Source organism: Brachypodium distachyon, chromosome 1 (genome assembly GCF_000005505.3).
Source record: "Brachypodium distachyon strain Bd21 chromosome 1, Brachypodium_distachyon_v3.0, whole genome shotgun sequence".
Taxonomy (NCBI): Eukaryota; Viridiplantae; Streptophyta; class Magnoliopsida; order Poales; family Poaceae; genus Brachypodium; species Brachypodium distachyon.
This window is the reverse complement of record NC_016131.3, coordinates 21,761,099-21,830,982: the sequence shown is the minus strand read 5'-3', so window position 1 is coordinate 21,830,982 and position 69,884 is coordinate 21,761,099. Positions and strand designations below refer to the sequence as shown.

The 69,884-nt window shown below is 51.8% G+C and overlaps 5 protein-coding genes and 2 long non-coding RNA genes across 7 annotated transcripts; 4 read left to right on the top strand and 3 right to left on the bottom strand.

Annotated features, from left to right (window-relative positions):
• Positions 1-19,945: 19,945 nt before the first annotated feature.
• On the top strand, positions 19,946-22,067 carry LOC100845036 (anthocyanidin 3-O-glucosyltransferase 2). The gene has a single exon (XM_003560127.4). It carries the CDS (start codon positions 20,121-20,123, stop codon positions 21,537-21,539), a length of 1,419 nt encoding a protein of 472 aa, XP_003560175.1. The 5' UTR covers positions 19,946-20,120; the 3' UTR covers positions 21,540-22,067.
• An 18,516-nt stretch (positions 22,068-40,583) lies between these two features.
• On the bottom strand, positions 40,584-42,388 carry LOC100844729 (transcription initiation factor IIB). Its single transcript, XM_014896513.2, has 2 exons — positions 41,182-42,388; positions 40,584-41,141 (listed from the first exon to the last, which is right to left on the bottom strand). The coding sequence occupies exons 1-2, from the start codon at positions 42,194-42,196 to the stop codon at positions 40,837-40,839; spliced, it is 1,320 nt and encodes a 439-aa protein (XP_014751999.1). The 5' UTR covers positions 42,197-42,388; the 3' UTR covers positions 40,584-40,836.
• A 16-nt stretch (positions 42,389-42,404) lies between these two features.
• LOC112271545 lies at positions 42,405-43,081 on the top strand. Its single transcript, XR_002964645.1, has 2 exons — positions 42,405-42,577; positions 42,660-43,081. It is a non-coding gene; the product is annotated as an uncharacterized LOC112271545 (long non-coding RNA).
• Positions 43,082-52,099: 9,018 nt separating this feature from the next.
• On the bottom strand, positions 52,100-53,095 carry LOC100844422 (transcription initiation factor IIB). The gene has a single exon (XM_003560125.1). The coding sequence runs from the start codon at positions 53,093-53,095 to the stop codon at positions 52,100-52,102; it is 996 nt and encodes a 331-aa protein (XP_003560173.1).
• A 112-nt stretch (positions 53,096-53,207) lies between these two features.
• Positions 53,208-55,861, top strand: LOC112271503. Its single transcript, XR_002964591.1, has 2 exons — positions 53,208-53,589; positions 55,224-55,861. It is a non-coding gene; the product is annotated as an uncharacterized LOC112271503 (long non-coding RNA).
• Positions 55,862-57,586: 1,725 nt separating this feature from the next.
• On the top strand, positions 57,587-58,707 carry LOC100843514 (transcription initiation factor IIB). The gene has a single exon (XM_003560122.2). It carries the CDS (start codon positions 57,587-57,589, stop codon positions 58,583-58,585), a length of 999 nt encoding a protein of 332 aa, XP_003560170.1. The 3' UTR covers positions 58,586-58,707.
• Positions 58,708-59,191: 484 nt separating this feature from the next.
• LOC100843215 (squamosa promoter-binding-like protein 13) lies at positions 59,192-62,008 on the bottom strand. The gene is made up of 2 exons (XM_003560121.4): positions 61,488-62,008; positions 59,192-59,531 (listed from the first exon to the last, which is right to left on the bottom strand). Exons 1-2 carry the CDS (start codon positions 61,877-61,879, stop codon positions 59,345-59,347), a joined length of 579 nt encoding a protein of 192 aa, XP_003560169.3. The 5' UTR covers positions 61,880-62,008; the 3' UTR covers positions 59,192-59,344.
• Positions 62,009-69,884: the final 7,876 nt, after the last annotated feature.

Here is a 69,884-nt window from a genome sequence, read left to right as displayed (position 1 = left end):
CCCGACCTGCCTGCCGAGCCCCCGGCCGGAGACGCCAGCGCCTAGTTGCCGCAGCCCCCAGCCGTTTTACTGCTTCCTGATGTATCTTCTTTTGTTTGCTTTCCCTGCAAGTGTGGCGTTCAACGCCGTTTGAATAATTATTCTCTGATTAGCCCGTGTAATCGTTCGACATTTAGTCAATCAAGCTTTTCAACGTGCTCATTTTCTAGTTCTTTGTTCCCGGTGCTCTCTTGCGGAGTGGCCCTATTACCCTTTGCGTGTTTTTCCTTGTGTTGCAGGGGACTCGCACGCCTCACCCTTGACCAGACCAGGGACCCGGGACGGACCCGCAGTGCCGACCTAGGGCCAAGCGGTAGCGGGGAGCCACTCCACTTGCGGGGTAACTACTCCAAGACGTGCCCTTCCGAGACGGACCCGCGAAGCCACTCGGGGAGCGCACTCCCCCCGCAAGTGTCCTTCTAACACTCCGGCTACGCGCAGAATCTGGGGCCACACCCAACGAGACAGTGCTCAATTTCGTTCAGTTCTTAGCGAATTCAACGTTGATGTTCAGACACTTAGCTTTTTCGTTCAATCCGATGCTTCGAGACGCTTGTCGGAAAAGTGCACCTGGAGCACTGCCTTGGTAGGGACCTACCCCGAATACCTGTTCAAGGAAATCTGTTTCTGAGGGATGCAGCAGGAACGCGGAGGCAGGATCGCCGCCAGCGGCAACTACCGACGACGATGCTACCACCACGCTCATGCAGCAACCCTCGCCTTCAGGGAGGAACCCTGGCCTAGGAGGACTCCGCCCCGGGAGCAGCCACATGACGGCTATAACGTCCTCGCCGCCAACTGCACCCCACCCTGAGCGGCGGGCGCGGGTGGCGAGGAAGTTGTAGCCTCCCGGCGACAGCCCTCGCAACTGGGGAGACCTGGTTTCTGGGGAGCTCGTCCCGAGGGGTGTAACAGCCCTCGTTGCCCGGGAGCAAAACTGCTCGAGGGCCGTGGTAGGGATGCGGTGACGGGCCGGAACGGGCGGCGGGAGCCGGCACCGGCGCCATCACAGTGTCCTCGCAACGACCCGCGCCCGAAATAAGGCTCTCTCAAGGGGAATGCGGCCAGGACACTATGGTAGTGCACCCGTCGGCGTAAGGCACGGATGGCATGCACTTCCATAGTGTCTCCGCGGCAGCCCCTGCTCCTTGCGGAGGTGTCTTATGGAGGGATGCGGCAATGGCACTGCAGCGATGCACCCCGTTAGTGCCGGACGCTGATGGGATGCACCCCCACAGTGCCTCCGCGGCAACCCTCGCCCAGTAGCCACCCGCTTGAGGAGGCGCGGCAGGAGCACGGCGGCAGTGCACCCGTCGGCGCGGGACGCTGATGGCATGCACTCCCACCGTGCCTCTGCGATGCCCCTCGGGGTGGGCTCGATGGGGTGATGTGGCAAGGGCGCGATGGCAATGCACCCGTCGACGCTAAGCGCGGATGGAATGCACCACCATCGCGCCTCTGTGGCACCGCCCGCTTTAACGACCCCTCACTCGGCTTCGCTCCGAGCCGTTCCGTGGCTGGGGCGAGCCGTTTATAGGCGCGGGGGAGGGACTTGCCACCGCGTGCAACGGATCCGCGCGGCACCCGTGGCATCACTCCCTTGAAATGCAGTACAGTCTCCGCCACCACGCCTGCCAGGCCGCTGTGGTACACGTGGCGGCGCCCTCCCGAGTCTGAAGCCTCGGAGTGCGGTGAGTCCCTTGTGTTGCGGTCGTCACGCACCACAAGGCGCCGGTGCATGCTGCGACCCGTGGGCAGCCCACGGGCATCACAGTGCACAAGATTACACCATTTCCTGCAGGTTAGATTCTTACCAGGCCCGAGGTGCTGCAATTTTTTTTTCGAAATTCACGAAAATACACAAAGCAACACGGACAAGCTTCTCCTGCCTCCCAGCCCCCGGGCACAAAGGGGTCGATGCCAAACTTGGATGTGAGCATTTCATTTCGCAGGCGCAACGACTGCACGGTGCACGTTGCGGGGAGCCCGGCAACTGCACGTCCAGTGATGCATGTTGCGGGAAGCCCGGCGACTGCATGTCCCGTGCCGGAACGATCCGGCAACGGGTTTATGTTTTCGAGGCTCCAGCAGCCCCTCTGCTCACAACCAAGTATGGAAAGACACTTTTGTGCACTTAAAGCAGGAGACAGAAGAAGGAAGAACATGCGAATAAGCAAGGCGAGCTCAAAACTCGAGAGCGAAGCACTTATCTTTATTCACAATAACTAGTGGTTTACACACAAGGACTGCCTGGCTACACTAGTTCGAGAGGTATGCATCGGCGGCATCACCTGAGGGTCGGGCTCCGCCACTTCACGGGTAGAACTTGCGCAAGTGCTCAATATTCCAACTATTGGGCACCGGCAAGCCGTCTTCGGTTTCCAGCCGGACAGCCCCCGGCCTGGTCACCTGCACTACTCGGAAGGGGCCCTCCCATTTCGGAGTCAACTTGTTCCCGGCCTTCATTCCTTGTATCCGGCGCAGGAAAAGGTCTCCGTTCTCGAGCCCCTGGGGACGGACTCGCCTGTCGTGATAACGACAGAGTCCCTCCTAGTAGCGCGTGGCTCGCACATCAGCCCGGCATTGAAGCTCTTCGATGAAGTTTAGATCGTCGACCCTTTGCTCGTGTTGGCTGGTGTTGCCGTACGCGCGTACCCGGAGAGATCCATGCTTGAGCTCGAGGGGCAGCACCGCTTCTGCCCCGTAGACAAGGGCGAAAGGAGTTTCGCCTGTTGCCCGACTAGGTGTGGTCCTGATTGACCACAGCACGGGCTGGAGTTCTTCGACCCAGTGTTTCCCGTTGCCTTTGAGCTTGTCAAAGGTTCTCGTCCTGAGCCCCCGCAGCACTTCTGCGTTGGCTCGCTTCGCCTGCCCGTTACTCCTTGGATGAGCGACGGACGCGAAGCGTAGCTCAGTGCCCATCTCTTCGCAATAGGCCTGGAACACTGCGCTTGTGAACTGTGTGCCGTTGTCGGTGATGATGCTGTTAGGCACGCCAAACCGGCACACAATGCCTTTGAAGAACTTGATGGCCGCCTGGGCGGTCACCTTCCGCACTGGTATCACCTCCACCCACTTGGAGAACTTGTCGATGGCCACGAACAAATATTCGTAACCGCCCACCGCCCTTGGTAGCTTGCCGACGATGTCGAGCCCCCAGACCGCGAACGGCCACGACGAAGGGATGACATGTAGGGCCTGCGCCGGCTGGTTGCTCTTCTTCGAATGGAACTGGCATGTTTCGCACGTCCTCACCAGCCGCTCTCCATCGGCCAGGGCCGTGGGCCAGTAGAAGCCGTGCCGAAACGCCCTGCCGGCCAAAGCCCGGGAGGCCACATGGTGTGAACATGTGCCTCGGTGTATCTCCTCCAACAGTGCGCGCCCTTCATCCTGCGGCACGCAGATGAGCTTGACACCGTTCGCACGCCTGCGGTAGAGGTTCCCATCCACCATAGTGTACATCTTCGCTTGCCGCGCTACTCGTTCCGCGGCGACGTCATCTTCCGGGAGAGCCTCCCCTTTCAAGTAGCGCGTCATCTCTTCCGCCCAGGGAGGGATCTCCCTGCCATCGCATGCCGCTATGTCAGCGGCTGGACCCCTGCTGCTGCAGGGTTTCCTTCGGTTGCCGGAGGGGCGTCCCCGGCAGCCGGCTGAGGGGCGACTGAAGGAGCTGCTTGCTTCTGACAGAACACCCCCGCCGAGGTCTCTGGCGCTCTGCTGCTATCTTGGCCAGCTCGTCAACAGCGAAGTTATCCTTCCGCTTGACGTGCTCGAAACGCAAACCCTTGAACTTTCGTTCTAGCTTGCGGACCTCCTCCACGTACGGTGCCATCTGCGGGCAGTTGTAGTCCTTGTTCACTTGGTTGATGTCAAGGGCGACCGCCGCCCGCAACCCGGCGAGCAAGCCCTCGTACTCCGCCGTGTTGTTGGTGGAGTTCGCAAAGTCGAGTTGGACAGCGAACCTCAACTGGTCCCCTGTCGATGACTCGACGACGACCTCGGCTCCTGCTCCCTGGAGACTGAATGCACCGTCGAAGTAGAGGACCCAGTGGTCCTCGTCCAGCTTGCCGGGCAGGCTGGTCTCTGGTTCATTCTCTTCCACGCTCGTCGAAGTCCATTCCGCGATGAAGTCCGCCAAGGCCGTGCTCTTGATGCTTTTGGAGTTGGCAAAGTGGAGGTTGAACTCCGACAACTCTATCCTCCATTCGGCCACCCTCCCGGTGGCATCACCGTTGGTGAGGGCCCGCTCGAGGCAGAACCCTGACACCACCGTGACGCGGTGCGTCTGGAAGTAGTGGCGCAGCTTGCGTGACGCAAGGAGAATCCCCAGGAGGAGCTTCTGGACTTGCGGGTACCTCGTCCGCGCGTCGCGCAGCACCGTACTAACGAAGTACACCGGGTGCTGCACCAACCGCTTCCGCGGTGCCGAGGTTGCTGACTCGGGGGTGGTCCCCGGGTTCGAGGCGGTTGCCGGGGGCCGCTTAGCCCCCTGCCCCGCCGCCTCAGTCCCCGGGACATCATCCTCCCTCTCGGCCACCAGCACCGAGCTGACCACCTGGTCAGTCGCCGCTAGGTAGAGTAGCAGCGGCTCACCCGGCTTGGGGGCGACGAGGACGGGCGGCGATCTCAGGTACTGTTTGAGTTCTCGGAACGCCGCCTCGGCCTCGGGAGTCCAGTCGACTGGACCCTTCTTCTTCATCACCTTGAAGAAAGGCTGGGCACGATCGCCCAGCCTGGAGATGAAATGTCCCAGCGCGGCAACACAGCCGTTGAGGCGCTGGACATCCTTCACCATGCGGGGGGCCTCCATCTTCTCAATGGCTTCTATCTTGCTCGGGTTGGCCTGTATCCCCCTGTGTGAAACCAAGAAACCCAGAAGCTGCCCGGAGTCGACACCGAAGGTGCACTTCTCGAGGTCTAGCTTGAGCTTGATCCTGCGGAGGTTGTCAAACGTCTCCCGTAGGTCAGCAATCAGCGAGTCCCCATGCTTCGATTTGATGACGATGTCGTCCATGTAGGCCTCCGCGTTGCGGCCTAGCTGGGGCCCCAAACATTCGCGCAGGGCGTGCTGGACTGTGAAGCCCGCGTTCTTCAATCCGAAAGGCATGCATGTATAACAATAACAGCCAACCGGGGTGATGAACGCTGTCTTTTCCTCATCCTCGACCGCCATCTTAATTTGATGGTAGCCGGAGAAAGCATCCAGAAAACTCAGCAAATCACACCCAACGGTAGAATCAACTATTTGATCGATACGGGGTACAGGGAAGGGATCCTTGGGGCATGCGCGATTAAGATTCGTAAAATCTACACACATGCGAAGCTTATTCCCTGCTTTAGGCACTACTACAGGGTTAGCCAACCAAGTAGGGTACAGAACTTCCCTGATCGCCCCGGCAGCCTTGAGCTTGTCCACCTCTTGCTTGATGAAATCCTTACGCTCTTGTGCTTGCCGCCGAATCTTCTGCTTGACGGGGCGCGCGTCCAGGCGCACCGCGAGCCGATGCTCAATCACCTCCCTGGGGACTCCGGGAAGATCTGACAGTTCCCAAGCGAACACGTCGGCATTATCCTGGAGGAAGGTGACGAGGGTGCTTTCCTATTCGGCGGTAAGGTTCGCACCGACGGTGACGGTGCGTTCCTTGTCGCCGGCCTTGAGGGGCAGCTTCTTCACCTTGGCGGCCTCCTCCCGGAGCTTCTGCCCCTTGCTGGGGCGCGAGCTCGAGCCTACGCCTTCCCCGGCAAGCTCTTGCGGGGTAGCGCGGGCCTTCTTCGTTGCCGGGGCATCGCCTGACAAGTTGTCGCCTCCGGCAGCGTCTACGTTGCCGGCGTCCGCTGCGGCAGCAGCCCTGATGACCTCGCCAACGCACCAAGCCGCGTCCTTGAGGTCGCACGTGATGGAGAGGACTCCATACACGGTCGGCATCTTCATCACGCCATAAGCGCAATGTGTAGCCGCCATGAACTTGATCAGCGCTAGCCGACCAAGGATCCCGTTGTAAGGCAACTGGGTGTGTGCCACGTCGAACACTATGTGTTCGGTCCTGAGCGCTTCCCGGGACCCGAAGGTGACCGGCAGCGTGATGCGCCCCAGCGGGCGCACGATCCAGGTGGGCTTCAGCTGCTCTACCGGCAACTGTAGTTTCTCCACCAGCCTGGCGGACAGGAGGTTAAGCCCCGCTCCGTTGTCCACCGGCACCTTAGTCACCGTCATATTACTAATGATCGGCGAGACGATGAAGGGTATTACCCCTGAACCCAGCTGCCGCATTGGGTGATCGTCGGCGCTGAAGGTGATCGGCACATGCGACCACCTCAGTGGTTGTTGCGGCTCCGCGTTCGGCAACAATGCGCATACGTCGCGGGTGAGGCACTTCACTGCGGAGTGTGATGGGAGGGCGTAAGCTCCCCCATGGATGCTGGCGACCCCGCGAGGCTCCTGGAAGCCCGGCTCGTCGCCGCTAGTGCAGTCGGACTCGCGTTGCTCCTCAGCGCGTGCCCTGTCGCGTCCCCGGGGTGGGCGTTCCCGCCCCGCGCGGGGCTGACCGCTCCCCCCTTGGGGTTCGTCCCTGCCGGCACCGCCGCCGGCAGGCCTCGGCCCTGCTCTGGGGTTGTTCGGGCAATCTTGGGAGAGATGCCCGATGTCACCGCAGTTGAAGCAGGCGCCAGCAGCGCGGCGCTCTTCATGGCGCTGCTCCCGCCGCTGCTTGATCCCCTGTAGAACGTGGCAGTTCTGCGTGTCATGGGTGGAGTTGCTGTGGATGGGACAGCGGGGCACGTCGCCTGCCACCAGACCCGCCACCCGGCGAGGCCTTCTTCGCAGGCCTCGCGGCAGGGCCCCCGAGTCCGCAGCGAGAACTTGCTTCCCGCTGCGCTTGCGGGAACCCTTCTTCTGCGAACCCTCGCCGGGGCTCGCGGCAGCCTTAGCTGCTAGCTCGGGCGCTAGGCGCCCTTCCTCAGCCATGGCGCATTTGTGCGCCAGGGCGTACCGGTCCTGCGTCATCTGGATCCGGTGCGTGCTCAGCTTCTCGCGCATCTTGGGATTGCGGACGTTGATGGCGAAGGTGTTGATGATGGTGGCCGCCTCCGCCTCCGGGATGGAATAGGAGAGGTTGGAGAAGCGGTTGACGAAGGCCCGCAACGCCTCTCCCGGCTTCTGCACGATAGTGTGCAGCTCCGCCATGGTTCCCGGGCGCTTATAGCCACCCTGGAACACGCTCACGAACTGCTCGCGCGGGTCCGCCCAAGTGGCTATGGACCCGGTGGGCAGGTTGAGCAGCCAGGTTCGCGCTGATCCTTTCAAGACCATCGGGAACCAGTTGGCTCTGACCTTGTCGTCGGCGCCGATGGCATGCATACCCAACGTGTAGGTCAGGAGGAAATCCTTGGGGTTGGCGGTCCCGTCGTACGTACCGAGCGCGGGCGCTCGGAACTTACGGGGCCACGTCACCCGCCGCAACTCGCGTGTGAACGCGGTGCAACCGTCCTCGGGGCCCATGGGAGCATCTTCCTGCTCCTGTTGGCGTTGGCGCTCTACTTCGCGCCTGCGTCGGCGCTCCAAGCGCTGGCGCAGATCCTCTTGCTGGCGGGCATTCAAGATGCCGCGCGCGTCGCCCCCTGGAACGGTGGGCAACGAGTTCGAGGACCCCTCCGGGCCCCCGTCTCCTTGGCCTCCCGGCGGAGGGGGAGGATTCTCCCCCTGTCGCGAGGCGGGTGGTGCGTCCCCGCGCTCCGGATTCTGCCCGTGGCCGGAGCCTACCGGGGCGCCCTCGTCTTGCGGCTGCTGGGCGGCCAGAGTGAGGAGCGCGTCTAACTCCTCGCCCCACGTCTCGTGCGCTGGCGTGCCTTGCTGCGGTTCGTACCGCACCATGACGCGCGCGGCGATGATGGCTTCCGCCGGGGTTCATGCGGGGGGCAGCCGGTTTCCCGAGCGGCCGCTTCCCGCTCTGGCCCCGGATGCCTCCGGGTGCGCAGGGTGCGAGCCCCCGGGGGTCGCCCGCGACGCGGTATGTTCCTGGTGCCACTCTCGCTGAGCATCCTCGACCCGCGACTCAACTTGCTGGCCGGTACGGGTGGCACCATGCCCGCTCGCGCGACTGGCCCCGGCACTGGGGGCAGCCGGTCCCCTCGGCCGATTGTCGGCAGAGGGCCGAGGAGGCGGGGGAGGCAGCTGTGGTTGCTACACTCTCGAGGGCTCGGGGTTCTCCTGAGCCCACGACTTGGGTCGCACGTCGTGTGACCGCATGTGTGCCGCTGGGGCTTCACGCGAGTCTATCCGGGGATCACCAGCCCACTTGGGGGGCATGGCGGCGGGTCTCGTCAGCGAAGAGGATGAAGCCGACGTCGATGCAAACGCTGCTTCCGGCGAGCTCTTCTCCCGCGCCCCCTACCTGGCGCGCCCGATGTCATCGCACGGTGCTCCGACACCGGGGGCGTGCGGTCACGGCCCCCTTTTAGGTTCGGTAGGGGCGTCGGGGCTCGCCCCGGCGATCGCCGGCACGGCCGATGGGTCCTGCAGGGCCGGCGAAATGATGTACTAGAGGTGCGCGCTAATCAAAGAACACATGCACACACGTTTTTACCCAGGTTCGGGCCACCCGGAGGTGTAAAACCCTACATCCTGCTTGTCTGAGCTAGTATTGATTATGGGTCAAGTGTTTACACCTTGCCTACACCTTGCCTGGGGAAGGTCCCGGGGCTCTCTCTCTCTCTTTCCTTGTGAACGCTACTTGCTACCCTAAACCAACCCTTGAAGGCCTGGAGCCTGAAACCTTCCGAACCTCTAACCGTAACTGGAATCAGGACCCAGCCGAACCGAACCGAGCCGAACTTGAACCCTTTTACCGCTTGCGGGGGTCCTCCTTTTATACTCAAGGGGGTGCCACAGGTGCCACGGTGCATGGGCTACAAATGTCGAGCGGAGAGACATACAGCTCTCCCTCGGTGACCTGGTGGCGCGCATGGATGCCACCTCCGCTGCTAGGGGTCTAAAACCCTAGAGTAGGATTGGACAGCCACTATTCACTTGACTTGGACGGGTAACGCCCCTCCTGTTGGCTCATTTAATGAGCCGTACGCCTTACTTCTTGCCTCGGTGGGGGCCACGCACCCCACGCCCGCCACGCGCCCGCATGGCTCTGTTTATTTGCTCACTGGGTCCCACCCTTGGTGCGGGGGCATGCGCCCGGGAACCCCCCATCCCGGCAAGTCGCTCCCCGGGAAGCCCCCGGGCCCAACGCACCCGAGAACCGGGAAGCGGCTTCCCGGGAGGTGCCCAGACGGGAATATTCCCTGAGCCCCGCTAGCCCTTCCGGGCTGGTTGCTTGCTGGGCTGCTCGTAGACGCTGCCCGGGATGGACCCTTCCCGGGAACTCAGGGACGGGACCCATGCGTCGCGCAGCGGTGGCACCCCGGGTGCGACAATAGGCAAGGACAGTACATCAAGTGCTTAATAGATATGCTTGCGGTACAGGGCAGCTTACTAACTTATCTAAGTGCTCCTTGCTGTTTGGGAAGTATTTGGATCTCGATGGATTTGAGGCGAAGTATTTGGGGTTGCCGACTCCAGAGGGAAGAATGAATAAAGGAAAATTTCAAAGCTTGCAGGAGAAGCTGAGCAAGAGGGTTATGCAGTGGGGTGAAAATAGACTGTCGCAGGGCGGGAAGGAGATAATGATCAAAGCGGTTGCACAACCATACCCACGTATGTGATGGGCGTTTTCTAGCTGCCGGCAGGTCTTTGCGAGGACCTGACCAAAATTATTAGAGATTTTTGGTGGGGGGCTGAAAATGGCAAGAGGAAAACCCACTGGGTGGCTTGGGACGTCATGCTCTGGCCAAAAAATATGGGTGGCATGGGCTTCCGGGATATGGAAACATTCAACCAAGCCCTGTTGGCCCGTCAAGCATGGCGTCTTATTGATAAGCCCACGTCCCTCTGTGCGAGGGTTCTGAAAGCGAAATACTACCCTAATGGATCTCTAGTTGACACTGTTTTCACGGGGAATACCTCCTCGTCATGGCAGGCTATTGAATTTGGCCTTGAACTGGTTAAGAAAGGAATCATCTGGCGAGTGGGAAATGGGGAAAGTGTGCGTATTTGGAGGGACCCCTGGATTCCAAGAGATTTTAGCAGAAGACCAATAACACCAAGGAGAAGCTGCCGACTGAAATGGGTGTCTGAACTTTTAACCCAGGACGGTAGTTGGAATATGGATCTGTTGGCAAACTATTTTCTCCCGGTGGATATTGAGTACATCATCAGGATCAGGTCGTCTCCTAGGAATGAAGAAGACCTCCTGGCGTGGCACCCGGATAAAAGAGGACTTTTCTCCGTACGCTCCGCTTATCATCTCGGTTGTGTGCTGGCTCCGGAAGGGCAGAACCTTGGAGCTACTAGCAGCCGGCCAGATGGGAGCAGCACTAAATGGAAAGTGGTCTGGAATGAGTTTGTGCCGAGGAAGGTAAACATCTTCGCTTGGAAACTTGCAAGAGACGCCTTACCGACACAGGTGAACTTTTGCAAGCGAAAGATGAAGAAGATCCGCACTTGTCCTCTATGCGGGGTTGAGGATGAGGATTCCTTCCATGCTTTGGTGAGGTGCCCCAATGCTCGTGCGTTGTGGCATGCCATGAGATCTTGTTGGGACATCCCTGATGACAGTCAAATCCAGAATACTGGAGCGGAGTGGTTCCTCCAAGTTTTGTCGAATTTGGATAACATTAAGGCTGCAATGTTGCTCATGCTGCTTTGGCGTATTTGGCACGTCCACAACGATATCACGCATGACAAGACCCCGGCGCCGGTGGAAGCTTCCAAACGCTTTCTCTGCAGTTATTTGGACTCTCTCCTGGCTATCAAGCAACACTCAGAAGCAGATTTCTTCAAGGGGAAGCAAGTCGTTGCTTACTCAGCCAGATTGAGAAGCCGGTACAGAAGGACGAATAGTGCAGGCGGTGCCGACGATAGATGGAAGCCGCCAAATGCTGACTCGGTGAAGTTGAACGTTGATGGATCCTTCTCTTCCAATGATGGTTCGGCTGGAGTGGGTTTGGTGCTCCGTGACCATAGGGGCAACCTTATGATCTCTGCTTGCTGCAACCTACCTCAGTGCAATGATGCCCTTGAAGCTGAACTCGCGGCGTGCGAGGAAGGGCTTCGGGCTTCCATTGGTTGGACTGACAAACTCATCATCCTTGAATCTGACTGCGCTGAGGGTCTTTCGCTAGTGAACGCCAAGGCGCTGGACATATCTCCCTATGCCCTGCCTGTGAGGGAGATCCGAAGATTGCTTGACGAGCACCCGGTTACTATTCGGAAAGTTAGTAGGCATCAAAATTGTGTAAGCCATGTTCTAGCAAACATTGCTAGAGTTAATAAGCTTACTGGTAGCTGGGTTAGACATGGTCCGGATGAGATCATGGCTGCTGTGGACGCTGATTGTATAAACTCGGTTGATTAATGAAATTTATTTCCAAAAAACAAAAACACTACCGCTACGCAGGCTTAGGCGAACGTGGGGGCTCTGAGTCACGTTAAAAAATATCCCTCAAGCCTTTTTGTCACTATTTTTTTTTTGCGTGTGTAGTGTTTTGGTCAAAAACACCCTTATCATCAAAAACACTTGTTTTTATACAATTCCCTTCCCCCGTCACAAATTTTGGTGTTTGGCACAAGCGATTTTGTAAGAAAGGTTTCTAACTGAAGTATCAATACGTGAAACTGTAATAAAAATCAAAATTTTACAACTTAACTCAGTCTATTGGAAACTAAAATATCGGTGAAATAAAAATAAAAAACGCAGCCGGCTTCAGTTCAGTGCATGGACCGTTTTCGTTTGTTCAGACAAGTCAGTTCATAAACTTCAGACGAAACAAAATACAACGAAAACAGAACCAATTCATAGCCTTCAGATGAGTCAAAATACTCTCTCCATCTTATATTAAGTGATTCAAATTTGTCAAAATATGAATATATCTATACACAAAAAGTATTTAGATAAATGTAATATTTCGTAACTTAATATTGGACGGAGGAAGTACGTAAAAAACACAGCCAGTATTTAGATACGGTTCAGTTTTTCTTTCGACAAAGTAGAATTAGAGTTAGATATCCTAATGATACACACATTTACGTTGCCTGAAAAAACAAGTCGAGATCAAGTCAACACCGAAGCAACTACCGACGGTTCCTTTTTGTTATATCGTCCGGCTAACTTAATCAGCGAAAAAACCGCCGGAATATCGCCGGAACAGGTCGAAATCTACTCAGCTAGCCAAAGCAGCAGGCTAAGAATCTACAACCTCACCTGCCTCCGAAACCAAGCAGCGCAGCACGGTTGAGTTTGGCAGAGACCGCGGGGAGGCGTGCGCCGACGGCCGACGGTGGCTGAGGCGAGCAACGGCGGCCGACTGTGCGGTGCTCGAGTTCGAATGGAAGTCGGGGCCGGCAGCATCGCTCGAGGGTGTAGATGAGATGGAGAGGATGAAACACGTCGAGCCTAGCTGGCTGGCGTTTTCGCTGCAATTTGTGTTGGGATGATTGATGATTCAGCTATATGAACTGAACTACTCCTGAATCTTGTCATCCCCTCCTGATCTGAGCTTGGACTACTGTCTGAACCCAAATCTCTGTAATTGGAATCGGTTCTGAACCCCGTTTTTCCCCCTGTGCCGATGTTTTGTCATGCGTCATGCCGGCCTGCTTCCTGTCTAGCAGGGCAGGACGGTCGACACGCGGGCTGCCGTGGCGGCTGAAGAGGTCGCGGATGGCACGTTCATGGCTGAAGCAGCCTCCGCAGATGTTGCCGCTGTCCTGGAGGATGGCGACGCTGCAAGCACCGACGGCTAAGACGCGGACGACAAATCCGGCGACGGGGCAACCAGTCGGCGACAGCGTGTGGTGGCGGAGGATTTGCGGGCGGTCGCCCCTTCCCTGCAGACACACCGACCCGAGCTCGTTTATTACTCCTCGCCCTCGGCAGTTGGCCAGCTATACACCCCTCCCTCCCTCCCTCTCCCCTATCTCCACCGCAGGTTGATCTCTCCCCTCTCGCTTACGACCGTTTCTCCTCCCATCACCCCACGAACGGATTCCGCCCTTTAGCTCCCCGTTTCATAATCTTCCCCAATTCGTAACTGAGGCAAAAATTAAGGTAGGGTGGCCGCACTACCTTGCCCTACTGGGTCCTCCGCCCGTGGTGCCATGGGGTTGCGGGAGCTGAAGCGGCTCATATCCATTCAGCAGGATCGGCGGCGTCGGCAGATCCAAGCCCATGGCAAGCCTCTACTTGTTCATGTCCGGCGGCATCAGTACAAAATTCGCTCTTTTACTGTGTGTGCTGCTTAGGGTAAACTGTTCTTTTATCAAGGGAGTATACTGATTCGCTTAGATTGACCCAGAGCATATCCTATGGATTGACCTTACCCTGCCAGCGAACATAAATTCGAGCTAAAATTTAAAAGAAAAGCGAGATTGCTGATTTTTCTCTTTTGACTATGCCTAGGACTACGCCCCAGCTCCGTTTCATCCCCGATCTGATTTTTCCATAGAAAAATATTAATTTCGGAGGGGATTTCAGATGAAGCACCCGAGGCAGAGTCTAGCATAGATCAGAAGAGTATTGCCGGAAAATAAAATTAGTGCACACCAGTAAGATCATTATATGACGCTAAATGAAACCAACAAGTACAATCAACATAAGAAGATGTGGAACTGAAAGTAGAGTCATGAAAGTATTCTATTGAAGTGCTAACCTTTATCTTAAACAAAATTGAATGGGTTACCAACATCAGAGAGAAGCATGCTGCCCAAACAATATAACAATACATGCGGAGCTATTTAAAAATATAGCATGTGTAACATCGAAGAAGCAGTGCAAGCTAATTCATTTATTTGTAACCTACTACGTGCCACAGACACAACTATTCGTCTAGCCTTCCTCTGATGATGCCAAATAACACCTATGCTCAAGTAAACACTTTCTTTTATTGAAACAAGTTGGGTTCTTCAAGGTTTTAGTGTTTGCGTGTAAAGGTTGGATAGTGGATCCAAAATGCAACTTTTTAATGTCACTATGTACCTTGTTTTCTTCTGTTTGTATGTGTGCTTCTAACAGTGCTGTGTTGTAGATGTATATGTTCCCTTGTTGGCGAAAAGAGGATGTTCATCCCGTCAGAAATATGATGATTCAGAAGGTGGGAAGAAAAGATTGAAATATTCAGGACCAGATCTTTCAGAGGTATGGTACAAAGTGCTAATGATGGAAGGCTTAGATTGCAGGCAAAGTATCACCATGATTGCCTAATTATAAAAATTATTGGACCTGTACTAACTGAATAAAAGTATTCTTGCGTCACTACATCTGCTTGTAGTTTAGAAGAGTAAATGTTACAGCTTTAAATCTCCGGTAGAAAAATATGTCTGTCATTCTTAGATCACCTGCTACCTTTCTTTCAAGTAGACTTCCCGTAGGTTTATCTCATCTATCAACGGTGGCTTTTGCTTCCTTTATGGTGATTGATGCGTTTTAGATGCAACATTAGAATATCTGCACTCTGCAGTTTATGCTCACCAGAATTCTCAATGTGTATCCTGCCGTTAGCCTCTGTCAGACTCACATGTGGCACATGTCAATTGTCACCCTCGTCCAGCTCAAAACCAACTTTTAGAAGGCCTGCTGCATATACTATTATTTACCGATACTTTTTTGACCAAGAAGCTTATGCATTCTTAGGCTCAGTTTGCGGTTGCTGAACTGTGCTGATGAGCTGATGTTATAATCTACTGTGGGAAAATAGCTACGGAAGAAGGAAAAGTTGGTTAGCCAAACGTAAAAATAGACACGAAGCTGGATTGGCGTAATCTATCTCAATGCCAAACACAGCCTTATATGGCCACTCTTGCTTCCATCCACAATCTGAGTGTATATCTACCAGTGCCCAGTGATATTGCTGTTGGTACTGTTTCATATAACTCTCTCTGATGTCTACGGATTAATGTATACCATTTGCCATAACTACACTTAAGATAGATCTCCCTCCCCGTGACTTGTCTGCTTCTCAAACTCTCTAGATGTGTTCATTGTGGTGTCCACCAGTAATAGTTCTGTTCTTAGGCATAATAGTATTGCAATCATATCCAGCTAACCACTGCAAAATTATCATTTCTACCAAGCCAAGAGATTTTCATGTTACCAATTTTCCATCACTTATATTCGGTTGTGAATTGTGAGCACTTGCTAAGTTGCTATAAACTTTATATTGTCTCTAGCTTCATTAGAAGGTACTACAATCTAATAAAAATAGTTGCTAGAAAGTTTCTCATAAGATGTCGTAGGTGTCATTATGTTCCATTTGGCTCACAGCCCCAAGAACTGTAACTTGTGATCTCCATTACAAACGTTTGTGGATTATTGATCCTTTAGTTATTCCATCTTGGAAGTTCTCTATCCTAACTTACTGCCACTGCCTTGTGGTGATTCAATGTTGGCCCCACAGCTTCTTACGAACTATTATTTTTAATACGATTCAACAAACCTTGAGAAGTTTGCATCATTTGATTGCACGGAGTTTTGGGTCTGGCACCACCACTGCCACTGCCGCCCACCATAAAACCGGAGCACCTAATTTATGTGGACCATCAGGTCTGCAGAACCTTGTTCTATGGGGTACTGAAGTGATTCATAATAGATCTATCAGCCAGTAACATGGAAGGGGGTCTCGTTTGCCGTAGGCTGCTATGATTATCCCTATTGTGTGGAGTATATGGTTGTCTCGCACTAGATGGACATATGATGATTATGATGATAATTGAGAAGGGTTGCATCCCAGATGTATCGAATTATCCATTGAATATGTGAAAAAGACTTTTCTACAGCTTGCAAGGAACCCTTGATGTGTTTAAGAGCCAATCCCCACAAAAATTTGGTTACCCAATATTCTGGCTAAGGTGTTGGTTGCTCATGTTTTAGCCAAAGTTGGCAAAAAAAGAAGAAAATAACTAGAGTTGGCTATGGAGCACTGACATACCATATTTTGGCAAAAAAGGAGATATTTTGTTGATGCCCAATCTAGCCCTGCTAAAGTTTGCAAGAATTGGCTTACCGATTTTTTGGTCAGGTAGTCCTCCACCTTCACTTGGCCAATCATTTGGTAAGAATCTGTGAGATGAATGTGAGGACATGCACTGGCGACCAAAATTTCAGTAACAAACCAAGCAAACACCACAAGCTGAAGGGCTGCCAATATTTTGGCAAGGTAAATTTTTGCACCAGCCAAGCACACCATAACATTTTGGTCATGGCCAAAAAGTTGGTAGGGTTGATTTTGGTTGATTTTATGTACTAGGGTTGATTTTGGTTGTCCACCAAACTTTCAAAATTCTTGTCTCCTTCCCATCAACACCAAAGAAGACAAAACTTGTCACTTGGCTGGGCTTTTCGGATGCAGAATTGGAGAATTCCCTTTCACCTATCTTGGTCTGGCCTTAGGCTATAACGAACCCCAAGATTGGATACTTTGCTACCCTGGTATACAGCGTGGAGCGCCACCTTGCTTTGTACTATTCCTCCCTCTCCCTTGGTGGCTGTATCACAGTCACCAAATCTGGTATTAGAGCTCTTCCCAGTTCCCACATTCTTTCTCTGTTCTTTGAAGCTACCTCCTGGTGTCATTAGTCATTCATAGAGTCAGACGAATTTGCCTCTTGCTAAATCTGAATTCACCGATAAAGCCAAGACTCACGCTGCCTGGGATAATGGCTGCAAGCCAAAGAAGTGCGGTGGCCTTGGCGTCACCAATCTCCCTTTCCACAACAAAGCGTTGCTCATGAAATACCTCCATAAGTTCGACACCAACAAAGACATACCCTGGGTCCAGCTTGTACGGAATTATTACAATAACTCGGTTCTCATGCTGCTAGTGCAATGGATCTTTCTGGTGGCAGGATGTAATCAAGCTCCACGGCAAATTCCTCAATTTTGCCTCCTACTAATCAGGAATGGAAACACGGCGCTCTTCTGGGCTGACCACTGGAATGACACTTGCCCCTGCCTTCAGCAAATATTTCCTAAACTTCTTTTCGCATTGACGACCAGGTCTTGGTCAGACAAGTCTTAAACTCTCTGATTTGACATACCTTTTTCATCTGCCTCAAGCTGTCGATGAGTTCATGGCCCTCGGACTAGCTCATTCAGAATATTTGACGAGGACACTGATGTTTGGACTTATGATTGGGGGAATGGTCAATTTTCTTGTATGAAACTCTATGCTCTCAACGTCTCCCACCTTCAGGCTCCTGTGTCTATCCGATGGATCTGGGCTCCTAAATGACAGTCTTATCACAAGAGGCATACTGCAGTGAAGAAATATCCAAGTCACAGAGGACCAGTCGACTACAATCTTGTCCTTTGTGACGAGGACACCCTTTAAATTAGAGACCAGCTCTTCTAGAGATGCACCTTCAGTCTAGAATGCTGACATAAGGCTGATATTTGCTTCATCTACAACCCTGATGTGAATTCCATCATCACCTCAGCCAAATATCATTTGCAAAACCTTTTTTCATGGAAGCATTCACCACGGCGCTTGGAGCATCTGTAAACATGAAACACAAACATCTTTGACAATGTGAAGAACCCTATCCTCTGATCTTGGTCCTTCATCTTTAAAAAAGAATAGAATGAAACCTGACATGGCTGATTCTTTCCGTCCTTGGTTCGAAAAAGAATAGAATGAAACCTGACATGGCTGATCTTGGTCCTGTGTCTACAGTCCATACTCCTGTATCGGCTCCCACTCTCACTCTTTGCACGTGTTGCCTACATTCCAAAAATAAGGTGTACAGATTTAGTTGGAAGTTCATGTCTTCTAAGTTTGACCAATTTTATAGCTGATCTAATGAATTATCTACCATGCCAAATGAATATCAATGGATCCACCATAAAATATATTTTCACAGTGTATTTATTCAATAGTGTAGACATTGATATACTCCCTCCGTCCCATATTAAGTGGCGAAATATTACATGTATCTAGAGTCTAGACGTTTTTTTGGTACAGATACATTCATGTTTTGGCAAATTTGAGTCATTTAATATTTTAAATAGGACGGAGGGACTATTAATATATCTTTCTATATATTGGTCAACTTAGTAAGCTTTGACTTTTGATTAAATTTATATGCATTTTTGGAATGGAGATAGTACAATTTTTACTAATAAATTACTGTTGGGGTCTCCTATGTTCTCCAGTAAAAGAGAAACAAATGCGCACTCAGGCTCGCTAGTGTTACCTGTTGGGTACAACCTGTGGACGGTGCCACCTAAGAGTTGTGTCAAGCTAAGCACTGGTGGTGCTTCGCTTGATGGTGTTGTGGGCGATGATGTGCTGGATCTTTTTGGTGCCTTCTGCACCCCTGTATGGGTAAGCAATTGGTATTACATAACGTCCTAACTACTTAGTGTCATCGAAGCTTTAGCGTTGTGGGATGTCTTGATCTTTGCCAAAGAACGAGCTTTCCAAAATGTCTAGATGGAACAGATTGCCAGGAAGTTGTCAAACATTCGGGGTGAGTGGAGAATAAAGCGATCTGTGACCAGTTCCATTCTGGCAGAAATCTAATCCTTGAGCTTAGTTATGTTTTTTGTTCTTTCACTGTTTGGTTTTCTAGACAGACCGCCAAGTTGGTAGCTCACTGCTGTGTACAGCATGGATGGTGCCATTTCTGCTGTCGTCCATTGAGTCTGGGTGTCTGGCCTTCGGGCAGATTGTGGCCAGAACATCACAAGTTACAACTAAAGCTCAGGCTTCCTGGAAACAAAGCAGCATGATTAAACCATGAGTACAAAGCTTGGACCCATGCCAAATATGCATACTAGCTTACTCAGGCTAGAAAAAATGGGTGGAAAGATCAGTTTTGACCACTAACACAAGTGGGATACTTTACTGCACTCTTGAATATTGTGTTCTATGATCAAGTTTTGCAAGAAGTTTTATATGTGATCCATCTGCATTCTGGAGTCTATACTTCACGCTAGAGTATTAAGTTTCACTCATCTGTGGAGAACACCCATATTTATCTGGTCCCTTCAATCTCCTATCTTCTCACCTTAGTTACCATCTCTTGTGTCATACAAGAGACGTCCCAAAATGTATGGCGCGGTTGACTTTTTCTTTTTCTTTTTTGCAACGAGCGGTTGACTTTTTCTGGTCAGCAACAACTTTGACTATGATTTTCACTTATTATGTCTGTAAAATTAGTATAAGTACATCTGAAGCAAAAAAAATTGCAAGACAATTACAACGATACCATTTGTATAAGCTCAGTCCATATACTTTGGTATATATTACTATTTACTGGTCAAAGTCGTGCTTTAAGTACAGCGAAAAAAACTATGAAGATAATAACTTAGACTAATAACATATGCATGTTACAATTCTACTCTAGTCTTAGTCTAAGTTACTCATGTTAGTCTCAGGTAGAGGTGCAACTTGGTGACCTTTAAGGTACCTTTTGACTCTTCTTAGTTTAAACAAATGAATTAGTTTTTTAAAAAGTTATGTCATTTTAAAATTTTAGTTCATTTGGTTGAAAAAAAAAGGCTCAATGAATACACTGAGCGTGAAACTTGCAGCTCTAGCCTCAGGCCAGTCGCTGGCAAGTCGGACTGTGCTGTGCAGTGCTCGCTGTGTCCTCTCTAAGTCGACAGAAGAAAGGACCTTATCTTGCCCTACTTAACCCGCCTCGTGTAGCACTCACGTCGCACAGTTTTGGGTCCTTCTGCACTCTCCAGGCTCCACCGCGTGACTGTTGTTAGTCTCGGTGTCGGGGGTGTTGGCGTCCTTTCCTTTGCCAAGTGTACCAATATTCGCTCATAATTTCCAGCGCCAGCGGCATAGTACTATCACTGCGGAACTTTAGAAAGAATCGGTTTAGACGGGAATCATTTAAGGTCGGAATAAAAAGCATTAAAAAAGGTTGCCCTTTCGGCTCTTGCTTTATCCCTGTTCCCTGCATAGTGGAGTAGCACTACCAGTCACCCACACCATTGGCTTCCTTGCTGCTTGCAACCGACTTTCCAATGGCAATCCCAACTATTGTGCTCATCCCGTTCTGCGTCACCGGCCACCTAACGTCCATGGTCGAAGCCGGCAAGCGGTTGCTCAGCAGTAGCAGCCGCCCCTTGTCCCTGACCATGCTCGTGACGCCTATGTCGATGGACAAACTGACATCCGAGCTTGCCGACATCATACGCAGGGAAACAGAGTCCGGCTTCGAGATCCGCTTCCACCACCTCCCGGCCGTGGAGCTCCCCCAGGACTTCCACGGAGCCGAGGACTTCATCTCCCGCTTCGTCCAGCTCCACGCGCCCGGAGCAAAAGCGGCCATCTCCGGCCTCGCATCCCCTGTCTCCGCCGTCGTGATGGACTATTTCTGCACGACGCTGTTCGACGTCACCCGCGAGCTCGGCCTGCCGGCCTATGTCTACTTCACGTCCGCGGCCTCCATGCTCGCGCTCATGCTACGGTTGCCGTCGCTCGATAAGGAGGTGGCCGTGGGCTTCGAGGAGTTGGATGGCCCAGTGAACGTCCCCGGGATGCCGCCGGTGCCCGCGGCTTCGATGCCGAAGCCCATGATGAAGAAAGACGCGAACTACGCGTGGTTCGTGTACCACGGCAACCGCTTCATGGACGCCGCGGGCATCATCGTCAACACGGTGGCGGGGCTCGAGCCGGCCATCCTCGAGGCGATCGAAGGCGGCAGGTGCGTCCCGGGAGAACGCCGCGTGCCAACGGTGTACCCAATCGGGCCGGTCATGTCGTTCAAGAAGCCGACAGCCAAGGAGCCGCCGCACGAGTGCGTCCGGTGGCTCGAGGCGCAGCCGCGTGCCTCTGTCGTGCTGCTCTGCTTCGGGAGCATGGGTACTTTCGCGCCGCCGCAGGTGCTGGAGATAGCCGAAGCCCTGGATCGAAGTGGGCACCGGTTCCTGTGGGTTCTCCGCGGCCCGCCGCCCGGCAATTCGCCGTACCCGACGGACGCGAACTTGGGGGAGCTGCTGCCGGAGGGGTTCCTGGAGAGGACCAAGGAGAAGGGCCTCGTGTGGCCGAAATGGGCGCCGCAGCAGGAGATACTCGCCCACCCCGCCGTGGGGGGGTTCGTGACCCACTGCGGGTGGAACTCGACCCTGGAGAGCCTGTGGCACGGCGTGCCGCTGGTGCCGTGGCCGCTGTACGCGGAGCAGCACCTCAACGCGTTCGAGCTCGTGTCCGTCATGGGCGTGGCCGTGGCCATGGCGGTGGACACGAAGCGGGACAACTTCGTCGAGGCCACGGAGCTGGAGCGCGCGTTGCGGAGCCTTATGGATGACGGGTCCGAGGAGGGGAGCAAGGCGAGGGAGAAGGCCATGGAGGCGCAGGCTCTGTGCCGGAGTGCCGTGGAGGAGGGCGGGTCTTCGTACACCGCGTGGCACAAGCTCGCCCGAGAGGTGTCACGGGACTGAGGAATGTGGGAGACCGGTGCGCTAGTATTTTACGGGGCAAGAAGTTGTAAATGTCGGACATCATCAAGTAGTGTACTCGTGAGTATATCATTTGGCAAAGATAATCATGTCTTTCTTGAGTTTCACCATGACTTAATTTTGGTTAAGGACCAAAGTTCTACTTCAAGGCACTAGAGAGCATTTATCCTCTCTCATCGTCCAAGTATCTTCCTCTCAAGAAGTCCAGAAGCATGGGTTGGTGCGGTCAAATCAACTTTGGCTAAATGGGATAGCCGGCTGGGTCATCCCTCTTTGGTCATCACTCAGAAAATTCTTAGTCATGTTAAGTTGATAGTGAGTTGGTGTGTGTAACGCTTTTCAAAAAGCAAAAAGTCACCAATTACCTTATTCTAGATTTGTAGTGAACTTGTGTTTTCAAATGCGTGGGTTCCTGCCCCTAATTTAGTAGGTCGACATAAGTAATATGTAGATCTCCATCGATTACTGTAATAATGTGGATTAGAGAATTTCGTTGCAATAATGAAACATTGATCGGAAATTTGCTACTCTCTCCGACCAATATTACTTGTGTTGTTGTTCTATCTCTAGAACAGGAGTACGAGGTGCCAATGCTCGATGGCACAAATGCGAGAATAGTATGTAGAGGGTGTACGCTGGCCTTATAACGAAGGTCGTCGTACATTTGGACAAGTTGACACGTCGATATTTTTTGAATAGGTTCGGTCGACTCTGCGGGTACGACTTAGTCCTATGTTAGGAGAGACTTCGAGGGGGTCGTTGGGCGGGTGTTTGGGCCGAACTCATCTTCCCAAATCACCTGTGGCGAGAGATCTCTAGGGGCCGTCTCGGACTTGGGCCGAACTTGTCTTCCCAAGTAGCAAGGTTGGGATATCCTCGAGACTCTAACCCGATCCCTCTACTTCGAGTCGAGACCGTACTAGACGGCTCTGAACCTCAAAACTAGGCTTCCCAAGTCGCGTCCCCGAGGTCGAGTCGAGACTAAGCTCGACCCAAGCACTCGAGAGCGGGCTCCTTAGGTTGCTCTAGCCCTCTCCCCTTTGATCTTATTCCAATGGAAAGTGAATGATACATGCCCCTAGGAGGGGTATTTATAGCGTAGGGGTTCATGACAAAAGATCATGGCTACCCTTGAGGGAGAGGAAAAGTGAGGGTAAAGTGGGAAATTCACCCCTAGACTTTCTTGGCCCCTACTCTAACTCCTTTGACCGGCGCTTAGTTGGCATGGCTATGCCTTGTTGGCGATTTGACCGGTCTTTAGGATTTGTTGACTTGGTCGTCGCCACATAGGATTACGGCCCGACCCATGTAAGGAATTTATTATATTACAACAGTAGCCCCCTTGAGCCGGAGGTATTGGAAATGCCTTCGGGTCAACTTCAACGTCGATGGCGTGCTGAGATTCTTCTTCCGGCACCCGGATCGTAACTCTCCTTGGGACGAGCCACCGGCTAGGTAGGTTTTATGAGAAAACCGGGCCTAGGTGGGCTGCCTTGTGAGGTACTTGTAGTTCCGGAGGTCTTCCCAGCAGACTCGAGGCCTTCGAGGCGTTGCGTTGGGTGAGCCACCGGCTAGGTAAACTTCTTCGAGGAAGAGGGTAGACATAGGTGGGCTTGGCGTATCCCAAGGGCTCCTGGGATTCTTCCTTCGGGACCTTCCTTCTGAAAAGTCATGGCCACGAAGGTCTTTCTTGCAAAATTTGGAGATCGGGGGACTCCTTTCACAAGATAACGAAGCCTCAGGGGTTCTTTTGTGAATTTCGGGTTATCCGAGGGTCCCCGCGCGAATTATCGAGCCACCAGGGGGCAGCCTATGATTTTCCACGTCTTGGGGGGCGTTTCCAAAAAAAAGCCTTCACTCTGGGCCGCCCATTGTGCCCCGGCGCACTCCTGGGCCGTGCCTGGCTTCGTGGGCCTCCCGGGCGTGCGGGCTGCGCCCGATCGGGCCTAGGAAGCTTCTTGTTTTTTTTTTGCGCTCGTTATCGGGCCGAGGCCCACTTCGGCTCCTGGCCCGCATACCGGTTCGCCGGTTTAAGTGAAAGGATCGAACAGTTAGGGGAAGGCCGAAGCCCTAGATCCAACGGCTGGGGCTCATCTTGTTCCTTTGTACGGGGCCGAAAAGGAGGTTGTCCTCCTTTCCTCTTCCGCCGGCGACGCCATCACCATGGGTGACGCCGGCGGCCACGAGCTTTGCAGGGGCAGCACGGACCGGTCTTGGGCGACCACCCGACCACCTCTGCCCCCTCCCCTGCGCTTCTTTTTGCCTTTTACCCCTTGGTTTTTGTCTTGGTGCTTGGACAGTGGTTGCCCCACAGCCGACGACGTGTCGAGACGTGGGTGGCTCGGCCCGGACGTCGAGGAGGTCACTTGGCCTATAAAATGGAGCCATGGGGTGCTGGGGGAGCCATGCCCAGTCTCGTTTTCTCCCCTTCCGGTGCCGAAGACAAGCTCGGCGGCATCCGAAGGATGGGACGAGACCGATGGCGCTTAGGAGCTCCTCAGGAGCGCGTAGCCCGTCCAAGGAGTTGGCTAGCCCGCCCCGGGTGCTAAGGATCCTCAAAGCTTCGTGGGGGACGCGATTTTGTCAAGCTTTGGGTTTCGAGCGGTGCCGGCACTGCCTGCAGTTTGAACCGAGAAGGGGGGGCGCCCGGGTGCTTCCGGGCCCCTGTCGAGGTGAGCTACGTCAGAGCGTCTGTCCCTTGCTCCATGGCGGCGCCGTACTAGTTGACTTTGAGTGAAATCTATTGAACGCCAGTTTGCAATTCAAGGCTTAGTTCATTGTGAGTGTGCATGGATGTAACTTAAAGTTCTAGGCAGAAGTTCAACTTAACAGTCTCTGCTGAAACACTAGTATATAAACTAGTAGAGAGAACAGTCAAATATCTAAATGGGTATTTGAGATCTGGTGAGAGACTGTTAGAACTTGGTGGGCCTGATCAGCCCAAGCCCAAGTTTTAATAAATTCTGAAAATTTCAAGAGCCCATTCATGAAGTGGGATGAGGGGAGTGGGAATAGTCCCACCTTACTAGTTTACAGTGAGTGAGACCAACATATAAGGGATGTTGCTTCTCACCTAGTAAGAAAGTGAGCAAGGGAAATCCCCACGCGCGCTCCTCCTCCTTCTCCTCCTCCTCCTCCTCCTCTGCTCGTGATGACGTGCGCGCGTGCCGCGTTTCATGGATCGAGGACGAGGACGAGACGTGACGTGTCGGTGCGGGGCCAGGTTTCTTATCTTTTTGTCACGCGAGCGAGTTATTTTTGGAATCTGTTACGGATGCGTGCAGATTTTGTGGAGTCAGTTCAGGTTTCCTAAACCGAACCGACCTATACCTGCGTGACTATATATACAGCCGCCCCGTCCCTCCGATCGGAACGCTACACAACCGAGTTAGGGTTTCACCTGCCTCTCGCTCTTGCGCCGTCTTCGTAGTCTACTCCATCCGAGCGCCGGCGTGCACCCACGATCGGGAGAGCAGGTCTCAGGAACCTTTCGACTTTGTGATCTTGTACGGGAGAGGGTGAATAAGATTTTTCGGAAGCGCTCCACGCGACTGCTCGCTTCCCTTCAACCACGGGTCGTCTACCTCCTCTAGCCGGCGGGTGCGCGAAACGCCGCCGTCTTCTTCGTCAACAACTTCGTCAAGCTAACGCAACAACAACGGCTTCTCCACCTCGATAGTACGTAATCCGTGATCCAATCTACAGTTTAGCTATGATCTGCGAGTTCATATTGCTGTTCGTTGGGTTGTTTAATACTTCTAGTATTTTTGAGATGCATCTATTAGTTGCTACTGTCGTCATGATCTATATTCTGGAATATTGAATTGTTATTCTCGAAATTGCTTAATTTTCCAACATATTTCACCGTTGGATCACGACGAAATTTCACAGGGTCGTAGTAGACACAATTCCGCATAATCTCACTGGAGGGATCACCGAAAAAATTCTTGAGACGACGGATACCTTGGGAGAGAAAAAGAAGGCAGGAGGAAGAAAAGAGTAGGAGACAAGAGAACCAGAGGAAGAAGAAGAAGAAGAAAAAATGTGAAAAGACTGCCATACCTTTCCGAGTTTGGAGAGGGGGGTATTGAATCAGACCTCTTCACCCAAATCATTGTTATCAACAATAACATTCCATTCCCCTAATTCACCCAAATATACATGGTCATACCTCGAGCAGCTTGGGTTCTGTAAAAAGGAGCACATGTTGGTTTACTTTCATAATAGCTACTGTCTGGGAATAAACAGCTAAGGCCTTTGACATAATTATCACATTTGCAATAAAGAGAAACCAAATACGGGCGCCTACGCCCGGTAGTGACCTTCCCGGCAAGTAACCTTCTCGGGAAGCGCCCAGGCGAGATTTCTCTTGCTGCCCTCCAAGGCAACCCCCGCAGCCCGGCTAGCCCTGCCGTGCTGGTGACTTGCCAGGCAGCTCGCGGGGTGCTGCCCGGGGTGCGATCCTCCCCAGGAGCAAGCGAGGTGGCCCACATGTCATGCAGCGGTGGTACCCCGGGTGCCACTGGTGCGACAGATATTCAGATTTCTGAAATACAATGAATAAGAGCATCGAACATGTAGCATGAAGCAATCTTTGGAATGACCATGGAATAAGAGGCAATGGCAGTTCTCTGTACTGCAGTATATTGTCTACTCACATACACGACTATGAAGTACAAACAAAAATTATGCAGGCAATGTAACATATAGTCTTTGGAAATAAGGTCAAGGAAATAAATTGATTAATCTAAAACTCAGCGCAGATTAGACTTATCTGCATCTATAGAAACCAGCGGTGCTATACTGGCAAGTAACCTTCCCGAGAAGCACCCAGGCGGGATTTCTCTTGCTGCCCTCCAGGGCAACCCCCACAGCCCGGCTAGCCCTGTCGTGCTATTGACTTGCTGGGCAGCTCGCGGGGTGCTGCCCGGGGTGCGATCCTCCCGGGGAGCAAGGGAGGTTGCCCACGCATCATGCAGTGGTGGTACCCTGGGTGCCACTGGTATGACAGTAGCCCCCGGACGTGGGCCGGCAACGCCTGTTTCCGGGTGGACTTTTCCCTGGTCGGTTGCCGGGCTATGCCCTTAACCGACGTGTGGGTCCCGAGCCGCCTCGGGTCCTCGTCTATGCGCTGCTTCAAGGACTCTGCCGTTACGGGCAGAGTAGTGGGCGCGAGATTTCCGCCCTAACCTCCCCCTTAAACACGGGTGGTTAAGGCCACGCCCTGCGCTATCCTCTTGAAGTGTAGTTATCCCCAGCGCACCCGTAGGGTGCGGATGTGACCGTTGCTTAGTGCAGGGTCTTATAAGACCCCACTGCTGCGCTGAGGAGCAAACACTTAGCCCCCTAGCCTTTCTTCTCCATCCTCACGCTCCCTTGCACTCCTGAATCCTGCTAGTTTCCGCCCGCGTTCCCCATGGCGCCCACCGCTCCCAAGAAAGGGAAAGGTTCCAAGAAGCCCGCGGCCAGCAAGAGCGAGACGGTTTTCAAGAAGCCCGCCTCGGAGAAGGACCAGAAGAGGCGGGCGCTGAGGGCCACGCACGCCTTCTTCCGGCCTGGCTACAACGGCGAGGGGCTGGACAAGGTCCGGCACGCCATCGCCTGGCGGTTCAACGAGTACGGGGAGACTCTCATCTTTCCGCCGGCGCCGAGCACCAGGAGAACGACTTCCGTGTGTTTGCGCGCTTCATCCTCGCCGGGTTGGTGCCTCCATACTCCCTGTTCCTCCACGCGCTCATGGAGGCGTATCAGCTTCGGGTGGCGCAACTCCACCCCACCTCCCTCTTCCTCCTCGCCGTCTTCTAGTTCCTCTGCGAGGAGTTCGTCAGAGTGATGCCGTCGGTGGCGTTATTCCGGCACTACTTCTACCCGCGCGTCGAGCAGGCGGGGGCGATGTCGTCGGGGGTGGTCTTCCGCGCCCGCGACCGGATGAAATCGGAGTTCATCGTCCGATCGGAGAAGAAGATTGAGAAGGAGTGGCGCATGGACTGGTGCTGGGTTCGTGTGGAGGAACCCGAAGAGTTCATCTACACGCCCACCGAGCTGCCGGTGCCCAACGACACCTGGCGGAACCGCTACAGCCGAGACGCCAAACTCCTCCCGATCGTTGAGAGAATCAAGGCCCTGCGGCTAGCAGGGCTCACTGACCTCGACGTGGCGCGCACCTACATCAGCCGGCGTATCGCGCCGCTGCAGCTGCGCTCCCGCCCCGTGTGGATGTACACGGGGCTCGGGGACACCACCCGCCTCCAGCACGGGGGCGTGGCCCCGGAAGCAATCCGGTCGTGGGTGAAGGGGATCACCGGCGAAGACGCCTCCTTCACAGAGCTTCCGCCAGGGGCTCCCTCCCTCCATGCCGGCGTCCCGGGGCTGCACAAGATTATCAGCGGCTACCCACCCTACGACGAGTGGAGGCTGATGTCCGACTCCCCCGCTCGGGCCCCGCGTCCCCCTCCACCCACAACCCGAGGGAAGCGGGTGGTCGAGGACAGTGGAGGAGAGTCGAAGCTCAGCTGGCCCCGACCTCGAGTCTTCCGGTGACGAGGCGGGTCAAGTTGCCGAGACCCGAGCGGTCCTCCCCGTAGCGGAGGAGGAGCAGGACGAGGACGATGCACCCTTGATCCTGCGAAGATCAAGAGCGCCCAGAGCAGCGACCACCTCCGCAGTGACCGCAAGCGCCGTGGGGGCTTCCGCGGCGACCGGGGGTGCGGCAACCCCACGGGCGCCCACGGCCCCGCCCAAGCGAGGGCTCTTCTGGGGCTACGAGTTCAAGCTCAACCCCCCGAAGGATGGCACCCTGACGGGAGCCGGCAAGACGGGGAGGGCCGACTCGCCACCCGCCGCGCCGAGCAAGAAGCCACGCACCCGGGCCAGTGCCAGCGCCGACCCGGCCATCGCGGGGGCTGGCGCCGCCGACCCAATCCCAATGGAGGAGGAGCCGACAACAGGTACTGATCCCTCTTCTGGTTCCATTGTTTATGTTTCCTCTGCCCGCAGATCCGCAACCGTGCCGCTTTCTTGATTCGCAGGGGAAGTCCAGCCCGCGGCGGGTGCCCCGGCAACAAAGGCTGGGAAGGAGGAGGAGGAGGCTCCTCCCGCAAGCTCGGCGGCCCCGCAAGGTACTCGTTCAGAGCTTCCTTGCGTTCATCACCGGGTAACTTAGTTTATTTTTAGATTCTAATTCTTTTCTTTGTCGCAGACCCGACTGCGCCCACGACGGGAGCGAGCGATGCGGTGGTAGATCTCGGCTCCCACGTCGAAGACGCGGGGACGAGAGAGGAGCCGGAAGAGGCTCCCGCGCCAAGCTCCACCGCGCCGGACACAACCATGGCGGCGCCCACCGTCGCTACCGAGGCGGAGCTCGGCGGCGCGTCCCGGGCCGTGCAGGCCGATGACGCGGATCCCGCAGTCTCCCAGAAGGAGGCGCCTCCTGCCGGGGGCGCGGCAACTCCACCAGTCCCGCAACCCGTGGGCGCGGGTGTGGAGGAGGCTGCAGCAAGGGAGCAACAGGAGGCTCCGCCGCAAGTGGACGACGCCCCTCCCGGCCAAGCAGGGGCGGCAGGGGCCTCGTCGTCGTCCGCTGCTACCTCCGGCCCAGACTTCGGCATCTTTGCCGGGCCGACTTGGGACCCAAGCATCTACGACCAAGGGCACCAGTTCCTTGACGCCATCAAGGAGCAGCAACTGGCGTTCGTCACCTCCTTCAACTAGGTGAGGGAGCGCCACGAGCTCGTGAAGGGCCAGCTCGGCGAGGTGCCCAGGCCGTCGAGAGGGAGCGGCAGGAGCTCTCCCGGCTGCGGGAGGAGATGCGCCTGGCCCGGCGGGCCAGGGATGAAGCCGCAGCGCCGGTCGTCCCCGAGGCGGAGATCCACCGGCAACTGGAGACCCAGCGCGCCGAGCAACTGGAGCCCTGGACTCGCTGGCCGCGACGCAGGAGAAGGCCAAGAAGGAGCACGAGGAGGTGCTCGCTACGGCCCAAGCTCGCCTCAACGAGAAGAGCGAGCTGGTCTATAGCTACCTCTCCCAGCTCCAGGGGTTGCGCACAGAGCTGGAGGAGCAGACCAAGGCTGCGGAGGACGTGGCAGCGGCGTCGGCACAGCGGGAGAAGGAGCTCAACTACGCCAAGGAGAAGAGCGCCCAACTCGAGTCCGAATTGGCCACCGCCCGGGAGGAGCTCGTCAAAGTGGGCGAGGACAACGTGGCCAAGGCCACGGAGATCTCGCGACAAACAGAACTCCTCCAGCAGGCCAAGAAGGCAGTGGTGCTAGCGCGCGGCAACCACGACAAGTTGGCGGAGCAGCGGCGGAGGGAGACCGAGAAGCTCCGAGAGATCGCCCAGGCCGTGCACGACCTGCTGCCGAGGTTCGAGATGCAAGCCGCGAAGGTGGACAGCACGGACATTAGCACCTTGATCCCCTTCTTCTCCGACATGGTGGGGAAGCTCGGGGGCGCTCGACGTGTGGATCTCCAAGTTCTGCGATGGGGAGATAGCCTCGTGCGCCAGGGAGATCGCTGAGACGATCCTCCCCCAGGTGCACCTCCACCACTCGGACTTCCCCTTCGAGACGCTGTGGGACGCCTGGTTGGACAGCGAGGATGGCCCTACTCACTGCAAGGCGGTGAGCAGGTTTGTCGAGGAGGTGACGGACCGGATGCAAAGGAAGCCGGAGCCGGAGCCAGAGGCGGAGCCCCCAGCCGAAGACCCCGGCAACTAGTCGCCGCGACCCCCTGTCGGTCCTTGTTTTATCTCTGTGTCTTCGTTTTTTATCCCTGCAAGTACCGCGCTTGGCGCCGTTCGAACAATTAACGTTTTATTAGCTCGTTTAATCGTTCACTGCTTTTTATGAATTTCATTTTCCGGTTCTGCTTGGTACTTGTTTCTTGTTCCCGGGATTGACTCGCAGGGTGGATCTACTAGCCTTCGTGTGCTATGACTTGTGTTGCCGGGGACTCGCGCACGACACACTTAACCGGACCAGGGACCCGGGACGGACCCGCAGTGCCGACCTGGGGTCAAGTAGCGGCGGCGAGCCACTCCGCTTGCGGGATAGCTACCCCCAAGCATGCGCTCACGGGACGGACCTGCGAGCCGCACGAGGAGCGCACTCCCCCCGCAAGCGTTCTTCTAACACCCCAGCCACACGGAGGGCTCAATCCACACCAGCGAGCCAATGCTAAGCGTCAGAAAGTTAGGTGATCAGGACCATGCACTTAGCTGTATGTTCTCGCACTTGGAACGCTTGCTGGAGGGATGCGGCAGGAACGCTGTGGCGGGGCCGCCGTCGGCACCAAGCACTGATGGCGGCTCCACCACAGCGTCTCCGCGGCAGCCCTCGCCTCGGAACAACCTGTCAGAGGGGTGCGGCAAGGGCACGACGGCAGTGCACCCATCAGCGTTGAGCGCTGATGGCATCCACCACCACCGTGCCTCCACGGCCTCCCTCGCCTTGGAAGCTATCTTCTTGGCTTCGCTCTGAGTTGCTCCATGGGCACCACGCCCTTTTATAGGCGCGGCGAAGAACCTTGCCACCACGCGCACCGAGTCACCGCGGCACATGTGGTGCCACACCCCTTGAAGTGCGGCAAAGGCCTTGCCACCATGCGCGCCAAGTCGTCGCGGCACACGTGGTGGCTCCCTCCTGCAGCAGGAGCCTCGAAGTGCGGTGAGGACCTTGAAGTGCGGTCGCCATGCACTATTGGGTACCGCTAAATGACACAGCTCATGAGCGCTCCACGAGCATCACAGTGCGTGCAATTCCGTCCTTGTCCTGCATGTCAGATTCTTATCAAGCCCAAGATGCTGCAAAAAAAATTCGAAATGCACGAAAAAAGATAGAGCACAGGTAACCCTCCTGCTCCCTGCCCCGGGGCACAGAAGGGTCGATGCCAAACTTGGGTGTGAGCACTCTTCCATTCCAGGATGCAGCTTCTGCGTGATGCGCGTTGCGGGGAGCCCGGCAACGGCATGGGCCCGTGCCAGAGCGATCCGGCAACGGGTTTTTGTTTTAGAGGCTCCGGCAGCCCTTTACTCACAACCAAGGATGGAACGAGACTTCTGTGCACCTAAAGCAGGAGACAGAAGAAAAAATATGCAAATAATCGAGACAACTTGAAACTCAGAGGAAAGCACTTATCTTTATTCATAGAAACTAGTGGTTTACAATCGGGGGTTGCCGGGCTACACTAGTTCGAGAGGCATGCTGCCAGAGCATCACCTGTGGGTCGGGCTCCACCGCTTCACGGGTAGAACTTACGCAAGTGCTCAAGGTTCCAACTATTTTGCACCGGCAAGCGTTCTTCGGTTTCCAGCCGGACAGCCCCGGCCTGGTTACCTGCACTACCCGGAAGGGGCCCTCCCATTTCGGAGCCAGTTTGTTCCCGGTCTTCGTTCCTTGTATCCAGCGTGGGACAAGGTCTCCGATCTCGAGCTCCCGGGGACGGACCCGCCTGTCATGGTAACGGCGGAGTCCCTGCTGGTAGCGTGCAGCCCGCACAGCAGCCCGGCATCGAAGTTCTTCGATGAAGTTTAGATCGTCAACCGTCTGCTTGTGTTGGCTATGGTTGCCGCACGCGCGTACTCAAGGGGATCCATGCTTGAACTCGAGGGGCAGCACCGCTTCTGCCCCGTAGACAAGGGCGAAAGGAGTTTCACCCGTTGCCCGGCTAGGTGTGGTCCTGATTGACCACAGCACGGGCTGGAGTTCTTCGACCCAGTGCTTCCCGTGGCCTTTGAGCTTGTCAAAGGTTCTCGTTTTGAGCCCCCGCAGCACCTCTGCGTTGGCTTGCTCCGCCTGTCCGTTGCTCCTCGGGTGAGCAACAAAAGCGAAGTGGATCTTGGCGCCCATTCCCTCGCAGTAGGCTTGGAACACGGCACTCGTAAATTGTGTGCAATTGTCGGTGATGATGCCGTTAGGCACACCAAACCGGCACACAATGCCCTTGAAGAATTTGATGGCTGCGTGAGCGGTCACCTTCCGCACTGGCTCCACTTCCACCCACTTGGAGAACTTGTCGATGGCCACGAACAAGTACTTGTAGCCGCCAACCGCTCTCGGCAACTTGCCGACAATGTCCAGCCCCCAGACCGCGAACGGCCAGGAGGATGGAATGACTTGCAGGGCCTGCGTCGGCTGGTTACTCTTCTTCGCGTGGAACTGGCACGCCTCGCACGTCTTCACTAGCTGCTCAACATCGGCTAGCGCTGTAGGCCAGTAGAAGCCGTGCCGGAAGGCCTTGCCGGCTAAAGCCCGGAGGCCACATGGTGGGAACATGTGCCTCGGTGTATCTCTTCCAGGAGTGCGCGCCCTTCGTCTTGGGGCACGCAGAGGAGCTTCACTCCATTTGCACGCCTCCGGTAGAGGTTTCCGTCCACCAGGGCATACATCTTGGCTTGTCGGGCTACGCGTTCCGCGGCAACGTCATCTTCCGGGAGGGCTTCTCCCTTCAGGTAGCGGGCGATATCCACCGCCCAAGGCGGGGTTTCCCTGCTCATGCATGCTGCTACATCAGCGGCACGGACCTCCGCTGTTGCGGGTTTCCTTCGGTTGCCGGGGGGGCTTCCCAGGCAGTCGGCTTGAGGGCAACCGAAGGCGCAGTCTGCCTATGCCAGAACACCCTCGCCGGAACCTTCCGGCGCTCTGCTGCCAACTTGAACAGCTCGTCAGCCGCGAAGTTATCCTTGCGCTTGACGTGCTCGAACCGCAAACCCTTGAATTTGCGTTCCAACTTGCGGACCTCATCCACGTACGTTGCCATCAGCAGTCAGTCGTAGTCCTTGTTAACCTGGTTGATCACGAGTTAGGAATCCCCGTGAACAACCAGGCGCTTCATATCAAGGGCGATCGCCGCCCGCAACCCGGCGAGCAACCCTTCGTACTCAGCCGTGTTGTTGGTGGAGTTGGGGAAGTCGAGCTGGATGGCGAACTTCAGCTGGTCTCCTGTGGATGACTCGATGACGACTCCGGCGCCAGCTCCCTGCAGGCTGAACGCATCGTCGAAGTACAGGATCCTGTGGCCTTCGTCTGGCTTGCCGGGCAGGCTGGTCTCTGGCTCTTCTTCTTCTATGCCCGTCGAGGTCCACTCCGCAACGAAATTAGCCAGAGCTGCACTCTTGATGCTCTTGGTTTTGGTGAAGTGCATGTCGAACTCCGACAACTCCATCCTCCATTCGGCCACCCTTCCGGTGGCTTCACGGTTGGTGAGGGCCCGCTCGAGGCAGAATCCTGACACCACCGTGACGCGGTGCGCCTGGAAGTAGTGGCGCAGCTTGCGTGATGCAAACAGGATCCCCAGCAAGAGCTTCTGCACTTGCGGGTACCGCGTGCGTGTGCTGGCGTCGCACAGCATCGTGCTGACGAAGTACACCGGGTGCTGCGCGAGCCGCCTGCGCGGTGTTGACGCCGCCGGTTCAACGGCGGTCCTTGGGTCCGAGGCGGTTGCCGGGGCTAGCTCAGCCCCCTGCCCCACAACCTCAGCCCCCGACGGGTCTTCTTCCGTCTCGGCAACTAGGACCGAGCTGACCACTTGGTCAGTCGCCGCTAGGTAGAGTAGCAGCGGCTCGCCCGGCTTCGGGGCGATGAGGATTGGCGGCGACATCAGGTACTGCTTGAGATCCTGGAACGCCGCCTCAGCCTCGGGGGTCCAGTCAATTGGGCCCTTCTTTCTCATTACCTTGAAGAAAGGCAGAGCACGTTCGCCCAACCTCGAGATGAAGCACCCCAGCGCAGCTACGTAGCCGTTGAGGCGCTGCACGTCCTTCACCCTGCGGGGAGCCTCCATTTTCTCGATAGCTTCTATCTTCTTTGGGTTGGCTTGAATCCCCCTGTGTGAAATCAAGAAGCCCAGAAGCTGCCCTGACTCTACACCAAAGGTGCATTTCTCAGGGTTCAACTTGAGCTTGATTCTGCGGAGGTTATCAAACGTTTCCCGCAGGTCATCAATCAGCGAGTCCCTGCGCTTCGATTTGATGACGATATCATCCATGTAGGCCTCAATGTTTCGGCCTAGCTGGGATCCCAAACACTCGCGTAATGCCCGCTGGAATGTTGAGCCCGCGTTCTTCAACCCGAAAGGCATGCACGTGTAGCAGTAGCAGCCAACCGAGGTGATGAACGCCATTTTTTCTTCGTCTTCGACTGCCATCTTAATTTGATGGTAGCCGGAAAAAGCATCCAAAAAACACAGCAAATCACAACCGGCAGTGGAATCTACTATTTGGTCAATGTGAGGTAAAGGGAAAGGATCTTTAGGACACGCACGGTTAAGATCAGCAAAATCTACACACATGCGAAGTTTATCCTCCCCCTTGGGTACTACTACAGAGTTAGCTAACCAAGTGGGGTACAGTACTTCCCTGGTAGCCCCCGCAGCTTTAAGCTTGTCCACTTCTTGCTTGATGAAATCTTTGCGCTCCTGTGCTTGCCGGCGGATCTTCTGCTTGACGGGGCGGGCGTCTAGACACACCGCGAGTCGATGCTCGATCACCTCCCTAGGGACTCCGGGGAGGTCCGATGGTTCCCAGGCGAACACGTCGGCGTTCTCCCAGAGAAAAGTGATGAGGGCGCTTCGGTGACGGTGCGCTCCTCGTTGTCGGCTTGCAAGGGCAGCTTCTTCACCTTGGCGACCTCTTCCTTGAGCTTCTGGCCCTTGCCGGGGCGTGAGCTCGAGCCTGCGCCTCCCCCGGCAAGCTCCTGCAGGGTAGCGCGGGCCTTCTTCGTTGCGGGGCCGTTGCCCGGCAGCGAGCCTTCACTTCCGACAACGCCTTCGTCACCGGAGTCGGCTGCGGAGGCGACCTTGACGACCTCGCCAACACACCAGGCTGAGTCCTTGAGATCGCACCTGATGGAGAGGACTCCATATGTGGACGGCATCTTCATCATGCCGTAGGCGCCATGAATCACTGCCATGAACTTGATCAGCGCCGGCCGACCAAGGATCCCGTTGTAGGGCAACGGGGTGTGCGCCACATCGAACACTAGGTGCTCGGTCCTGAACGCTTCCCGGGACCCGAAGGTAACCAGCAGCGTGATGCGCCCCAAGGGGCGCACGATCCCGGGGTTCACTCCCCAAAACGGGTCAGTGGGCTTCAACTGCTCCAGCGGCAGCTGAAGTTTCTCCACTAACCTGGCTGACAGGAGGTTCAACCCCACTCCGTTGTCCACCAACACCTTGCTCTTCGTGGCGCTGCTCGCGCCTCTGCTTGATACCCTGCAGGATGCGGCAATCCTGCGCGTCGTGGGTAGCGTTGGCGTGGGTGGGGCAGCGAGATGCGTCACCCGGCTTGCAGCCAGACCTGCCAGCGGGCGAGGCCTTCTTCGTAGGCCTCGAGGCAGTCCTCGACTCCGCGGCGAGGATTTGCTTCCCGCTGCGCTTGCGGGAGCTCTTCTTCTGCGAGCCCTCGGCGGGGCTCGTGACAGCCTTAGCTGCGAGTTCGGGCGCCCCCTCCTCGGCCATGGCGCACTTGTGCGCCAAGGCGTAGAGCTCCTGCGTCGTCCGGATCTGATGCGTGCTCAGCTTCTCCCGCATCTTGGGGTCGCGGACGTTGATGGCAAAGGTGTTGATGATGGCTGCAGCCTCCGCCTCCGAGATGGAGTAGGAGAGACTGGAGAAGCGGTTGACGAAGCTCCGCAGCGTCTCTCCCGGCTTCTGCACCACGGTGTGCAGTTTCGCCATGGTTCCCGGGAGCTTGTAGCCGCCCTGGAACGCGCTCACGAACTGCTCGCGCAGGTCCGCCCAAGAGGCTATGGACCCGGCAGGCAGGTTGAGCAACCAAGTTCTCGCCGATCCCTTGAGGACCATCGGGAACCAATTGGCCCTGACCTTGTCGTCGGCGCCGATGGCGTGCATCCCCAACGTGTAGGTTAGGAGGAAATCCCTCGGGTTCACGGTCCCGTCATACGTCCCAAGCGCCGGCGCTCGGAACTTGCGGGGCCATGTTACCCGGCGCAGCTCGCAGGTGAACGCAGAGCAGCCGTCCTCGGCGCCCATGGGAGCATCCTCCTGCTCCTTCGGGCGCTGGCGCTCTGCCTCGCGCCGGCGCCGGCGCTGGCGGAGATCCTCCTGTTGGCGGGCGTTCAGGACGCCGCGCGCGTCACCCCGCGTGACGGTTGGTGACGAATCCGAGGACCCCTCAGGATCCCTGCCTCCTTGCCCTCCCTGCGGGGGAGGGTTTTCTCCCTGCCCCGAGGCGCGGGGCGCGTCTCCGCGCCCCGGGTTCTGCCCACGGCCTGAGCCAGCTGGGGCGCCCTCGCCCTGCGGCTGCTGGGCGACGAGTGCGAGGAGCGCGTCCAACTCTGCGCTCCACGCCTCGTGTGCCGGCGTGCCTTGCTGCGGCTCGTACCGCACCATGACTCGCCCGGCAATGATGGCTTCTGCCGGAGTTTGGGCTGGGGGCAGTCGATTCTCCGACCGGCTGCCCTCCGCCCTGTCCCCCGGCGCACCCGGGTGAGTAGGGTGCGATCCCGGCGGCATCGCTCGCGACGCGGTGTGTTCATGGCGCAACTGCCGCTGCACGTCTCCGTCCCGCAAGTGAACTCACTGGCCGGCGCGGGCGGCAACGTGGCCGCTCGCGCGACTGGCTCCGGCGCTGGGAGCCGCTGGCCCCCTCAATCGGTTGTCCGCCGACGGCCGAGGAGGTGGGGGGGCAGCTGCAACTGCTGCGCCCGAGAGGGCTCAGGGTTCTCCTGAGCCTACGACGCGGGTTGCGCGTCGTGCGACCGCGTGTGCGCCGTTGGGGCGCCATGCGGGTCGATCCGCGAGTCACCAGCCCGCTTGGGGGGCATGGCGACTAGCTCTGTTGTCGGAGAAGACGAGGCCGATGCTGCTGCAGGCGACGGCGCCGGCGATCTCCGGCAAACTATCCACGCGCGCCCCCTACCTGGCGAGACAGATGTCGTAGCACGGGGCTCAGACACCGGGGATGCGCGAGCACCCCCTTTTAGGTTCAGCAGTGGGCGACGGGGATCGCTCCGGCGATCGCCGGCGAGGCCAATGTCAAGCGTTGGGACACGATGAACACAAGACCGTTGGTTCGGGCCACCCTGAGGGGTAAAACCCTACGTCCTTCTTTGGAGTTTGCTATTAACCAATGAGCAAGGGTTTACAAGTTGCCGGGGGGAGTCCCCGGGTGCTCTCTCTCTTCTTGGATAAGTGATACTTGCTACTCTTGGCTAGAATTAGTAGTGAACCGAGAGTCCATCCAACCAACCCTTTGACCATTGGCGGGGGTTCTTCTTTTATACCGAAGGGGATACCACAGGTGCCTCGGTGCATGGGTGACAAATGGCGAACATGGAGCCAGGGCAACTTGGCCCTGCCGCGCTGGCTTGCATGCAGCATGGGTAGCCCTACAACTAGGGTCCTACGTGCCTAAAATTTACACCGGGTCAGTCACTGTAGGCTGACTGGACGGGGAATCCCCTTTCTGCCGGAGCATTTAATGCTTGAGTGTGCTTCACTCCTTGTCCTGACGAACACTGCACACGGGGAGCCCACCGAGCGGCCACGTGGCGTTGCTGTCCTGCCCACACGGTCCCGCTCCTGTAACGGGCGACTGCGCCCGGTAGCGACCTTCCCGGCAAGTAACCTTCCCGGGAAGCGCCCAGGCGGGATTTCTCTTGCTACCCTCCAGGGCAACCCCCGCAGCCCGGCTAGCCCTGCCGTGTTGGTGACTTGCCGGGCAGCTCGCGGGGTGCTACCCGGGGTGCGATCCTCCCCGGAAGCAAGCGAGGTGGCCCACGCGTCATGCAGCGGTGGTACCCCGGGTGCCACTGGTGCGACAGATATTCAGATTTCTGAAATACAATGAATAAGAGCATCGAACATGTAGCATGAAGCAATCTTTGTAATGACCATGGAATAAGAGGCAGTGGCAGTTCTCTGTACTGCAGTATATTCTCTACTCACATACACGACTATCAAGTGCAAACAAAAATTATGCAGGCAATGTAACATATAGTCTTTGGAAATAAGGTCAGGAAATAAATTGATTAATCTAAAACTCAGCGCAGATTGGACTTATCTGCATCTGTAGAAACCAGCGGTTGCTATACTGGTATTGGTCATTCCGAGAGTTTTTCCTTTTATGGCCTTTCTTAGTTGAAAAGAAAATGGAAAAAGGAAATCAGAAATTAAGCCCATGTGTTTTACTTTTACAGCAACCAATAAACTATAAGATGAGACTGAATATGCAATCTTCACAAAAAGAAATCCTGAAACCTTCAACTAGAGTCCTAAAGTAAATGCATAACCATCAATCTGTTTGTCATAGTTATTGGATTTAAAACCATGTGCAGTACACACACAATTTGAATTAATACAAGGACAGTTCCATAGGATCTACCTGTAAGTTACCAGTTGTTCTACTCACTCCCTAATAGGCATTTGTACAGGCAGTTTACAAGTTTATAACAAGGCTAAAAGAACAACATAATGGATAAAGATAACCCCATTATGATAGTATTTGCTAACTTGCATTTCAGACAGTAAATGTATTTTAGGCTTACCGTTCTGTCTCTAACAATAAGAAACATGTATCATCATCCGGTCAGCAAATTATTTTTGGTTGTCCAACTTTTACTTTCCAGATAAATAGTAGAAATTTGATTATATAAAGTTTAATCATCCACAAATTAGAAGTTCCAGAAAACAGACAAAAAGAGCTAAGGGGATCTTAGAATATAAGAGGAAGTTATAGCATGGAAAGGAAACAACACCTTTGACATCTTTACTTCTTGACGGGTTCAAACCTTTCGGAGTCTGTCGCTTGCTGACCTGGAAAGAAAAAAATCAGAACTTACCAATTCGCTAAGTAAATTTTGCGAAATAATATACAACATTTGACCTAGCAGCATCCAAAGCAAATTTTCCAACAGTATATTCAGCAACTATAACTAATTAGGTTTGACCTAGCAGCATCCAAAGCATGTGTTACATGCATAGCCCATCTTTACTAATTTTGCCAAAGCTAGCCAAGAAACAAACAGTAAGGCTATTACATGTGTACAACAGAAAATAGCAGCAGGTGCCCTCATGGCCCTATGCTCCAAGGGGAAACACACAAGGGAAACAAATCTTATACTAAAATGATTTCCATTACTGTGTACTGACATAAAAAGAAAAGAAAGAAACACAAAAGAAAGAAGAGAATAAAACACTGTTATGTAGCACAGGATAAACATAATTTTCAAGCATCTGTTTTGAACTTGGAAAGATAAAACTTCAGCAACATTGCTCACATGAAACCATTTGAAATCCTAATTAACAATGTACCCCCTCCGTCCCATAATTCTTGTTGTTTTAGTTCAAATGGGAGTAGCATGTATCTCTCGATTTGATAATAGGATGAAAATCTTTACACCAAACTGCAACAATCTCAATAGATATACTTTAGCATCATAAAATTATAAATATGGTATCATAAGCAAGCGATTAGGGAAGGGCTAAAAACTGTATTGTTAAACAGCCAGAATATGAAGACATGTTTAAAATAAAAATATTAACTCATTTTGGTTACAAAAATATGCCATGAGGTAGGATTCTATATTTCTAAGCTTAGGTGTCTGTCTGAAACTAAGGTAACATAGCATTTCACATAGATTTAATTCAAGCAGTCATACATTGGTTGCCCAGGAGATCATTTTTGCTTCTTACTCTTAGATCGTGTGTATATTAATGATATTGTGTACATTAACAGGTACAGTACAAATGAAATGATGGTGGACATTTAAAAACTGCAGGCAGAAAATATATGCAGATAACAGTCAATAACAACCGGACCAAGCCAATTGCACAAGCGGGTTAAAAGTACTCCGCCTACATTTCCCAAAGATGGCAACACTGCTAGATTACATGATGTAGTGGCACAAGAAACTGCTTATCTATCGTCATCTCAGTGGCAAAACTATGATAAACTGAGCAATCTCACCAAACATGATCTATGCAACAGCTGTCGATCCACTTATACCCACAGAGCAAAATGAAAGTTATAACCCCTATGCTCTGCTTATCTGGTGTTAAGTTGATCAAATATTTTCGAGAATATATATAGCCAAGTGCCAAGACAATCATATTCATCTTGATCATTCATGAGTCATGAGTAGTTGAGTACTTACAGGTTGTAAAAAAAGAGAAGAAAAAACTGAATTCGTACATGTCAAATCACATGCCAAGGATGAATTAATACGGAAAATATATGGAGCAAATGTCTGTTCCATTGTCCCCAAGGGCCCAAGGCTCCAAGCTCGACCTGCTTTGAACCAAGGCCTGCGCGCGGCATAAGTAACTAACCGAATAGCAGGTCGGCGTGTGGGCTGAGGTCCTTGTTGTACACGTCTCTGATGGTCACCTCACCGACGCCGGTGGCCGTGGACACGTCCCGGATGGATTTCCCGGCGTTGGCGCGCTCCACCGCCATGTAGATGACGGCCGCCGCGATGGAGCCAGGGTTGCGCCTCACGTCCAGGTCCTTCTCCAGCCTCCGCGCCGCCTGCTGCGCCGCGTGCAGCTCCTCTTGCCCCATCCCGAGCAGCGAGCCGAAGCGGTGCAGGTAGTCGCCGGCCCGCACCACGGCGCCCATCTCCAGCGCCGCTGCCTGCATCCCCCCCCCCCCCCCCCCCCCCCCCCCCGCATCCTGATCCTTCCTGATCCCCGAGGTGGTTCCTGATGAGCATGACGAGCCTGCCGGTGTCCTTGATCCCCGCCGTGGCGCTGTCCCCCGTCACGGACGCCAGCTCCTTGAACGTCAGCTGCGTGCCCTCGCCGCGGCACGCCATGAGGAGGCAGGCCGCGTAGAGCGCCTGGCGGTTCCGGCACTTGCCCCCCTTGCGAAACACCTTGGCGACCTCCAGCTTCCTCAGCACGTCCTTGGCGCGGTCCTTGACGGTCGTCGCGAGCCCAAGCCGCTCGGCCATGCCGTCCATGGCATGGAACGCGTCGGCGAGCGCCCTATCCAGGGCCGCCGTTGCTGCCGCGCCCCGCGTCTTCGGCTTGGCGACGCAGGAACCACCAGCGCCACCGCCTCTCTTCCTCGGTAACGCCGTGTTGGTCTGCGCGTCGCCCGGGGCTGGGCCGGCGATGGGGTCGCCGACGCGTCTGCGGGACTCGTCCGCGGGTGCCCCGTGGTTGAGGAAGGTGCGCCACTCGAAGGACTCGTCGACGTAGCGCTCGTTCAGGACCAACGAGCACTCGGTGCAGACGGTGTCGCCGGAGGAGGGGTCGACCGTAATCGCGGTCACGCGGCGGCAGCCCTTGCAGTAGTGCAAGCTGTGCGCCACGTCGTACATTTCTGCCGCGCCCCGCGTCTTCGGCATGGCGACGCCCGAACCACCAGCGCTACTGCCTCTCATCCTCGGTAAAGCCTTGTTGGTCTGCGCGTTGCCCGGGGCTGGGCCAGCGACGGCGTTGCCGAACTGAAGGTTGGTGAAGAAATGGTCGGCGGGGTCGCCGACGCGGCTGCGGGACTCGTCGGAGGGTGCCCCGTGGTTGAGGAAGCTGCGCCACTCGGTGGATTCCTCGACGTAGCGCTCGTTCAGGACGAGCGAGCACTCGGTGCAGACGGTGTCGCCGGAGGCGGGGTCGACCGTAACCGTGGTTACGCGGCGGCAGCCCTTGCAGTAGCGCAGGCCGTTCGCCACGTCGTACATGGCTGCTATTTTTTTGTCCCTGCTCTTCTCCGGTGCCGGAGTTCAGTTTTGTGCTCGCTCGATGCACTTATTTGGACGACGAGCGGAGTAGGTTGGTCGTGGGCCCGACTCGAACTTCGGAGTTGGACTCGGTTATGTTCACGGGCGGAGGACCACTAGGGCATTGGGGGAGAATAAGGCGGAATCGGGGGCTGTAGCGCTCGGCGGCGAGATGAGCCAGAAGGAGGGAGGGGTGGCGGCGCACGCGTGAGGAGGAAAACGAGCGAGGGGGCTAGGGCGCTCGGCAGCGAGATGGTGCGGCTCACCAAGGAGGCATTACCCCCATGGCTAGGAAGGATTTCGGTGGTTGGGACGCTAGGGGAGTCTTTGTTTTCGTCACAGGTGCTCCCGTCCCTTCCCAGTTCTCCATCTCACTTTTCATGTAATGCAAGGCCTCATGCCATTGGTAACTGATGGTATCCAGATCCGAGATGAAGGATGCTGAGCATGGTACCATGAGGAGGGCGAATAGTGGGTGAAGTAATTGGCAACTTCCACATCAGTTCGAGGAGGTGCTCTCGTGGATACAAATTGACTGCAAGGTCTCCCTTAGGTACTTCCTGCGGCACCACCTTCTTAGCTCGATTGGCTAAGTTTAAAAGTTTAGAATTCTGTAACTGTTTTTCTGCTTCTTCGAACAAATGTCCCAAATCAGTCTACCTGTGTATCTGTTAGTGCTTTTGGGCAAGAACTTCGTTCTGGGCCACAGATGTATGTTTGTAAGGTAAAATTGCGTGAGCGAGGAAATACTGATTACTTATGTGGCATGTTCAGTTGAGGGAGCTTTGTGTGGATTTGACATTTCATTTAAAGCATAATTTATATCATTGCAATCTGCGAAGTTTTTGGTGAGATATGGATGCTCCACAGCTCCAGCAGTCCAGCCTTGCTAGCATGATGTAAAGCTCAAATGTTTGGTATGTATTTAGTTCAGTCGCACATCTACGATATCTCCCGCAATTTATTAATTTATGATTAAATCAGGAATACATAGCTGGAAGTATGTACTTTGAAATGATATTTTGTTTTCATGTCAAGCTTACTAAGGCATCCGAATGTTTTCCCTTCCTCATTTATCATCATGCAGTGCGGTGATTTTAAGAAATCTTGAAGGAAGTCTCTATAAGGAATGGTGTTTCTGTCTTTCTGCGATCAGTGTTGACCCTGAAATTGATATGCACACATGATACTAAACATTGAAGACACCACCCTTCTGCTAATATAGTTGTTCAGTTCTCTCATATTGATTCTCTGAAAAGATCTTTTCATGATGCCTTAGTTCAATTTAACTATGGTGGTTATATTTAACCTATGCATTTTCCATGGCAATATCTCTGCAAGCCGGAAGGTTTGGAAAGGAACAATGCAAACAGACTACATTAGGGAAGTAATTGGAATAATCTCTTGGTCAAGTGTATAATTTTTTCTGTGCATAAAATCTTCCTTGCCTCATGGAGATGGGACTTGACATATGCACTGGCATAAAAAAAAAGAATCATCACCAGGAGCACAAAATTAAGATGCCTGAGCAAACGTGTTGTTTCCAGGATAAGAGCATAAGCTCTTTCAGCTTCAGCCTAATTACCCTTTGCCTCAATTAGCAGTCCTTCCAGGCGGTTGCATTTAAGAGAAAGGTGTGTTGAACATATATACAAAGATGGCATAACAACCAGTATTATATGACTTGAAAAATATTACTCCCTCCAATCCGTGTTGTACTAAATCCCAGACACTTATTATGGATCGGAGGGAGTAATATTTTGTAGTGTAGATTAGTTTTCCTGCCAGAACAATGCAAAATGTTGTAACCAAATGTAATTGTAAACTCAACAATTTTACTATGGTATACAGAGCAGAGACCTGCTTATAGGTAGCAGCAGGGTAGAATTATGTAATATATAAGCAACCAACTTTGGATATGTTGATGTTTCCTTTATTTCTGCAGAAAACTGTTATTTATGATGGTTTGTGCTACTAACAAGGGTGTATTTTTATTCAGATATTACAGTTAGATCTTTCATGGTTTCACCGCCATTTGATTAAACTGCATGGTTTTACCTTGATAGATTTGGATTACATGCTGGGTTTCTTTATTTCCGCTATTGTGTTAGTGTATACATGATGACAGCCGTAACACCATTACTATTTTGCATTGTTATCCATGGACTGTCTTGATTTCCTTTTTTGGATTCGAGTAGGTATATTTGCAGCTGATAGATATTGCAAGATGACATGGTAGCATCAGATGGTAAACTATATCACATTTTCCCTACCACGGAGAAACGGCTCTGGCAATTCCAATTTCCAACATATTTGTGCTTATGTAGTTACATTTGGATGCACCAGCCCCTCTATAGCCAAGATTTGTATCTTCACTCTAATTTGCTGCCGCTCACTATTTTGGCAGTGAACTGTATGTGTATGTGAGTTGTGATAGCAAAAGATCATGCTAATGTGTTCCTGGTCCTATTAAAAAACATCTGATGTTTTGTGTGGTTTTCTGTGGTGATATTGCGTTTCGTATGTGTATGGTTGCTTGCAAATTGGTTTAAGGGAGCAGCACATGATCAGTTTTACTGAATATTTTAAATTTGTAGATGATCTGTCCATACATTAGCCTGGTATATGATTTCAACAGGCTATTTTTCTGTGGTGATACTTTCAAAAATGCTAGTCTGCTCGATTTGCGATGTGTCCACGAGTCATATTGTTCTGCAATGTGCTAAAGGTTTCCTTTTGTATCTGTAGGTCGGTATACAAGTTAATGTTTCCATGCTCTTTTGTTTGTCTATATTAGATCTGTGCCATCAGGTTTATCATATTTTTCCACGTTGCTGTTTCAGATGAATGATGTTGCTTCTTTTTATTAGATTTCTTACTTCTTCCCCTATTACATTTTTGTGATGCTATTTATTTATTCTTGGACTGCATGTTATCTTCTTTTGAACTCCAATTTGTTATCTTGCTTCTTTATGGCAACGTTGGGCACTCCTCTTCTGTTCTCAGCGACCAAATAGTATCAGTAACGGAGGTTTTGCAGACTGGCAGGAGTGTGCTCTGGTATAGGTTTTGAGTGGTTAACTATATTATTGATAATGTAGGTTACAAGCATATAACAACTAGGGTCTATGCATCTTATGTTTTCATGTAATGGACAGGACATTCTATTTCACTGTAAAATAGTATCAGTAAACGATAGCCAGACCTGTGTACACAAGCTAACTGGGAATGTAAGGTATATATGATTGTTTTTTCCTCAATTATGTATTTCAGGCAATAGACTGTCTCCATGTTGATGAAGAAGCAAGCTAATAATTAGTCTACGATGATTCTCATGTTATTTGTGAAGGTAGACACACGCAATACTTCATATTATTGGTGATTATACAGACTGGAACACTGGATTCACTTGAGACCGACAGATGATGCAACCAGATAACTACTCAAGTGACCTTAGTCATGGACGTCCCAGCCATCCACAAATTTGGTTTTTTCCTTCAACAAGTACAGCGTTTTAGTATCTTACTTATCTATGAGAGTTTGTGTTTTGCACTTGAAACTAACATATCATTGAACCTGAGGATAGGTGGATGCTCCATTTTTTTGTCTGTGTCATTGCTGTTCCTGTGCTACGACCTTATAGGTCAATGCTCCATTTTCTGCAGATTGGTCTTCACATCTTCTGTAGATTGAATTCGAGCAGGCAGCAGCCGTTATCTTTTATTTTGTTTTAATAGTCTGCAACTGACATTGTCAGATTCAGTATTTCTTTTTTGAGAATGTAGGTTTACGATTTTAGCAAGATATTCCATGGAATTACATGTCTGCTACCATTATTGCAGGCCATGGTGTTCATTTACCTAAAGACTTGCTTAGTGACTCGATATTCCTAATGTTTAGTTCTGCATTATTGTTTCAACATGAATATTTTCTTTCTATGAAGATCGTGGCATTAAAATGATCATTTTCCCCATAAACACTTCACGTTCTTAGCACAATGATTTTATTTGTTAATGGTCAGGCTTTCCGGTTGAACTTAGGCTAACCACATGTGACTTTCCAATATATTGATTTTTATTTTATTTTTTTATTCTTGGATGCTCTTTTATTATCTCGGTTCTAATCCTGGTAGTAATTCCTTTAGAAAGATCTAAAATTCACTAACTATAGTTCCGTAAGAGACTAAAATTATGTTGCTATCTAGTATCTATACATTCATATTTCCACAAAAAAATTACAGTTTTGTTACCTGTTTACTATGCAATCTGCATAGCCTATTTTTTTAATTATGAAACGAATCATCAATTAGCGTTTCTTTGCTGATCTTCCCATATTGTTTCAGTCATATGTACCTAAAAGAGTAACACTGGCTTTTTGATGCATCTCCAAATAAATGTGCTAAATCAGGTTGGCTTCAGTAATTAGTCTCTGTGTTTCTGGCTTCTAATGCATCTGCAGTCCATCCAGGAGCTCGCTCCTAAGGGCGGTCACCTCCCCAAGACAATGGTCTGGTCAATGGTGGCTGGGTCCATGACATCTCCTGCACGCTGAACATTCATGGGATTTTGGAATATTGGTACCTTGATGAGCATCTTAGGCATGCAAGCGGCTCTCCTCCCTGATCACGAAGATCAAGTTTTGTGGAAATGGACCAAATTTGGTCAGTTCTCACCCAAAACCACCTATAATGACTTATTCGAGGGCTTGATCAAATCCATCCTTTGGTGCAAGACCTGGGATTGCTGGGCTCATCTGCAATGCAAGATCTTCAATTGGCTGGCGGTCGCAAATCGGTGTTGTATTGCTTGCCCCTGTGTGACCGAGGTTCTCACAGGGTTCTCCTTCTCCTACGTTTCGTATAAGGTTTTAGAAGAGTTCAGCTTGCAAGTGATCATACGATTCATACCTGTGGCTGGTGAGGACTTCACATCGTGGCTGCTCACTGCTACCGAGTGCATAGGCAACAAGGTTAAAGGGGTCATTCCTCTGATCATTTTGACTTTATGACCCCTTTGGAAGCTTTAAAATGCTTGCGTCTTTGATGCAGCGTCGCCATAGGTCTGGTTGGTCGTAGAGCCATCCTCAATGTCCCGCAACTTTGGATGTTAGCGGGGACCAAGGCCCTTCGGTTTTTTCTTTAATTTTGCTTTCTTTCTTTTTCAGTGTTCCTCGTTGTGCTTCTGTTGGGAGATTTTCCTGTTCATCTTCGACCATTGGTGGTTTGTGCTTTGCACCATCGTTGCCGTTGTAATTCACAATGTGTCTATATCAAAACTGCAGTACTGTATATATTTCCAGCTTATGTACGATTCCTTGCTTTCAGATACAATGCAAATATGGCAATTGAGTAGTCGTTGTTATCCATGTGCTCAGGTAGAACATCTTATATTTAGAAACAAAGAGCAATGCGTGAAAGCTACTCTCTTCGTTCCTAAATACTTGTCGTGATTTTAGTGCAACTAAAACCATGACAAGTATGAAGCATGTAGCAATATATGCAACGCCAGATAGATTTTCTTCTAACATCTTCTCTATCAAGCTCGCTCCTTGCCGGCGCACTTTCCTGCGCCTTAACCGACTATAGAATAGATCCATGTGCTTCCTCGACCTGGTAAATCGTGGAATACCATCCATTCTTCACGGTAATTGCCTGTTCCCCCCGGCTGCAGCACCCTCCGCTGGTTGTATCCAATTCTTTCAGCATGTGCCTGATTTTCAAAACCAAGAGCCAGGCTTCATCATGTATCCCCTACTCCTCGACCAGTTGAAGTGTTGGTCACCTGTAGAAAAAAGATTTAGCTTGTGGTTCACAGGTGTGGGTGTACGTGCGTTTTGTGAGCATTTGCGTTCGTACTGTGTTTCAAAAAAAAGATTGCAAGAGGAATGAGAGAAAACGCGTATGTCATAGAAATAAAGAAAATCTATAGTATTTATTGTTTCGGCTGGCCGAAGAATAACACATCTGTCTTCCTTATTGTATTACCTCTTACATCCAACTATCTCTGATTCATAATAAGTGTCTCAAATGTTGTACTAACCATAAGTGTTTCAGATTTAGGATGTGTTTCGAGACAGTTATTATGGATAGGAGGGAATAGATTGTAAGAGAAAGGAGAGAAAATGCCTATGTTACAGAAATAAAGAAATCTATAGCATTGATTTGTTAGGGCTGGCCGAGGAATGGCAGCGGACACATATATCTTCCTTCCTGCATTACCTGTTATTTTCAGAGCATCTTACAGAGTTTGGTCCTATATAATTGTTGGTCAAAATTTCGCATAAAATTTCATGCAAGCTTTCTAAACCTCAACCTACGTAGTAATTAATTTCAATAATTCCTATTCTGAAACTGCTAATACGGACTTCATGTGAATTATGTAAATTATCAATTTCTCTCTAATTTTCATTTCAAATTTCATTTAACACTTCTTTTTTATCCTATTACTAGTTTTCATATAAAACTACTTCCCAAATTTAGTTATCATGGACTTCATATGGAACATACGCACCATCAGAAAGTCATGAGATTGAGAAATGAATTCATGTTCCATTTCATTGATTGGTGCAGTATACAGGTACATGAGGTGTACAGACACAGGCGTCTGTACAGGAGGAGAAAGATCAGGCAAGAAGAACAAGTTCTGCCAACGAGAAAGATCAGGCAGGGTTGATCGATTTCAATCGATGACTCTCCATCACCAAGACGCAGCGGTGATTGATGTCTACAGATCTAGCTGCATGCCTGCTACGCACACATGTCCTCCGGCTTCTTGATCAGCACGAGCAGCGGCGATGGTCGACCTCGGCGGCTGACTGGCAGAGCCTCATGTGGCGTCAGCCGGTAGCGGCATCGATCCTCTTGACTTCGTCCCTTCCAACGAGCATAGTTTTGAGTGGGTCGCCGTTGTAGACGACGTAGCCGTCGGCGGACGCGGAGAAGACGACGGCGTCGAGGACCAGCACGAGCCGCTGCCCCGTGCACAGCCGGCCCGCGCAGCGCGTCCGCACGCGCACCTTGGTTCCCTTCGTAAAGACGGTCTCAGAACTCGCCGCCGGCGTGGTGCTGCACATGGCCTCCTCCTCCTCCTCCGCGGTGCGTTGTGGCGAGGCGGTGGAGATCCTCTGGTGCGGCGCGGGGAAGTTCTTGGCGATCCCTCCTGTGGGCGCGAGGGACGTCGGGTTCAGACCCCTGCTGCTCTGGAGCTTGCGGCGGAGCACGCGCATGGCGGCGGATGTCACCGTCATGCTAGGCATGGTGCCAATTTGCTGTGAGCGCGCGCGCGTTGTGAGGGATCGATTATTCGAGAGGGCGGTTCAAGTTTATAGACCTCGGAGAACCTCGAGTACAGGTAGGACTCGGAGAATGGAAGCGCGTCCCTCAGCCTTGAATGCGACGCGTTTAACCACACGACGATTACCCATAAACTGTGTTTGGACGCAGATATTGAAACATGGAATTGGGAATTGGTATTGCCAACTTCCAATTCCAGTGTTTGGATGCGAACGGAATTGAGACTTTGAAACAGACGTGAATGCCAAACTGTATTGAGGAGGAGCCCTCGCTTCGTGACTCAATTCGGAGCTCCCTCCCTCCGTATTGCTCAGAATTCGGCCAAGCTCATTCCCGCAAAAGGTCACTTACCGCTTCAGCCTCCCCGAGAGAAGGAAAAGACAGAGCCGGGAGAGGAGACGGCGGCGCGCTCTTGGTCCTTCGGCCGACTTGAGCTCGCCCTGCTGCACAGAGATTCCGCCGGAGCAGCCTCTCCCTGCTCCTCTCGATCCCGCCGGCGCCGCCTCTGCCTGCTCCTCTCGATCCCGCCGGTGCCGCCTCTCCTGCTCTTGCCCTCCTCCCCATCCCGCCGCCTCCGCCTCTCTCTCCTCCTCCCTGTTCAAGGCTTCGGCACCCCGTTCAGAATAACCGCTGGCGACGGCGGCGCCGTCACGGAAGACGGAGAGGCCACCGGCAGTGGCCGGGTCGGACTGAGTCCAGAGCCCCCGGTGGGAGACTGCAGATCTCTGCTGCCCTCTCTCCTTCGTCGTGCGGCCCCAGGGGCGGCCAAACGCCATGTCTCCGTCAGATCTCTGGCTACGACGACATCTAGCACCGCCATAGAAGCTGAGGAAGGCTCCGCAGTCGGATGGCAGCGATGGTGGAGGACGGTACGAGGGTGTATGCAAGGGTGAGGCAGATGATGGCGGTGGCGGAGGACGAGACGAGCGCCGTTCCTAAGCATGAAGCGTGGTGATGGCTTCCAACTCTTGATTTTCATATGGTTCTTGGTTCAGAATTTGTTCTTGATTCCGCTGCGATCCTTGGATTTTGATTGTTGGACGCGGTTTGTTTTGCTCGGCTCTCCTCTACTATGCTTAATGGAGATCATGTATAACATTCAAATTACTGTGATTTGTCGTTGGTAATAATTTGTGCCTTGTTATGGTATTGATATATAATCAGCGAGACACATACGTATGTTGTGAAGATTAATTCCAAACTTTGTCCATCCAAACAAGAATTGGAATTGGTGTCTTGTTTCAATTCTATGTGCCAATTCAAGTCTCAGCCAAACAACGATTTCAGACCCAATTCAGTTTACTTGTTGAATTGGCATTCATCCCAATTCAATTCCAACCCTCCCAATATCTACATCCAAACGAAGCAATAGTGTGATCGGGAAACCAAATAATCACAGCGATTAATCATTAAATGATCAATGAATTCAAATAATAGATGTTTCTCATTAGTAATCCTCCGTTTGGTCTGCCTCGATCATGTTTCATGTTTTGTGTTCCATGTATTCGATGGGTGTGCATCAGGGACGGTGGCATCAGGGCACACTCATTGGTTTTAACTTTTAAGACTTTGTCAGGTAGTACTATCACAAAGGGTCAGCAAAATCGACATTTCGTCGCGTCCATTTTAATTCCATACAACCTCTGTTTCGGTATAAGGGCCCTACGCATCCATAGGTTGAAGATTTAACTAATAAAACTTCAGATGTTCTATTTTATAATGGTGTAGTTTTTGTGATATAAAAATAATGCTTAAGTTAGTTACTTCAACCTGGGGATGCATTGGACCCCTTATACCGGAACGGAGGCAGTAGAACGGATGGGAACTGACAAAAGATCAGCTTTTGTTGGAATATACCACCCTGCGGTCTGCAGATGGGCAGAGGACATTGACAAATGGCCAAGCCACCTTTGCTTATCTGGTGTTAAGTTACTAGCGGTGCGCCTAGTGCCGGCGGAGGGTGCCCGGAGCTGTGTTTCCGGCAAATCCTTTGGGATCCGGACGGCTTTTCAGGGTTCCAACAAATCCTTGGATTTCAGTTGACTTTCGCATTTGTTCAGGTGGTTTCAGGTATGTCTCTTTCTGATCTGCGGTTGTCATCTTTGACGATGGTTCTTTGGCAACGGCTCCGGTGATGGAGGGGCAAGAATGGTGGCCTGGCTTGGGCTCGGTGCTTCTTGCTGTCGCAAGGTGGTCTAAGGACCTACTTGTAATTTTTAAACTTTTAGGACTCTTTGTCTTTGTACCGTTGATTCCTCTGTTCCATATTAAATGACTTAAATTTGTCCAAACAGGATGTACCTATGGTTAAAAAGCGTCTAGATACATGTAATAGAAAGTCACTTAATATGTTAATATGGGACGGAGGGAGTAATAAATAGCTATTTCTTTTCGCAAAAAGAAAAATCAAATACTATCAAGAATACATAGCCAAATGCCAAGACAATCATATTTATGTTGATCATTCACGAGTCATGAATACTTACAAGTTGTAAAGAAGCTAGAAAACTTCGTGCATGTCAACAACCTGCCAAGGATAAATCAATACGGAAAATATACGGAACAAACGTCTGCTAGCCGAATAGCAGGTCGGCGTGTGGGCTGAGGTCCTTGTTGTGCACCTCCCTGATGGTCACCTCGCTGACGCCGGTGGACGTGGACACGTCCCGGATGGATTTCCCTCCGCCGGCGCGCTGTGTCGCCATGTAGATGACGGCGGCCGCGATGGAGTCAGGGTTGCGCCTCACGTCCAGGTCCTTCTCCAGCCTCCGCGCCGCCTCCTGCGCCGCGTGCAGCTCCTCCTGCCCCATCCCGAGCTGCAAGCCGAACCGGCACAGGTAGTCTCCAGCCCGCACTATGGCGCCCTTCTCTAGCGCCGTTGCCTGCATTCCCTCCGCGTCCTGATCTTGATCCCCGAGGTGGTTCTTGATGTGCTTGACGAGCCTGCCGATGTCCTTGGTCCCCGCCGTGACGCTGTCCCCAGTCACGGAAGCCAGCTCCTTGAAGGTGCGCGGCGTGCCCTCGTCGCGACACGCCATGTGGAGGCAGGCCGCGTAGAGCGCTCGCCGGTTCCGGCACTTGCCCCCCTTGGGAAACGCCTTGGCGACCTCCAGCTTCCTCAGCACCTCCTTGGCACGGTCCTTGACGGCCGTCGCGAGCCCCAGCTGCTCGGCCATGCCGTCCATGGCATGGAACGCGTCGGCCAGCGCCCTATCCGAGGCCGCCGCTGCTGCGCCCCGCGTCTTCGCCGTGGCGACGCCGGAACCACCGGCTCCAGCGCCTCTCATCCTAGGTAACGCCGTTTTCATCTGTGCGTTGCCCGAGGCTGCTGGGCCGGAGACGCCGGTGCCGAGCTGAAGGTTGGTGAGGAAATGGTCGTCGACGCGGCTGCTGGAGTCCTCGGCCTCGGCGGGTGTCCCGTGGTTGAGGAAGGTGCGCCACTCGAGGGACTCGTCTACGTAGCGCTCGTTCAGGACGAGCGAGCACTCGGTGCAGACGGTGTCGACCGTAACCGCGGTCACGCGGCGGCAGCCCTTGCAGTAGCGCATGGAGTTCGCCACGTCGTACATCGCTGCTCTGCTCCGAGTTTGGTTTCGTCGCTTTTCGCGATTTGTGATGTGGGCTTCGGTACCCCTTTTATGGGCGAGTAGGTCGGTTGGAAGTCGGGCAGACACCGCGGGCCCGAGGCCCGACTCGAACTTGTGCGCAGAGTTGGACTCGGTCACGTATTCCGCCTTCTCTCACGGTCTCACCCGCCCGCGCGCGCGATGCGGCTCCTCCTCCTGACCCTCCCGATCCCCTCGCGATCTCTCCTCGTCCGACCTAGGGCAGGCTCTCTCCGCTGCCGCCGTTCCTCCCTCCCTCGTGAATCGACCTAGGGAGCGGGCGTGCGCGCTGAGCCAGCGCTAGCGATGGTGGGGAACGACTGGATCAACAGCGACCTGGAGCCGCTGGAGACCATCCTCGACGCGGGCGGCGCCGCTGGGGACATCTTGGCCTCCTCAGTAGCCGGAGGCTGCGATGGGCCGGCTGCGGCTGCTGGAGGCGCCGCCGGGTAGCCTTGGTATTTTTTTCTACTAGGAGGCAGTGGTATTTTAATTTGATTTGATTTGACCCATTAGAAGCCATTGAAACCAACTTCTTAGGAGGTAGTGGTATTTTTCTCAGTCTATTGTCATTAGTTGCAGTCTCCGATATGTGCACTTCAAATTTGTCTTTAGCAATTTCTTCCTCATTTTAGACTCAGATATTGTATTATTCTGAATTGCCATTTATTCCTCAGTTTGGAGTCATATACTGTAGATATGTTGTCAGTCTCAGTAGCTGTGATTTTATTAGTCTATTAGTCTCAGATATGCCTTGTCATTGTATTGTTTTTATTTCTAAAAGGAAAGTGCTTCCTGTTGTCCCTTCTCTTTTTATTGTCCATATCTTCTTAAATTCTTTAGAGTTATTATCAGTGTTTTGTTATCACACTGAGAGTAGCTGACTGAAACACAAGAATATTATCAGTGTTTTATTTCACTCTGAAACTAATTTACTGAAACATAAGAATACTATCAGTGTTTTATTATCCGAGATATGGAGAGACCATACTATATACATGGCCTGTCTTATCAGTGCAGACAATGCCTGAGCTTTATAGTTCTGTTTGTCATCATCGATAAGCATAAGTGTGCTTTTCTCATTCTTAATTTCTAAGTGCATTTGTAAACTCAAAAAGATGATAAACTACCCTGTTTCATAGAGCTAGAATACACATTGTGTGTGCTTGTGTGTCTACCAGTTACTGATAATTGATTGTTTAATGGGTTGGTCCAGTGTAAGTGGCATTTTTGTTGCACATCTGAATTTTAGACATATCTATCTAAAAGATATGCATGGTCATTTTACTATCAGTCAATTAGTTTTAACCTTGTGCGTTTTTTCCTTGCTGCTTCCCTTTTTTTTCAAGCTGACTGAAAATGGGAAATGGAATGGATAGTACACATTTTGTTGTAGTTTGATTTTGTTTCTTTTTTCAAGACCAGGGGGGTAGTGTGCTATACAAATCGGTTCTGTTTGTTTTCAACACTAGTAGCAGTGTGCTATACAAAATTGGACTGTTTTGATTGTCTTGCATTTTTCCCAACTCTATTGTACGCCATCCTCTATCATGCTCGTGCCTTAGCAGGATTCTGCTGGTTTGTCTAACTAGCCAGAACTCTGTCCAAGATAATTGTGTCTAAGAGAATCTTGCGGCTTTTGTCTTTTGACATCTGGGACTGAAACAAAGGAAAAGATTTTCAAATTTATAAAACTTACCAAGGCAAACTTAGCAGTCTCAATTTTCGTTTCAGTTGAGTGTCAGTTTACCACTTGATCAGTTGTCCACATTGTCTAATGTTATTTTGTTCTGATCCCCCTCAAGGCTGGTTTTTTTTTTTTGCTTCGATTCAGAAATTTATCAGTGCTCTAAATTTTGGTCTTCATTCAGTTGGTTGGTGTCACCCAGTTCAGTGTGTCTTAAGCGAGCCTCGGATTTTGTATCCAAGTCTTTTTTGATTGCTTAGCCTCGATAGGAGGAGGGATTCTGCAGCGAAGTAATTGTTCTTTAGTCTTTAATGAACTCCTGCTGGGTGCTGGCTTTGATCAGTTTTTTTGTCTAATTCTCAGTCTCTTATACAGTTCTTTCTGTGGCTTTGTTGTGTTTTGCAGGAATTTGCTATACCTATAGCAGATCGGATGTGTTTCTGCATAGAGAAAGAGGCTGGGGGATAATGCAAGGTGACCAAGATAGGGGGGTGGGCTGGCGTACCTGGGGTATTGAATTGTTGCTGGCTTCGTTGTGCTGGGGGAGCTATCTGCGAGGAAGAAGTTAAGGTCTTCTCTTGGCCTGCAAGTTGGTTACTGTTGCCTCGTTTGTGGGCTTGCTTCTGGGCTTTATCTGAGAAGCTACCGGAGGCTGACTCTTCGATTGAGTCTTTGTCAATGCTCTCAAAAAAAAAAAAGAGTCTTTGTCAATTGCAGGTGAAGCTCGGACTGGCCACTTTCTCCATGTTAGCCTGCTGGTGCATTTGGAAACATCGCAACAAGTGGTCTTCGAAGGCAAAACTCCTAGTTTTTATTTAATACTTCAGGCGATCATCCGTGTGTCTGCCTGCTGGTCACAAGCAAAACTATTTGGTAGTTCTATTTTTGGTCATATTCCTGGCGTTGTTGCGAGTGGAGAGACACAGGATGATGTAATTTTTTCTGTTTTTGCCCATGGCGTGTAGCTGCATCGCAGCAATTTTCTCTCTACAAACGATGATACATCGTATCCTAGAAAAAAATATAGTTCAGTTTGTCAGGTTTGTCTTCTGCAATTTCATCAACAAAGATATGGAAAAGTATCAAGATGTGGGTCATAGATCTACAGATTTTGACCTAAAAAATCTTTATGTAACTTTTAGTTTAGACATGGATCTTTGTTATCATTGCTCATTTCAAATCTAATTTATCTGATCGACAACCACCATTATCAGCAAGAATTTTGAAAGATGGATTTGTTGATATATATAAGTTTCATATCTTAGAAAACATATATTGTTTAAGTAATTTTTTTGTCAAAGTCTTGTCTTAACGAAACCAAAAACGTCGGAAAAAAAGGAATTATTAAATACTAAAATGGCTTCCAAATATTCAGTATTCTGATAACAGGATTTGTATAAAGCATTGCCAATATGAGGTCAAATTTCTTGATACATGTCTGAAAATTATGTACTATGTTCGTCCCGAAATAAGTGACGTGGATTATACGGAGAGAGTATTTGTTTTGGTGCCTGAAAATACGCTGAAAATAACCTCGCTCTAAAATGGGAAAATGTATCCGATCCAGTTGGCTCTACACTTCTAAAGAATAAAACTGACAGGAGATTCGTCGGAAATCAACTTAGCAATATGCACATGCAAGACTAATAATATGTGATAGACCGAAGATCGATCAGGTAGATGAGTTGAACATGATACTCCGTATTTAATTAGTAGTAGTACTTCACTGGAGTAGTACATGATGTATGATATTCGTCACTCCTCGAAAAAGGAAATTACATATTCTTTCATGCAAGAAGAAAGGACTAAAGGAGAAACATCAGGCCGCGTTGATCGATTTCAATGGATGACTGGTACTCCTGAGTCCTGAACCCTTAATTAGCTCCCATCCCAAGAACGAAGCTGCTACGCCGGCCTACGCATGTCCATCTCCAACTTCTTGATCAGCACCGTACCGGCAGCAGCGATGGTCGACCTGGCTCGGCGGCGCGCAGACAGAGCCCTGTTTGACGTCAGCCGGCGGCGGCATCGATCCTCTTGACTTCGTCCCTTCCAACGAGCATAGTTTTGAGCGGGTCGCCGTTGTAGACGACGTAGCCGTCGGCGGACGCAGAGAAGACGACGGCGTCGAGGACCAGCACGAGCCGCTGCCCCGTGCACAGCCGACCCGCGCACCTTGGCTTCGTAAAGATGGTCTCGGAACTCGCCGTGTTGAGCGGAGCCTGCACGACCCGCTTCCGCGGAGGCGTGGAGATCGGCGCAGCGGGCTGCTGGGGCGGCGCGGCGAAGTCCTTGGCGATCCCTCCCGTCGGCGCGAGGGTCAGACTCAGGCCCCTGCTGATCTGGAGCTTGCGGCGGAGCTCGCGCATGGCGGCGGATGTCACCGTCATGCTAGGCATGGCGCTAATTTGCTGTGAGCTCGCGCGTTGTGAGGGGCATGACTCGGGAGGGCGGCGCTAAATTCATAGGAGCTCGCGGAGCCTCCTCGAGTACCAGTCGGACTCGGAGGATGGAAGCGCGTCTGGCGTTTGTCACACGTCCGAAATTAGATCGGTGTCCCGTTTCGTCTCCTTGATCTCCCCCAATGCCTAGTGGGCCCTCCGCCCGTGAACGTAACCGAGTCCTACTCGGTGTGAAACTGTGAACTCACAAGCTCGAATTGGGAACCGACCTATTGGTGCATAAAAGGAGTATCGAAGCCCATCGCAAATCTCAAAAAAGCGACAGAAGCAAAAGCGCAAAATCGAACTCTCAGGAGCAGAGCAGCAATGTATAACGACGTGGCGAACTGCATGCGCTACTGCAAGGGCTGCCGCCGCGTGACCACGGTTACGGTCAACCCTGCCTCCGGCGACACCGTCTGCACCGAGTGCTCGCTCGTCCTGAAGGAGCGTTACGTCGACGAGTCCCTCGAGTGGCGCAACTTCCTCAACCACGGGCCGGCGGCACCAGCCGACAAGTCCCCCAGCCACATCGACGACCACTTCCTCACCAACCTTCAGCTCGGCACCGCTGTCGCCGGTCCAGCCACAGGCAACGCGGAAACCGACGTGGCGTTACCGAGGAAGAGAGGCGGTGGCGTACCAAAGAAGCGGGGCGCGGCAGCGGCGGCGGCGGCGGCCCCGAATAGGACGCTCGCCGAGGCGTTCCAAGCCATGGACGGCATGGCCGAGCGACTTGGGCTCGCGACGGCCGTCAAGGACCGCGCCAAGGAGGTGCTGAGGAAGCTGGAGGACGCCAAGGCGTTCCCCAAGGGTGGCAAATGCCGGAACCGGCTGGCGCTCTACGCGGCCTGCCTCCACGTGGCGTGCCGCGCCGAGGGCACGCCGCTCACGTTCAAGGAGCTGGCGTCCGTGACGGGGGACAGCGTCACGGCAGGGATGAAGGACATCGGCAGGCTCGTCAAGCACATCAGGAACCACCTCGAGGATCAGGATCAGGATGCGGAGGGAACGCAGGCAGCCACGCTAGAGATGGGCGCCGTGGTGCGGGCCGGCGACTACCTCTGCCGCTTCGGCTCGCTGCTCGGGATGGGGCAAGAGGAGCTGCACGCGGCGCAGGAGGCGGTGCGAAGGTTGGAGAAGGACCTGGACGTGAGGCGCAACCCTGACTCCATCGCGGCCACCGTCATCTACATGGCAATACAACGCGGTGGCGCCGGGAAATCCATCCGGGACGTGTCTGCGGCCACCGGCGTCAGCGAGGTGACCATCAGGGAGGTGCACAACAAGGACCTCAGCCCACACGCCGACTTGCTGTTCGCCTAGCTACTTATGCCACGCGCGCCTGCAATGGCTTCAAAGCAGGTCGCGCTTGGAAACAATTCTGCTCCATATATTTTCCGTATCAGTAGTTCACCCCTTGGCATGTGTGGTTGACATGTACAAATTCAGGCTTTCTTCTTCTCCTTTTTACAATTAAGTACTTATAACTCGTGAATGATCAAGATGAATATGGTTGTCTAGCGAACTATTTGCCTAACTGAACGCTAACTGTGATCCTAATGTTTCCTCTGGAGTTAGATGATTGGACGCTTTGATTTATTTATTTTCTGCAAAAGCTGATGGACTTAAATTTTCTGATATATTTTTTCAAATAAACGTACTAAACTGGTTTTATGACACTTGTACATGAATCATTCTAAACAGGATAGGGCTTGAAAAGCATGAGTGATCTTCTGCACTTATTACTCGAATAAATAGCATACATTGCCACAATTATTCCAATACAGTAGCAACACTACACAGCCTGCTAAAGTCTTAGTTGGGCACTGCAGGCCATACAATTACACATCAAACCTCACACGCACGCACAATCATTCTAACACCTGATTAATTTTCAGGTTACAATTAGCTTAGGTTTTTGGCAGATATTAGCACATATACCTCCTGTGCAAAATATATAGCAGCACAGGGGATCATACATACTGCCAGTTAGTAGTACACTGGATAGATAGGCCAATATAGATACATAAATAGATGTAGCATGGCTGCATGACAGAAGAGAGGGAGCATGCTTAGGTAGGTTTATCTGATCTGGAAGTGGTTCAGCGGCGGCGGGTTCCCCGGGTTGCTCCGGCCGTCCTGGTCCACGTGGCGGCAGCCATCCCCACCATTGGCGTCCGCCGAGCTCTTCCTCCGGCGCTCGTTGTGACCGGCCAAGCGCCGGCGGCAGCTGCGCTTGGTGTCGTCGAACTCCAGAAGTTCGTGGAACCTGCAGCACGTTGTACGTACATGTCGATCAGGAGCAGCAGTTTCAGACAGAGATGACAAGAACAAATAGGGAAACCAACACCGTAAAACAAGAAGCAAGAGATGAAAAATACATCACGTGAAGCGAAGCAATAACTTAGCTGGAGACTGGAGTACAGTATTTAATTTGCGTGTAGTTGAAACGAATTAACCAACGGATCGGAAGCTGTTTGGAGATGTGTACTGCTGGGAATCTGGTGCTGTGCACAATGCATGTGCGCATGCAAAAGCAGAGACAGAAAAAAGCAACAGTCCATCAGGCCGTATTTAGTCCTATTCCGTCCGTATAAAGATCCCCCCACCCACAGGTAAAAAAAAAAGAAAGCTCATGGAGGAGCAATCATCCTGCACGCCCTAAATTAATTAATCTCCCAAGTTTTAACACTGCAATTTACAACGCTGCACTGATCGGTTAACATGAAGCAACTGAAGAACAGAAACGTTGTCTCCCTCTTGTCTGGTTCTGAACGAACTGTCACTACTGTCCAGAACACTATTTAGTTTGCTTTGATAAATCATTTTCCAGATGGAGTTGTTAAAGAAACATGTCAATGCCTACATATTCTTTTTGCCGAAAATACTCTAGAAACATGTTCTTAGCAAAGCGCTTAGGGACCTAAGATAAGTCATGTCATACAGACAGCAGGCTGGGATAAAACTACCATGCATTCCCGCTACAGAGGTCATGAAGAACATGATTGCATTCTGAAACGAAGGACCACAAAAAAAAAATTGTTTGTTCCACTTGAATTCCCCACCTATGAGTCATCAAGAACTGCTGTAGCAATGTCTTCATCAAAACCTTAAACAGCACTAGGACAGCATGAACAGGGCCAGCGACCAACTGCTCTGGAAAAGGGCCAGCCCTGTACTACTACTGCTACTACTACTGCTGCACTACACTAACTTAAAGCTACAGAGTATTAACCCCTTCGCTCGTGAACTTGAAAGTCTGAGATGTTGAAATCCAAAAACTAGCTAGAATGGCACATCTGATGCTGAAAAATGCCAACATGACATCTATACACTGTAACATAGAATTGCAGTACTGTATATATGCACTCCTGAACAGCAAGATGGCATGCACAAAAGAAACATAACGCATCACAAAACATGCTGCAACCATACTAGTTTTGACCGATCCACAGGTGAACTAATCTAGGACGGGCTACATCTTGCATCAGACATTCAAAGACAGCAATTGGAGAAGCAGAACCAAGCTGTTTTAGAAAAAGGCAAGGCAAGGCCAAGCTCTGATCATCTCCGGCCACCGACACAGGTTAAAAGTGCATGTCCCCTAAAGAACGTGTACAGCCACGGAGCCACGGACAATGATGTGCACTATGGTAGTCTTTGTCCATCTATCGTGCACTAACAAAGCAGGAATTAATCCTCAGAATGAGACGTGAAACCTAGCTAGGTTTCCTTATCCTACGTTTTACTTTACAACCCTGCCGGAGGAAATGCAAACAGAGTTGCTTACATGTACAGCACCCAAGAACAGTAACTTGCACTGAATTCTTGAGTAGAGTTGGGTGCAACAATCTCAATCTCTACGGCTAACCTGACCTGTCCTGGCCTCTTATCACAGGCTACAGCATTAGACTACTGAGGTCACCAACAAAATCAGAGGCGAACCTAACGGTGCACGTGTAAACACATAACCTTAGAATTTGCACCGCAAGTTAAGCGGTAATCCAGGAATAATTGGCGCGAGGTGTAGCAAGAACTTTTGTTGCAAAGTTAAGAGCCAGACGTACGCGCGGCACAGGATCCAAGAACTAGACAAATTAATCCTAAAGAAGATGATGTGGTTTTGGGTTTTGAATTTGCCAAATAATTCCAAACCACGGCCGCGTGCTGCGACTGCGAAAAGCCACAGCCAGAGGGTTTGGGCGAGCATGATGGACGGCCTTACCGGCTGCATTGCTGGCAGAAGCGCTGGCGGAGGCCGGCGACGAGCACGACGGCGGCCTTGGCGTGCGCCTCGCACACCTTGTGCCTCCGGTGGTACCGCTTCGCCTCGGTGAGGTCGGCGGGGCACCTCTCGGCCTGGCAGCTGGGCCCGCCCGCGCCGGCCCCGCCCACCGCGACGGGCCCACCAGCAGCACCGCCGCCGCCGCCCCTCCTCACCGCGGCAGCAGAGGAGCTCGAGGCGCCGGTGGCGACCACGGGCACGTTCACCAGGTTCGGCTTCTGGTCCTCATCGCCGGAAGAAGGCGGCGCCATCCTGTCTCCTCCGGCGGCGGCGAGCGCGGCCATGGACGCCGCCGAGGAGGAGGACTTCCGGGACTTGTCCTTCCGGTCCATGCCGTCCGACGACACGAAGTGTGGAAGGAGAAGCGGACGGCGAGGTGGAGCGATGGAGCTAGCTAGCTAGCTCATGAGTGGATCAACAAGTGTGGAAGGAGAAGGAGAGGGGGGTCTGGGAGAAAAGAGTCGAAAGGGATATAAAGGCGGGTGCCGTATGTGTGGAGGCGGCAGGGTGCACATGTGGGCGCGGCACTGCAGAATACGGTCTTGTATACGTACGGCAGAGTGCGCGCGTACGTACGTATGCAAGAGGTGTTGTCCTAGTATATGTTTGTGTTAAGCGGAAATATACGTCTGGCAACCGACAAATCCAACGTCCACGTACGTGGGTACAGAAACGTGTACTCACATCTGCTTTACCTTGTTCTTTTCAATCAGACGATCGATTGAAGTTCTACATTTTTTTTAAACGAATGTTTTGGCTATCCGAGGGTTCACGTCCTATAGTACTATACTTGTATTTTGGCTCTAAATAATACTCCCTCCGTTCCTAAATTTTACACTAAACCACGACAAGTATTTAGGAACGGAGGGAGTACTTGTATATGTATATATGCGCATCGTTATGTAGTTATATGTGTATCTAGACAAAACCGACCATGACAAGTAATATGAATTGGATGGAGTAATTTCTAACGGCTCTAAACATTAGGTGATACTTTGCTGCAAAGCCCTAAAGATTGAAATGTCCATGGCATTCCAATCATCTACTCCGATCCATAAAAAGTGTCACCAATTTTGTACTAAGTTTGTACGAATTTTGTACTAAGTGGCGACACTTTTTATGGATCGGATGGAGTACTTTTCATATTCATGCGATTTAAAATTATGTGAACCGAATAAAGCCTTATATTTTGGTTCCTAATCCTACATTAATATATGCTTATATATAGTAGCACGAGACTAAGCACGCAAGATTCAGAATTTTCAAAAATTTAGAGTGCACCTCATGCACACATGGGTTTGCCTACATTGGACAAAAATTCTAACATGATAACCCATGGAGGAGAAAATTTCATAAAACCACTTATTTTGTTTCTAGGGTTTCACGAAACCACAGTTAACGCAAATCTCTCACAGAACCACAACTCTTGAGGCCGTGCTTCTCAAATAAGCCAAACTTTTAGTTTACATGTAAGTGCCTGCATGGCAAGAGTATCCGGTCAATGACCCGATCCGTTAAATCTTATCCGATCCCCAAACTCGTTGGAGATCAAGAACCAGTCGAGTACAGGTTGAGTAAAGTTGTTAAGAGATGACGTGGCACTTACATGTGGGCGCATCTATCGGACTCGCTTTCAAAACGCACTAAACCAGTAGATTAGTTTTTTTTAAGAAGACAAGTCCCAAGAGCAGTGGTTCTGTGAGAGAATTAGCGTTAACCGTAACTCCGTGAAACCGTAGCCACAAAATGTGTGGTTTTGTGAGATGTACTCCCCGTAAAGTGACCGGTAAACAAAATATCACAGCAATGATCATAGAACGGTCAATGAATTCAAATAATCCATGTTTCTCATTATTAATCCTCCGTTTGATCCGCCTCATGTTTCGTGTTCCAGGTCTTCTCATGGTATGCGTCAGGGACGGTGGCCAAGGCATCAGGGCCGGCACTCATTGGCTAACCCCGCTCGCGCACGCTCTTGTACACACACCAACCCAGCTCAAAAAAAAAAAAAAACACCCGATCAAAGGCGTCCGTGGGAGAGACAGACGAGAGATCTTTGGACTGGCGCCTTTGCGTGGAGATCACTCTGAAACGATCACGCTCGCGCTTGCAGCAGGAGACGAATCCGCTCTAGTACGTAATCAACCACGCGGAGCTGTGCCGCAGTGATGATGATGATATGCTAGGCGACGACGACGACGGAGCCACCCAGCCAGCAGCTAGCGGGAGGTACGTACGTGAGCTGCATTCAATGCCCAAAATTTGGTGCGGATAAATTATGTGATGTCCGCCGTGCGGCAGCGAGCGAGCCACGCCCGTACACGGTACACCACCGTCCACCGCACCAGTCCACCACACCACCGAGTACGTACTCGGGCCCCGCCATGTTGCTGCTGCTGAGTTGAGTTGAGGCGACGCCGTGCGGGACCCGACCGGCCGGCCCCCGGGTACGAACGCACCACGCACGTACCTACATAGTAGTATCACGTACAACTGCGAGTTACTACTACGTACCACGGTAAAACCTAAATTTCGTGTGTCCGATCGATCCAATCTGTCCAGCCAGCCGGCCACTTAACTTTGAATGACCGGTCATCAGAGGGATGTACGTACGTACGGCTGTGGTACCAATTAGGCTGTCAAATTGTTGCATCTACGTGACGTGCCGTACGTACGTAGACCGTGCGCGCCCGTGCGTTTTCTTTTAGCAAAAAAGGGCCACGAAAAATCCACGTCCCATCGATATTCTTCTTATCTTCTCGTGATAACTTGCGTTGATTCGATGTATAAGCTAGCTAGCTAGCTTGTGATTTTCAAACGGATATATGCGTTTCCCAGTTTTGGTAAAAGGACTCGACGCAAGCTTTTTTTACTTTCAGCGACAGAATTACGTGCGACCGCTGTAAGCGATTCTTTTGCTTGTCCGCAAAAGCGGCGGCTTTCACCGCTACTTGCGGTAAACTTCGCGAGGTTGGGAAGCTCGACCCGTGAAACCGAAATGGTAAAAGTTGTAGTCGCAAACCACGACCAATAATTGAGCTTTATTGGTCGGGCAAAAGTTGTGCTAGTAGCTACTAGTAACCTCAAATCAACGGGTCTTTCCGTTCAAAGAATTTTACTATACGAATGATCACGGATTCGATCACGATGGGTTATTGTTTGGTGGTGGGGCGTACGTACTCCCAGTCCCAGATGTTTGCTGTGGCCACGTGGGCTCATATATCTAAGCCGCTTCGCAAATCGCAACCGTTCTCAGATTCTAAATGCTTCACGAATCAAGACAGTTCAGAGTAAACAGCGCTGGGCCGGTGGCTATGCTTAAAGCAGTCGTTTCCAACCCCTCACGTCATTTTTTTTTTCTTTCTTTTTTCTCCAGGGGAGAGAGGAACACTAATTGATGAACTGATGACCGTGCATGTCATTACCGGCCAACTCATTCTCACGTTGGCCCATTCGTACGGTACAGAATAGAATTAGGGGGGCAATATATTTGCATGGCTACGGAGAGTAGTGGAAATGGATGGTTGGAATAAGTTCTCAGATTGGACCTCACCTGCTGTAACGGTATTGGTCCGTTGTACTCCTTCCTTCCAGTTCACAAAGAAGCAATGTTTCGATAATGACGCGGTCTTTAATTAAGATTTAATTCCAAGCAAGAAATTTCTATCAGTAAATGTGTTTCATGATCGATGTGGATGTCTGTTGACCTGGTCTGACCCAAGTGATATAGGAAGGTCGGCATGGGCTCAAGTTTCGGTCCGTCGCGGTCCGTTTCCAACCCAAATTTTGGTTCAGATTTTAGTCTGGATTGCGTTTGTCATTTCTTATGCTTCCTTGTCTGTGACCAAAACTAAATAATAAACGTACCAAATGGGTAAGGACGTTGGGGGCGCTAGCAGATCCAAACGGACACACAAGACCTTCTGCGGTGTACGGGCCGCCACCTTTTCCAAATGGACCGAAACAGACACTTTTTGTCTCCGATTTGGGTGGCTGCGCTGGAGTCGCCCTCATGCGTGACAAAGCTGAAGGAAGATCCACCTTCATAATGGTGGCTGGAACACAAAAAATTTCATGTCAAACGTGAAAATCCGAGATCTAGCCTTCATTGGTCAGATCCTCTGACGGAAAACATGTGCCGTCTCCATGTTGAAGACACTGTATTTTGTGCAGATGTTCTGGCATTGTTTTGTTGGACTTGGCCTCTAAAAGGAAATCCATCCAAGTCTTCATCGTCTAGAATTGACATCAGGACGCGCGCATGTATTTCCTTTTTAAAGATCACGTTAAGAATTGCAACTTAATTAGTTGTTGGTGTTTTTGTCTCATCTTGTCATGATCTGCCATTGTTCGCGGGCCACTACATGTATCATGTTTGTAATTTGATGTTTTTGTGCATATATCTATTTTGTTTTTCTAATAAAGTTATGGATGTGTGCACCCAAAGATACTGAGAAGAAGACTTTTTCAAAAGAAAAGAAAAAAAAACAAGATCATCATTAAGTAGGCGGACACTTGTCAAAAGAAAATGGCGATACTATTATAGATGTCATACTAGTAAGTGTGAAGAAGTCCACATCTGATGAACAAAAAAAAAGTGTGAAGAAGTCTACAAGAAGCCGCTTTAATCGACGGCACAAGTTGGATCGCCTGGATTCGCGATAGAAAGGAGGGAATCGGCAAGAAAGATGGAAGTGTCATTTGTGCCAAAAAAGAAGAAGAAGAAAAGGTGATGGATGTGTCATGGTAGCTTAAGCTAGTGCCCGACCGGGCGGGAGTCGCTGGGATTTCGCAGCTAGCTAGCGGAAGGATCGATCGAGGCGACGTGTGCATGGATTCTCCAATGTGATAGACTCGTCGATCCCTGCTCCCTCTCCCTCCAAAACACGAGTGGAGGCTTCCAAAGGGCGTCAAAAAGATAATACAACCCGCAGTGGCCCAAGGGCACAGGGCTACCATACGTACATCTCCCGACATTATTATACAGCGAGAGGCACCAAAAAGGTGTGCCTAGAAAGGCTACTACGCATAGCTGAGCCGCGTGTACGTATGTACGTACCCGGTCGTGGCCGTATACGTACGAGCGCATGCATGCTCGGACCCGTATGTTCGTACGGTACCAGTAGTCCAGTACTACCACTACACGCGAGCGTGGCCTGGTCGGTTCAGGTGAGATCGGTCGGGTCCGGCTCGGGCTCAACAGTCCAGACCGATTCTCTCTCGATCTGAGTGACATGCGGGTCTACGGACCGCACCGCGGCGACGCGGCCACCGACCGCGCCGGATCGATCGATTTGCTCTTTTGGCCATCGGGATCGTGTGCACGCGGAACACAGTTACACAGTAGAGTAGAGTAGAGTAGAGTAGGAGTCTATTGGCGGTGGGCACGAGAGGGCGCGAGACACTGCGACAGGGCAGTGAGTGACCAACCAAAGAAAGGCCAGGCCCGAGGGGGTCGGCCCTATAGAGCTAGCCCCGGCTGTAGGCCTGCGGTTGCACGTGATCCGAGGCCGCTCTGTCAGCCGCTCGCATCACTGCTGTCCAAAAGAAAAATGCTGCTGCCCCTGACTCCCTGCGGGAAAGGTCTTCCTCGCTTCCCAGTTGAGTCAGCCGATTCTCACCCCTCAGTCACAGCCACACGCATTATCATTTCTCTCTCAAAACCTTTTTTTTTCTTTTCCGCTCTCTTCTTTTTCATGCATGATTATTACCGCTCCTCTCTTTCTACATCTTTTTCTCAAGATCACTGTGCGACGCGGACCCTGACGACCCGATTGGCGCCTCCGCGTGCGGACAAGGTCTCCAGTTTACTCACGATTCGCAGCTTTGATTGCCTGCTACCCTTTGCCGTACCAGTGATGTGATGTGGTGGCGTCTGGTGTGGCGACAACAATGAGCTTGTGATGTCATTTGGGATGTCCTCTAGATGCAGACCCTTTTTTTTTCACAGCGAGAGGATGTACATCTTAAGTAGGACTACCTCGGTCAACAATAAGGGCGTATTAATTTTACTTTGACCAATGTTTTGACCACAAATAACTCTATTAATATATAATTATATGACATATATTTATATTCATTACATTTCTACTCAAGGATATTTGCTTATGGTTATGATTTTGATCGCATTAGTCACATATTCATGAAATAATTTATGGTCAAAAGCTTGGTCAACCGAATCCTAACATATCCCTTATTGTTGGACGGAGTGAGTATTACAGACTTCTCATGACCTATTTTGCAACAACAAGAACACAAAACGAGACAATGGGGGGTAAGAAATTCCATTTTACTTACTACTTACTAATCATTTCATTTAAATTATTTAAAAATAGGTAAAATCTCTAATTTCGCCTCCCTAATCCCAATTCGCTTCCCTCATGTCTAATTCCTGGTTCCGTCCCTGCACAAAACTATACTATTACTTCCCCTCAGGCCACAAGCGTAGCGATAGTTTCCAATTCTCGGTCTCCAATTCCTCTGGAGAACCAGCTAGCCCGCAGAAAAAAATAATGGAAGATGATCGATGAACACGTAGAGAAAGGAAGGGTTAGCACTAGCCAGGAGGACGTACAGAGATGACACTTCTGGCCGTGGTTATTAAAGCGCTGATGAAAAAGGTCACGGGGACGGGGAGGCGGGCAAAGGGCCGTACTAGGAATCAACAGGAGTTGCACATGACCCCACGTACACATACACACCAGTCAGTCAGTGCCCGTGCCCACTTCGCCACTGTGTGCGGTGCGCTCTCCTTTCAGGTACCACCTACACAGTAGACAGACTGGACCGGAACCAATCACTTTCCATGTTCTGCTCTCTTATTTTCTTCACTTGCTGCACACACCAACCAAAGAAAATGCAAACCAATAATTAGTAGCCATCTTATATACAGCAACGTGTTTTTTTCCTCACTTTTTTGAAACAGGACGGCATCGACAACAACACGAACAAGATTACAGCATGAAAAAAAAACGTTTTATTCAGGGGGGGCACAATTCGGAGTGGGGAAACCCAAAATTCTCCTTAATTCAGGTACTATGTAGAGACGCATCATGGATTCACGGCAATGCACTCATATCGGTTCCTGATAACCTCGTTTTTTCCTTCTAGTAATGTTCAAGGGACATCGACTCGCTCTACTCGTGTCCAAAGGGAAATGTCAGTGTTCTGTAACAAGCGGAGTTCAGCCGCGCATACACACAAAAACATACTGTACACACGAGCTAGCTGGAGCATGTTGCTCGGTGGCGATGGGTGTTCTTCTTATCGAACTTTGCCCTGTCGGTGCCGCTGTACGGAGCAACGTGGTAAGCGTATTGCTGGAGGACCGAGAATACGACCGTTCCGAATTTCGAGGATCACCAAGACGTTCTGGATCGCATCCTGGATGTGCTCCGCGTCCAGCCAGAAATAGAGGGACTGAATGATCCCTATAGCGGCTAAAACATCCAGCTCACACCCCTGTGAAAAAGACATAAACAGGAGCTTAATCACACTTGATTTGATCAAACAACCTCTGCTACAAGGCCGAACAGGTGTTGAATTTAACTATTCAGTTTCCTACGGTGAACAAGGTTCGCATGCTACAATGTCACAAAACTCATCCATAGACAATAGAATGCACTCACTCTTAAAAACTTGCTTCTTTAGATTATACACGATATGCACTGGTCATCATTAGATTACTAAAAACAGAGGGATTAGGGGAGGTTATCCATAGGTCCGTTGGAGGAGGAAGCCATGGTCGTAGTCACCGTGGTTGCCGTAGGACGGAGGTACCGGCGCCTTTCAGGCTGATACCGGCACTAACCGTGACCGATGTCGTGGTGACGACCTTCCTGTAGCTTCAGCAGCGCCCTAGATCAGTAGGGTCGTTAGTGGGGGCTTGACAAAACTCACGTGGACCGTATTTCTGAGAATGGCCAGGGTTTCCTCTTTATAGTGCTGCGCTACAAGGGGCCGAAACCTACAGTTGATAAGTGCCCCCGATCAGGGCCAGGACGTGGTTGATGGGATTAGCCAATAACGTTGGTTAGTTGCCTAAATCCCCATCAATTCCTAAAACACATCCCTTAATTAAAGACGTGATTCTAGGCATTAGTTTCCTGTTAAAACAGATCAACCAACACTCACAAGAAAGTTCATCGGGGAATGTCTACTACGACGAAGTTGTGCCTTAAAAGGCGAAACACATACAGATCATTTCAGTTCATGAGCTTGTTTTTCACTTCACTCCAGCTTTATTTTTCACTAGAAAGGTAGCGGTATATAGTTGTTTATTTGAGAAACTCACTTATATAAGTAAAAAGAAACGGTTTGTTATTTCTTAGGCGACTG

Bases quoted from the DNA above. Each gene is read 5' to 3' on its own strand.
- LOC100845036 (XM_003560127.4), top strand. From the start codon at position 20,121: ATGGCAATCCCAACTATTGTGCTCATCCCGTTCTGCGTCACCGGCCAC.
- LOC100844729 (XM_014896513.2), bottom strand. From the start codon at position 42,196: ATGTACGACGTGGCGAACGGCCTGCGCTACTGCAAGGGCTGCCGCCGC. The intron at 41,142-41,181 runs GCGGGGGGGGGG...GGATGCAGGCAG, and splicing joins GGATCAGGAAGGATCAGGAT to CGGCGCTGGAGATGGGCGCC.
- LOC100844422 (XM_003560125.1), bottom strand. From the start codon at position 53,095: ATGTACGACGTGGCGAACTCCATGCGCTACTGCAAGGGCTGCCGCCGC.
- LOC100843514 (XM_003560122.2), top strand. From the start codon at position 57,587: ATGTATAACGACGTGGCGAACTGCATGCGCTACTGCAAGGGCTGCCGC.
- LOC100843215 (XM_003560121.4), bottom strand. From the start codon at position 61,879: ATGGACCGGAAGGACAAGTCCCGGAAGTCCTCCTCCTCGGCGGCGTCC. The intron at 59,532-61,487 runs GTAAGGCCGTCC...AACGTGCTGCAG, and splicing joins TTCTGCCAGCAATGCAGCCG to GTTCCACGAACTTCTGGAGT.